This window comes from Nicotiana sylvestris, chromosome 11 (genome assembly GCF_000393655.2).
Source record: "Nicotiana sylvestris chromosome 11, ASM39365v2, whole genome shotgun sequence".
Lineage (NCBI taxonomy): Eukaryota > Viridiplantae > Streptophyta > Magnoliopsida > Solanales > Solanaceae > Nicotiana > Nicotiana sylvestris.
Window position 1 is genome coordinate 153,167,158 of NC_091067.1, and position 72,089 is coordinate 153,239,246.

Sequence of the window (72,089 nt, forward strand, 5' to 3'; positions counted from 1 at the left end):
ATTAGATTTTCTTGTACCTATGGACATAGATTTTGTGTATTATGTAATAGTTTTTATATTTATATGCAGTTGTTGCAACGACCCCGTACAACTATATACCCTATTAATATAACTATATACTATATTGGTATCATATGCTAGTTGAATCATTTTTTGGTTGTATTAGCTGTATTTAATTGGTACACTATTTGATTTTCTTTTAATAATAGTAATATGGTACAATATCTTGAAATACATTATTATATTAATATGTGGTACACTATTTTTTTCTCTTTATGCATGTGTGTTATGTAATAGTAGTATAGTCATATAGCTATCGGAAATTAACCAGTAAAACTGTATACCATGTTGGTATAGTTATATGCCATATTGGTATCATATGATAGTATGAACATTTTTTTGGTTGTTTTAACTGCATTTTTAAGTGAATTCTATTATGAAATTATTTATATGAACATGATTTGCAATGCTAGTATTTTTGTGTGTCGATGGTCATAGATTATGTGTATTATGTAATAGTTTTTATAGTTATAGGCAATTATTGGAACGACTCCATACAACTATATATTCTGTTATCATTTCTATTCTAACTAGTATATATGGAGATTTGGTGGCCGCAGATTATATTTTCTTGCTCCATAACTGATTGTGTTATTGCTAATGGTAGAGTATGTACTGATATTTGTAGGGAAGGAGATCAAGGTTTGCATGGCAATCGCGTGGAATCAGAAAAGGAACAAGAAATAAAGAAAAAAATAAATAAGAAGAAGTCAAATTTAAGTGTGAAATAAGTTATGGCAAAAATAACAATAATACGATTTGGGCAAAAATAAATGAATAAAAGAGAAAAAGAAAAAAAAGAAAAGGAGAAAAGAAAGAAAAAAGGTAAAAAAAAGAAAAGAAACATAGAAATAAAAAAGAATTGAAGAAAAAAGAGAAAATTCCCCAATAAAACTATTATGGGCAAGAAAAGTAATTAGTTTGATGGGTAAAAAAATAAATGGGTAGATAAGGGTAAATAATTTTGTTTTTGTGGGTAACTGTAAAATGGCTAAATAGTGTCATTTCCACCGTAAATTCTGAACATTTTGTTGGCCCAAACAAATAGCGAACTAGCCCAAAACAAGGCCCAACTACACTATTATTCATATTTCATACCATTAAGAAAGAAGATTCGAGTAAGATATGCACCTTTTTCGGGAATAAAAAAAGGGAGAAATTCAAAAATAGCCAGATTTACAAGTGGTCATTTAAAAATAGTCACAGTTTCAAAAGTAATCGAAATTTAGCCATTTTTCATGTAAGATAAATCTGAACGAAAACACTGTTTAAAATTTGGAAAAATACTCCAGTATAATATACTAGAATTCCAACATAAGTATACTGGAACTCTAGTATATTATACTGGAATTCCAGCATATTATACCGGCCCAACATAAAATACTGGAGATTGGAGCACCGGTGCTCCACTCTGGAACTTTCTGCGTGTTGGAGTTCCAGCATAATATGCTGGAAGTTCATATACAGGTGCACCGATCTCCAGTATATTATGTTGGAACTTTCCATGTTGCAGCAAAATAGTGACTATTTTTCAATGACCTTGCAAATGCTGGCTATTTTTGAATGACCAGTCCGAAAACTGGCTAGCCCGTGCTATTTTTACCAAAAAAAAAATCGTCCTACTTTCATTTGGTTTTTGGGCCTAAATTTGTTGAATCCTCGAATCTCAATCAAATTCTTTGTTTCATAGTTGAATATATTTCTATAACTTCATATTTAATAATGCCTAAACTCTTTCTTCTGCATCACAGCATCAACAATTATCGGAATAAGCAAGACTACTATTTTTAACGGAAAATAATTGATACAAACATAATCCAATTACCATTTAGGAACTAGTGCAAGAAAAAATTCTTGAAAATCTAATAAAACACTTAACCTTGAAAAGATTGTGGGATTATGGCTAATGGGAACAGTTCTCATATGAGAATAACTTAGGTTACTTTTGTCATGTCACTCTCTTAGTCACACTAAACACAACATAAAAAGATGAATATTAGATGACCAATATAAAAAAGCAGCACGGTACACTAAGCTCCCGTTATGCGCGGGGTCCGGAGAAGGGCCGGACCGCAAGGATCTCTTATACGCAACCTTGCATTTTTGCCGGAGGCTGTTTCCACGGCTCGAACTTGTGGCCTCTTGATCACATGTTAACAACCTTACCAGTTACGTTAAGACTCCTCTTCAATTAGATGACCAAAATACTGTTTAAAAACCAGATTTTGAATACCATGATCAAACATAGACAGTTCAAAAGAAGGCTCTGCTACCATAAAACACTCTTGAATTCTCTTTCCTCTTATTGTTATTCATATCTGATGAACTTCCATTATTCTGAATCACATGATCTTTCTGATCATCAAGATCAGCTCCTGATTTATCCAAGTCCAAAGGCAGCTTCATTTTTGCTAATGATTCAGTAAACTGCTGCATACTTCTCATGTACATATCCACTATTTGCTGCTGCATAGCTGATTGTTCTGCATCAATCTTGATTATATTCCCTAATGGAGCTGAAAATACCACATGGGGTTCTTTCCTTTCTTCGTTTTCGTTCTTAATTGAGTCCCTTTTATCGATCATGTTATCGATCTTTTTATCTGGTGATGAGCCTGCTGAGTTCCTGTCATCACTTAGTGTACTTGTCAATGAGCTAAGGAACCAAGAATTGTGAATACTTTCTTTTGGAGAAATATTTGAGTCATGATCATCAGCAATTTCATCATCATCTTCTTCTTCTGATGGATTAATTGCAGCCATTTCGTAGTCATGATTCTCGGGCTGCTGCTGTTTTTGACTGTGAAATGATGCAGAAAGTTGGAGAAATGAACCACCTAAGTCAAAATATTGGGACACCATTTCTTGATTCTGTTTAACTAAGTTGATCTCAGGAAACTCAATTCTTGAATACTCGATCGGATCAAGAACAAGTTGAGATGTATTTCTGTCTAGTAATACAACTTCTGAACTTATAGAAGAAGAAGATGATGGTGAACAAGAAGGATTATTTGATACTGAAATGGGGTTGTTGGTATTCAAGAAAAGTGACAATTTAACAGTACCAGCAGGAGAATGAAACAAATCAGTAGAAGAAAGACTAAAATCTTGAGTGATTTTTCCTTTACCAATAACTGAAGAAATAGGTACTAAAGCAAATCCTAAGAGTTGATCTTCCATTAGTGTTTTGGCTCTACTAAGCATCCATATTTCACATTTGAGAATCGAGTCGATTTGGGATACTTTCATAGCTAAATCTTCATTGAAATCTGGATTTTTGCCACCACCATTTATGATCCTTGTTGATATGGCTTCATCAGGATTGTAAGTAAGGGAAAATTTGGCATAAACATCTTGGTTGTCATAGATACAAATGTTGTGAATGTTCCTAGCATGGTGTACATGAATTTCAAGAATTCCAGAGAATTCAGATTCTGAATCTGTACTTATATTTGGATTGTATAAAAAACTTGTTGATGTTTGCTTGAAAGAGTCCATAAAAGGAAAATCAAAAATCTAGTTCTTTCAAATCAAGAAATGGAATAGGGGATAGGCTGATGTCTTGTGTGCTAATTTGTTATAGCTAGAACAACATGAAAGATCAAAAAATACACATTTGATGTTGCTTTATTTGGTTTTTTTTTTTTTTGGGGGGGAGGGTGGGGGGGTGTGGAGGGCTTGGGGTGGCAAAAACAAGCTAAAATATCATGTTTTAGTACATATAACATGTTACTTGAAGTGCAAACATGGCATTGGAGGTTTGGAACATTTCTTTCTTTCTTTAAGGGGTGAGAGGACAAGGATAAGAGTGACTTACAATTGAACTAGAGAAGTTTCTAGTGGAATTGTGTAGGTGGAAAGAAGCGAGAAGTAGGTACTAATATAGTATGGAAAGGGTAGAAAAAGAAAGTGCTTAACTTCTATGCGCTTATCGCGTAAATGTCTGTATACTATTAGATCACTAAAAGATAACTGCGAGTAATAATTCAAAAAACATAAAATTAGTAGTAACAAGGAAAATAAGGTAGGTTAATTATTTCAACAGATAAAATTACACTCTTTATATTGTCAATGTACATAAATTAAATTAAAAAAGAATTACTAGGAGGGAAGAGTGAGCAAGATGAGAGGAAGGGTTAGTTTTTAAGTATAATAACTAACCATGAACCAACAAGGGTGGTGGTGGAATGGTAAGTACTCCTTCATCCTTAACTAGAGGTCTCGGGTTTGAATCCCTAGGTGTAGAATCGCCTTTGTTAAGGAGAACTTTACCCCCAATGTGGGACTTTCCGGCACGAATCTGGATTTAGTGGCGACACAAATATGAGTATCGGACACCGGATGGGAAACCCCAAAAAAATAACCATGAGATTTTCATGTTTTTATTTATTTTGACTTAACTTCTTGTTGGTTTGATTGTCTAACATCATTTTAGAGTGAAGATCTTTCTCAAAAATATTTTTATCAATTTTGCACTTTGAAAAAGGGGAAGAATTTTCTAAAAGGAGAATGATGATAATGATGATGAAATGAGAATGAGGACTAATTTTTCTTCCTCCACTTTTAAATGTTTTCTCTAGCTTTTGTGGAGTGGGTGAAAGATAGAGAGATATTTGGTTAAGTGTGGGGTTTTGCTTTGCTTGGCATTGCAGTTTTCTTCATTTGCTATCACTACCTATTGAAAATGGAGGTCCTACCATCTCCATTTCATCATTCTTGACTCTTATTCAAAGATTCTCTTCAACGTCTCAATAGATTTTGTCATGTGTTATAATAACTTTACCTACTCCTATTTTAAGGAGTCTTGAAATAGTTTACTAAGATTTGTTGGTTTAGTTAAGAAAATGTGTGATTAAGACATTAAGGGCCGTTTGGTTGGAAAACAAGTTATTCCGGAATTAATTATCCCAGGATTAGTTATTCCGGAATTGTTATCTTATCCTCCTATAGTGATAAAAATAACACTACAATTCCGAAATAACTAATCCCGATATTAGTTATACCATGATTTTATTAATTAAACGTGAGATAAACTCATCTCAAATTTAATCTCGGAATTAATTATCTCTTATCTTTCGTACCAAGCAAGCCCTAAGTGTATGCAATCTAATTGTCAATAAAGTGAATGAATCATGGGAAACTAGGATTCACATCTTAACAGAGCCAAAAATTGCTGAATGATTACTTTTCATCTGCCTAAAGCGTGAAGAGGAGAGTTGCCCAGTGCTTGTGTTGATCTAAAGTAAAAAGTATCCGGTGAAATAGTCGATATGCGCATGTGCAAACTGGTTCGAACACTATCATAATACCAGATATCAGTTGATACATGTGGAGGGTTTAGATTTGTTTACACATAGATTTCAGGGTTGATAAGTGGCTAGGAGTTGTCAGTCTCATCCATTTCACTTTATATATCCATCAACTAACTACTAGCAATCATCATAGTGAGTAAATCATGGACATGCAAGATTTACTCCATGAAAATCAGTGAGAGGAAGGTTGAATTCTTAGTGCTGAATCTTGTTAGATCTAATGTGATGAGTAAAGATGTTGGAACAAAAAGAAAAGGTTAAAGATGCTGAACTAAACTAAAGTGGCAGCCATGTACAAGATATCCCGCGTTCACCCAAATTCGGAAAAAAACCGCACCCCAATGGGTGTTATATAGACAACCTACCCTAATGCAAGCACTAGTGATTGCTTCCCTGGCTCGAACCCTTATCTATAGGTCACACGAAAACGACGAAGACGACTTTACTGTTGCTCCAAGCCTCTTGTTCTAGTTGAACTAAACTAAAATCCATAAATAATTTGAATGATCCATCATGGAAAAAGGCACTATGAGAATATGCCCAAAACTGGTAAATATGTGGAATAAAAAGGTTACTCCACATAAATTAGTACTACCTTAAAAATTAAACAAATGGAACATATTTACAGGTCTTTTGAATCCTCCATCCAATGCTATCTGAAGCAGATAAGAGAATTGAAAAAGATTACTAAATGTCAAGAATCTAAGACAACTATGAAACTCACCTAACAATGTACATTTATTGGGGAAAACAAGGAGTTTTCTTTCCCCTTTGTCAAGGATTATAAATATGTGGAAATAACAACAGGGACATGAACATAGTCCATCCCATTATACCAGTAAATCCAGCATATTGACCATGTCAATTATTTTACAAACAAGAGAAATAAAATACTGTACAGGGGTGCGCAATTCATGAAGTGATGATCTTTAGGGTTGTCTAGGAGCACAACTCACTTCCGACCCATCCTAACCAAACGCTGCTGGTGCTTCTCAGCGGCCGCCTTATCAGCAGCTTCACGCTTCAGTGCCCTCTTTGCACGCCGGCCAACAAGTTCTTTAGGAACAGCATCCTCCTTCTTCGGCTCACGAGAGGGGCCAGCACCAGATTCCTGAGAGTTAGGTCGATAAACAGGCCTTGCTTCTTGCCTTCCTGCACTAACATATCCGTTATCACCCCATCGTCTGTTGCCGATACGGAGTCTCGATGAACTACTAACGAAATAATCTTCTGCTAAATCTTCTTCTTCTTCGTAATCATACATGTATAAGTCATCCATATCATCATCAACCTCCGCCCTTTCCTCCACAATCAAAGGTTTAAACCATGATGCCCTAAGGAGAAGGCAAACGCTCTCCTCAAACATGTAGTCCTGAAGGCTGTTAAAATGGGCGAATAAATTATTACTCAATGATGATAGAAGTCACCAGCTGCAACTAAGGAATTAAAAATCCACAATAGTATAGATGGCAAACACAGAAACAACAATGCGCTAAGTCAATATGTCAAAGCAAAAAATAGAACTGGAAAAGTTTTTGGTCTCAGAATAATTATAACTCATAAAGAGAAAAGTCGCCACCTGCAACGAAGGATATTTTTCTTTAACTAAGGAATTCCAAATCCAAATAAAGTACAGGTGGCAGAAACAGAAACAACAATGCATTATCATGCGAAGAAAAAAAAACTAGACAAGTTTTGGGTCTCCGATACAACCTAGAAAGCTTTTTTTTTTTATTTGATCAATACAACCTACAAAGAATTAATATTTTGAAAATCAAACCGTGAAGAATAGTTAATATCATGAAAATACAGCCTTCTTATAAATTAGGGAATGTTAACATTAGTTATCATCTAATGTTTTTTCGGTGTATTTGCAAGGTAAAGGGACAAGATTATTTTGAACACCATTTTTTGATAAAGTTATATGGAACACCATTCTGAAACACTAAGAGATTCTTGAGACACTATAAGTTATGTTGCGCGAACTCTCCAAAATGTTGCCGCACCCATGTCGGATACTTCTAAAATACATTAATTTTGGAGTATCCGACACGCATCCGGGTATATTTTTGGAGAGTCCGAGCAACATTGACTATAAGAGGGTAGACATCTGATAGTCACTGGATGCACAACCTGAGCTTGGTAAACAAAGTACATGAAGATACTCTAGAGATCAACTTGTTCTGGCATATTTAAAATTAAAGGGAACTTGCTAAGAAATCGAGCAGTTATCTGAACCTCTCTAGATTAAACTCTTGATAATATGCTTCATAAAACATCACCTCCCTCCCTCCGTCCCTCTAGAGATAGCACCACGACCCCAACCAAAGAAAAGAAATGGCAACTCATGTCCCACAACTTTAAAGGTCCAGTTGCCCCCACGGAACTTGCCTTCTAGCAATTGAAGGGTTGGAGGACAATGTTGCGAACCAAGGTTTTCGACACCATTTATTTCTTCCCATCGGCCTAAATCTTGGTGGGCATAGTATCCGGTGTCTGCTAATTGGGAGAAAGCAAGAAGGGACAACACCAGAAGAAAATTCAAATTTAAAGGTGAAGTTACCAACGCAATTGCTTTGTAAATTAAATCGATATGTTACTCCAGCAAATAAGACAATGCCATGTCAGAGCAGATAAAAGTGTTAATGAGATACCAAACGGACCAAGTTAGTAGCATCATGATGAATCACAATATTTAAAGGAAAGAAGATGTACTCAAAACTGATTAGTTACCTTCCATCAAGTGTGCGATGGATGTAGACAAACTCAAATGGATGCTTACACTGAGGGCATGTTGGTTCCTTTTTATAGGTTGCCCATCGAAGGATACAAGTCACACTGAACATCAAAAGGAAAAACATATTATCATCATAAGATTTTCTGAAATTACAAAGAATAGACATGTAAAGCACACAAAAATACAAATTAATGCAAACCATCGAACTTAGAAAATTACTATACGCCTTTAAAAAGATGGGTTTCATAGTAATAAAGTCCGATCAGAAATAAACACATATGAAGCAGCAGCACGACAGTCACAAAACCACAATATAACCTAGCACACACTGATTAGTGAACCATGCAATCACAAGAACCTCTCATAAACAGAAGTCGAAGCACATATCAAGACCACATTTGACAATATCCAAAGAGAAGTATCTATATAACCACTGGACTTGGGCAGCAGATAGGGTAGGATGCTGTTTAAGAAACCAATGACAGAGACCACCATAAGACATGACTTGTATTTATGGCCAAGGACTAAGGAAAAACTACACGCAAAACATTACTTCTGCCCCCACCCAATATATACAGTAGCCGCCGATGCAGAAGTAAATCTTTTTCATATTTTCCTTACCTCACCACTGCAAATCTGTCTCCAGGAAAAATTGGGCTCAAAAAATTTAAGAATGTCACTGCAGTAACCAGACCAAGAATATGCAAGAAAAGTCTCTTTTCCTTCTCTTTTCCAGTCTCGCAATTAAAAGAGTGGCTAAGCAGAATCAGTACCCCTGACATATATGATTGTCTCCGTGAAAGTTTGGATTCAAAAAATATAAGAATGTCATTGCACCAGACCAAAAATTGCAAGAAAAGTCTCTTTTCCTTCTATTTCCCCATCTCGCAATTAAAAGGAGCTACTAAACAGAATCAGTACCCCTGACATATTGATTCTCCCCTTCGCTATTAACCTCCATTTACCGCCATTTTGATCTTCATTACAACAAAATAATTGTAACATCATCTTAGTGGATAATTAGGTGCAAGACCAAAAAAAAAAAAAAAAAGGTGCAAGACCAAATTGATGTGATATGTTTATCTAAAACAGGAATGAACAGAATGGAATCAAGTGTCTACTGATCAAATGGAAGTAATGACAAAAAAGAATAGTCGGTTAGACAAACCAGTACGCATGCTCGCAACCTTTTACCAGGGCAGTTTCTTCAAGCACTATCTTATTCAAGCAAATAGCACAAATCCCATGATGGTTATTCTCGCACCCAACTCGGTGTGTTTCCTCAGCTGTGCTCTTCATTTTGTTCTGAAAGGAAATCCCATATCAATCAATGGAACCCATATAGTGAACCCCAATATGGCATCTAAACTCAATCCACACAAGAATAAGATAGAACTAGAAAATTCCGAGCTATTGTAAAGTCACAACGTAAAAGATATAGTTAGTTTAGTACGCCCAAATAGAAAGGTTATATAGTCTATTAGACAAGTTACTAAATATGCATTGCCATTCAAATTAACCAATTTTCAGCAGTTCTTTGCACACAATTACTATTCCCTTCCATTATAAGCTGTCCAGAAAAAAGGCCTACTTTATGATAACAAACAAGTAGCACATACAAGAAACTCCGGGAACCACAACAAGCAGAAGCTCCCAAATCGACTAGAAGATAAAAGTTCCAACTTTTATCAAATTTCATAATCACCTTGCCATAACTAAAGCTCTTCATCAAATAAAATCAGATGAATAGAGTCAACTCAAGATATTCTAACAATCCCGGCTTCTCTCAAAAACTCGTGAAAATTTACAATAAGCATCAATTATCATCACAAAACTACCCCATCACACAAATCTTCACTCAACTACGTCGTCGATCCTCCCCCTAGGATTTGGACTAGTCATAAGAGCACAATTTGTTATGCGTGGGTTAGGCGCACGCCAATGGTTCAAACCCTGTTGTAGACAAAAGCCTAGTATCTAAGTGGAAAGTGGTAGACGGGTTGGCCCAGGGTTGTAAAAAGCGGCGGCTACCTCGCTTAAAGCGAGAAGCGAAGCGAGGCATCGCGCTTCTCTTAACTGAAGCACAGCAGATTTACAAAAGCGTTCGCTTTCCCTGAAAAAAGCAAGAAGCGATGAAGCGATGTGAAGTGTAAGAAGCGAGCGCTTCTCTTTATAACAGGGCTGCAACGTATTTAATTAAAAAAGCTGTCTTTTTTTAAAAGATCATCGAGCAGCAACAACAGAGAACAACAGAAGCAACCTAGGATTCAAGTTTTCTACACTTTACAACTTCAAGATCATCAAGTTTGGTCCCAGGTATGTGATTTATTCTTCCTCCTCCTCCTCCTTTTCTTTCACCGTTTCAATGTCCAAGTAGGCGAAAAAAATTTTCCCCTTCAATTCTTCTTTCTCATTCTTCTCCTCTTTTTCTTCTTCATTTTCTTGCATTGTTTCAGTGATAAAAAGATTGAAATGCTGGCCATTTTTTCGTTTCAGTTATACTGCCCTTCTTCATATACTTACTGCATTTTTTTCATATCATTTATTCTTAGTTCCTAATGTCTTTCTTATATGTTATGTAGTTGTTCTTTTAATGGAACCAAAAGAAGATAGGAAAAACCCGGCTTGAGCTTGTTCTGCAAGAGTTAGCGAGACCAACAAGATGGCAATTAGATGTCCTTTTTTGTGGCAAGATTTCAAATGGGGGAATCTATCGTCAAAAAGAGCATCTAATCGGTGGTAATCCAAACGTCGCATCTTGTCCTAAAGTTCTGCCGCCTGTGAAGGAAGAATTGAAAGCATACCTTCAAAAATGAGTTAAGGACTCAAATGCATCATAAACAAGAACTGCATAATCTTGATGATGACGATGATGAAATAGAAGAAGGTGGTGATGGTTCGCCGCATCCATTAAAATCACAAAAGCGGGGAAGGATACAAACAATGCCTTCAAGTTGTGGATCTACTGGTAAGAGTAAAGGTCCTATGGATTGTTATTTCTCGCAAAAACCAAAAGATATGGGAGGAAAAAGTGGTAATCCTCAAATTGATGCCAAAGCGATTTTGAGGGATCGTGTAGTTGCAATGTTTGCGTGGTGGATGTATGATGCAGGTCTTCCTTTTAATTATGTTAATATACTGACACTTTTTCTGCTTCTATTGCGGTTGTATGCCAATATGGTCTAAGAATGAAGCCTCCAACTTATCATGAAGTTAGAAGTCAATATCTAAAAAAAGAGGTGGAAGAGGCTAACAAAATCGTGAAGGAGCACAAAGTAGAATGGAACAAGTATGGTTGTTCCATTCAGTGTTGTCAAAGGTGAAAAGCGCAAAAAAAACTCAAAGGTTTGTTGAGGTTTTAAGCGCAAAGCGTAAATAAAGTGTGAGTTTTAATGAAGAAAGGCGCAAATGGATACAAACTACAAATATGTACGTGTAGTCCAAGACTAATATCTATCAACATGAATACCAAATATATGGACAAAGAAATTGAAGAAAATTTACGATAAAGTGAAATATCAATTGTTTAGTGTCGCGTTTTCTGGATTACGCTCATTAGCAAGGAAAAGTATGCCTTAGAGCCTTGATGACAACACTAAAGCGCCCGTTAAGCGAGGCGAAGCGCTCAACATGTTTTGAGCCTCGCTTCAGGGCTTAAGCGTGCTTAAAGCGCGCCTTTGATAACACTGCTTCCATTATGATGGATAAGTGGACGGCAAGAAATGAAAAAATGATCATCAATATCCTGGTGAATTCTCCTAAGGGAAGCTTGCTTCTTGAGTTCGTTGATGCAAGCAACTATTCTACTGATTCAACCAAAATGTACTCCTTGTTCAAGAGTACAATAGGCTCTATTGGAGAAGAAAATGTTGTTCAAGTTGTCACGGACAACGCCAGTGAAAATGTTAAAGCTGGTGATTTGATGTTTGCAGAGTACCAGCATATTTATTGGACTCTGTATGCAGTACATTGCATTAATTTGATCTTCGGTGATATTTTCAAGGAAAGACCCTTCAGTTCAGTCATTAATCGGGCAATTAGAGAGCATTCCTATATTGTTCAAAGGCATTTGTTATTGAATATGATGAAGAGATTCACTGAACAAAGAAGCATGGTGAAACTTGCAAAGGCAAGATTTGCTACTGTTTTCTTGACTTTGCATAGGATGTATGAGCAAAAAAGCAATTTGAAGTTGTTTGTTTCAGATGAGTATACTAACAATGCCTATGAAAGGGAAGCTCGAGGGAGAGAATCTGCAGATATTATGCTTTCTACTTCATTCTGAAATAATGTGGTTCATGCATTGAAATTTGGTGGTCCTTTAGTTAAAATGCTTCGTTTGGTGGATGGGGAGCAAAGGTCACCAATGGGCTACCTTTACGAAGCAATGGATAGGGCAAAGGACACTATTTGAGACTCTTTTACAGATCAAAGAAAATATAAAAGAGCCTTTGAGATCATAGATGAAAGGTTAAGCGATCAGATTCATCGCCCTCTGCATGCAGCTGGACTTGTTTTGAACCCGGAACTGTTTTATGACAATGAAGAGAGGATTATAGGAGATGAAGAATTGTGGAATGGAAACATTGAATGTACTGAGAAGTTGATACCTAAAGAATTCGTGCAAGATAGAATAACAGAGCAATTTAGTACTTATACAGTTGCTTATTGTTAATAAGTTAATTCTTTATAAATATTATGTTTTGAATATTTGCTCTACTTCTACAGTTGAATAGTGGAAGCAATATGGCCATTCCACTCCAGAATTACAAAAGTTTGCCATCAAGGTTCTAAGTCTAACGTGTAGCTCATCCGGGTGTGAAAGGAATTGGAGCATGTTTGAACATGTAAGAACTAGGAAGAAAGATTTAGTATATTGAGATAATTAAATTATATCTCAATTGTCCTAATCTTACTAATTACATATTATTTGCAAATTCATACCAAAAAGAGGAACAAACTAACCTTGAAGCATCTCAATGATCTAGTCTTCATTAAGTACAATATAACATTGAGGCGTCGTTACAACGCTCGCAATGTAATTGATCCAATTAGTTTGGACACCATCGATGATGCTAATGAATGGCTAATTAGAGTCCCGGAAGATCATGCTGATGAAGAAGTATTTGAGGAAACTTTTGATTTCACTTGGGGTGATATTGTGGAGGCACGTGGAATTGGGGAGAGGAATTATGGTTTGAGGGGGAGTACCTCAACTTCAAGCTCACAGAGGAAGGGAAAAGAAGCATCTACTTTGTCCCTAGTTGATGAAGAAGAAGAAGATGAAGAAGATGAAGAAGATGACGAGTAATATAATAATGATAGTGAAATACAAGAATTTGACAATCTTGTAAAAGAATAAGATGCTCATTTTGTACTTTAATTGATGCTACTCTTTAGTTTTTACATTGAAGTATTGAACATTTGCTTACAGTTATATGTGTTGTATATGCAATATTTATTTTAATATTTTTTTTTAAAATTTCGCTTCACTTCAAAAAAGCGAGCACTTCACTTCTCGCTTCTCGCTTTAAGCGAAAAGGGGCTTGCCGCTTTTCCTTGCTTCACGCTCTTCACAGCACTGGGTTGGCCTGAGTTTCTAACAGTGCGCCACTGGTCATGAGGGATTTCTCAGTAATAAAAAAAACTATGCATTGATCCCAATCTAGTCTAGCATATATTTCCTTTTCACATTTCAATCCTCTATATCCTTTATTCCGATACCCATAACACATCTTAATTTAGATTAACAACTAAACTTCCAATAATCTAACACTCCAATCTACCAAATCGAAAATCCAACCTTGTTGGAGAAAAAAAATACAGAATAGAAACAGGAAAATTAACAGACCCTAATCAAAGGAAACGTGATATTCAATTACTTAAAAATAACTAAAATCATCTCAAGGAAAAACTGAATATTGGATCAGCCAAAATATTCAAACAGACCCAGCTAATAATAAAGTAAAAACAGCCCAAAAAACACAATGGGCCAGCTATTACTTCAAAATAATCAACACCCACATAATTATTTCAAATAAAAATTGGATCTTGCAACATAATTAACACTAAAACAAACCAACAAAATCAAAAACTAGAAATACCCCAAAAGGTAATAAATTAAATGAAGACCCAAATTTACCTGAGGTTCAACGGTTAGATCTTGAAGGTCGTTGACGAGTTGGGGAAATTCAAACTCGACAACTGTGGCCATAAGGTAAAGTTAGGGTAAGGTTAAAATAGAGAAACGGAGAGATAATTATATACTCTACCGACTAGTTTCAGTATATATAAAAATGGAGAAAATTACAGGAAAAGGAGGGGGGGGGGGGAGGAGATTGATTCTGAAGGATAATTCTTTGATTCCAGAGGAAAGGGAGCTTCGAACAAGGGGACGAAGCCAACGCGGATCACATACAAAGACCAATTTATACAATGTCCCACGTAACCCACGCCACTCCCCCCCCCCAACAACAACCCTACCCCACCTAACAAGAAAATTTGGGGATCGCAATTTTTTTGCTGATTTTATAAGGGGGAAAAGGTGAAATTTATTGTTGTATTATTTGAAATTGGACAATTTTATAATTTTTTAAACTTTTGGTTATATTTATTTTTCTCAAAAAAGTTACACATGTGAAATCTATTAATTTTATGCTAAATTCTTAATGTCCAAGCGAATATGAATGACTTGCCAAATTTGAAAAAAAAAATCATTTTATAAATGATAAAGTTATCGGGTTAATACTGAACTACTGTTGGATTAATGATATACTTCTGCTGTTATTTTTAAAATTATTTATTATTTTTGACAAATATAAAATAATGGATATGTATTAAAAGTGAAATGATAACAAATATTAGAATACATGCATCATATAAATAATCTCAAAACAAATAAAAAATAACATGAAATGATTTATAAACAAGTGGTAGTAAATAAAAATGCTCAATATCTTGATGGATTATAATTTTTGGGATTTTCTTTTTAAATAATTATATTCATTTTCTTGTCCATTATTTTTTAAAATCATTTGATATCCAATAATTAGTGATTTGCTAATTCAGATTTACGTTGAATTGGCCTATTAAAGAGGATAAAATACTTTCTCATAAAAGTTCTCCAATCCAACGACTCAAAAAAGACCTCTAATTAAGGATGAACATATCCTATTATTTATATGTTAGAGAGTTATCATTTGCTGACTTCTAGGAACCGTCAACCCATGTTTGAGCCTTAGAAAATTGAGAAAATTCTGTAAATTTTATTGTCCACATTTTTGTTTAGTAAAAATGGCGTGTAGTAGCCACTAATTAAGAGTGTCTTTAATTTTTATCCACTAATTATAATGCTTAGCAAAAATAGCCACTACTAATAGGAAAAAGACAGTTTTACCCTTTCTTCAATGCATATTTTCCGAAACCCTTGTTTTTTTCATTCAGAAGAGGGAAAATTTGAGAGCGAATCTTTCAGGGCAAGCTTCGTGTGTTCTCAGCATCTGTATCATCCTCGCATGCAAACGAGGTACAGTTAATTTTTCTCCTTCTTCATCTTCTCTGTCATCTTCTCTGAATCGAATGATCGAACTGGTAATTTTTTTTTGTTTTATGCATTTTTGTTTTTCTATATGTCTAATCGCGATCAATGTCGTGTCAAGTATATGTGAAATTTCAAAAATGATCATTACAAGTTGATTCAGTATCGGAAAAGTAGCATATTTTTGTGATGCTGTTATTCAGAAATTTTTGGTGTTGAAATGTGAAATGTGTTTGTGGTTGATTCAATATATTTGATTATGTAAGGACATTTCATAAAAATAGTCGTATAAATTCATAAGCTTACTGTGTTTATGAATTTTTAGTTAATTGTGTTCATAAAAGATAAGGACCAAACGACATTAACTTTTGAAGTTGGAACTCAAAGTTAAGGACTGAGTGCCTTTAACTTTTGAACTTGAAACTTGAAGTTAAGGACCAAGCGTCCTTAACTTTGGAACTTGAAAGTTGAAGTTCAGGACCAAGTGTCCTTAACTTTTCAACTTGAAACTATAAGTTAAGGACTGCCCGTCCTTAACTTTTTAACTTGAAACTTGAAGTTAAGGACCAAGTGTCCTTAACTTTTGAACTTGAAACTATAAGTTAAGGGCTGTCTATTCTTACCTCTTTAACTTGTATATCTAAGTTAAGGACTAAGTGTCTTTTACTTTTGAACTTGAAATTTAAAGTTAAGGACCGCTTGTTCTTAACTTTTAAACTTGAAACTTGAAGTTAAGGACCAAGTGTCCTTAACTTTTGAACTTGAAACTATAAGTTAAGGACTGCCTATTCACCTCTTTAACTTGTAACTCTAAGTTAAGGACTAAGTGTCCTTAACTTTTGAACTTGGAATTCAAAGTTAAGGACTGTCTGTCCTTAACTTTTGAACTACAAATTTGAAGTTCAGGACCTATTGTCCCTAACTTTTCAACTTTAAACTTTAAGTTAAGGACTGTTTGTCCTTAACTTTTTTACTTGAAACTTGAAGTTAAGGACCAAGTCCCTCCAACTAACTGTAAGTCCTAATCTTTATTTTCTTTTTCCTTCTTTGTAGTGTGATAATGGAAGGAGATCGTGTGTTCAAGTTTGATGTTTGGCGTAATTTTATGGTGTATTGGAAAGGAGATTTACAGTATAAGAAAACAATCAAAAGTTTTTTGTCAAACAGGCAGTGGAAGAAGTTGAGGGATAGTATTTTTGGCAACTTCTTCCGATTACAAAGTGTGAAGTTCTGTGGTAAACTTATTCACTGTATATTGCTTTTAGAAATTATAAATAATGACCCTGATTCGATGACATTCAAGGTTTTTGACCGTGAAATTAAGTTTACACGTGACGCCTTCCATATAATTACTGGTTTGAAGTGTTATTCTTCATCGGACATCAAAGGTTTATATGAAAAAGAGAATAGACTTTTGAAAGTCTATTTCCCCGGAAAGGATAGAGTTGAGTTGGGTGATTTGTTTAATTTTATTACTAGTCACCCACATGGTACAGCTGCAACATTTGTAGGTAGCGATGATGATGCTGTGAAGTTGGAAACAATTTATTTTGTTGAATCTGTTTTGATGGGCAAGCGGAAGAATAGGAATGTGTCCGAGCAGATAATGAAAATTGTAGACGATGATGAACTCTGCTCTTCTTTCAACTGGGGCTCTCTTTCTTATGAAACATTATTAAAATCATTGAAGAGTTGTTTGAAGCCGAATGAGAATGAGACTGAGAAATAGAAAGACAAAGATAAAGACAAGGATAGCTACACTATACTTGGCTTTCCTTTTGCCTTTTGTGTTTGGATTATGGAAGTAATTCCTATTTTCCAAGAAAAATAATTTGTGAACTTCCAAGAATTTGGTTATACTCAGATGTTATGTTATTCGGAAATGAAATCTCCACAGTTTGATTCTCTGGGTAAAAAATACTTCCATAATGAAAATGGAAGTCAATCTAATTACTAGCTATTTTTTTGTTTATTTGTTTTAGTTCTGAAAACTTATGTTTATTTTTTGTTATATAATAGTTGTATAAGTTGATCGAGGTGTCACCATTTATTCCTGTTGAAGAAGATACAGAGCCTCTTAGTGTGGACGAGCCAATTTCTCAAGATCAAAGCTCAATGCCTTCTTCCACACAATTTGATGAAGCCATGCTTAAGGAAATTGTTAAAGTAGGTTTTCTGCCTTTGAATAGCATTAGTTTTTTATTTGATTATTTTTTGCTTACGAGACTTTTTTGTTTTTATGTTTTTTGATTCAGAGATTATCAGAGAGTTTTAAGAAGGATCTGCAAGCTGAAGTTACTAGACTAAATCAGAAAATAGCTGTAGCAGGAAAAAAAATTGAGAATGAAATCATGGTAATATCATTAATTTCAGTTAGTCCAAGTTCAGGACTTTGTGTCCTTAACTTTTGAACTTAAAACTATAAGTTAAGGACTGCATGTCCTTAACTTTTTAACTTAAAACTATAAGTTAAGGATTGCTTGTCCTTAACTTTTGAACTTAATACTTGAAGTTTAGGATCAAGTGTCCTTAACTTTTGAACTTAAAACTATAAGTTAAGGACTGTCTGTCCTTAACTTTTGAACTTGGAATTTAAAGTTAAGGATTGCTTGTCCTTAATTTTTGAACCTGTAATTGAAACTTAAGGACTGCATGTCCTTAACTTTTGAACTTGGAATTCAAACTTAAGGACTTCCTGTCCTTAACTTTTGAACCTGCAAGTCAAACTTAAGGACTCATGTCCTTAACTTTTCAAACTGTAATTCAAACTCAAGGACTGTCTGTCCTTAGCTTTTGAACCTGTCCTTAACTTTCTAACTTAGTTTCTTTCTCAGTATTTAAAGAAAACTCTAGGATCAAAGCTTGATACTTTGTTGAAGATTTATGGGAAACCCGATGAAAGGAACATAGAGAGAGAATCTAGTGTTCCAATTACTAAAGATGGAGTTGATGATCATTGTCGTGGTACAGAGCCTACTGTTGCAATTAACAAAGATGCAGGTGGTGATGAACGTGACGATATGGATGTGCATGCAGAAGTTCTGTATGAACGCGATTTCAGAGATGCACATCTAGATGATGAAACTGAGAACGTCACTGATATTGGGTAAAGTTAGATATAGATTTTGAATTTTTTTCATTGAAATTTATATTCAATAGCGTAATACATATAAACTTTTTCTTGATTACAAATTTTGTAGAATCTATTAATTGAGTGGAAGTTCAAGATATAGGAGAATGTCAAGACCAGGAAAATCCAAAAGAGACAGGAGTAATAGAAAAAATTTGTAAATGTGGATTGCCTTCTTAGGAGGATTTAGAAAGTCCATTGGGAACAAGTGTCAGTGAGATTGTATGCAAATGCTTAGAAGGAACATATGATTTGTCTACACCTCTGTCATATAAAGAAAAATTTGGAGTTCAAACTTGTGCCAATCAAGGTTAGATAAAATTTTCATGATATATTGAATGTTAGTTTTAGTGAATTATTAGAATGGGTATTAATTGTGTCGCGTTACAAAATCTTTTGAAGCTGCAAGCGAAGAAGCTGGAGTGGAGTATCAAGAGAAAAGTGGAGTACAATCTCAAGACCTAGAAAATACCGAAGGAACAAGCAGAAGTGAGATCGTTTCCAAATTCATAGATGGAACATGTGATCTCCTTATACATCCCTCTCTTACCGACAATATTGGAACCCAAGAAAATGCTAGTGAAGATATGATGTAATTGGGATGATCTTGACTATTGCAAATGGTTAGACAATGTTTATTTTTAATTTTATAAATTGTTTGTTTTAATCAAAGATTAGTGACAAGTACTAATTGTGTTAGCTGTTGTAATTATTTTGCAGAATCTTGTGAACGTGCAACTGAAGAACATGGAGAACAATTACAAGATAAAGAAAATGTGTAGCTGGAGGATAATGAAAATGATGCAAGCAATATTTTAGCTGAATTGTCTCTTGAAAAAACACAAGAAGGCAGTGTGAACATGACAGGTAATGATTGTATCCTAAATATTATATTCATAATTGAAATTTTGTCTCTTCATTTGACGATTTGCAGCAAACTAATATATTTATATAGTGTTGCCTGCAAAGGAAAACAATGATGAAGATCCTAACCAATATACGAGAAAAAGAAAGAGAGATAGTATTGGTTATGATGGTCCGTCATTTTCTATTCTTACTCCTACTCCTCCAAGTACACAAATAAGCATTGATGGGGGTTTGCCTATGGAGGTTGAAGGAAATGTTGAAGAAGATCTTGGTCGAGGTAAAAGGAACAAGAAGCTTAGTTGGCAGTTGAAATTTTCTTTTGATCAGGAAAGAAAAAAAGGAACATCGATGGCAGACAATCAAAATACTCCCAAGATTTCAGGCTGGATAAAATCAACATATACTCGTAGGTGTATTTTTCATTATGCCACAGATGATGCAAAATTATTGAAGAAATTCGTTGTGTGGTTGGGCAAGGAGAAAATGAGAGGTCGCAAAAAAGAGTAAGTCCCTTAATATATTTCAGTATTGATATTGAAATTGCTAAAGTTAAGTGTCCTTAACTTCTGTGATTGTAAGTCTAAGTTTAGGACCAAGTGTACTTAACTTTTGAATTTGAAAATTAAAGTTAATGAGCTATTGTCCTTAACTTTTCAACTTGGAAATCAAAGTTCAGGACTAAGTGTCCTGAACTTTTGAACTTGTAAGTCAAAGTTTAGGAGCATGTGTCCTTAACTTTCAAACATGTAATTCAAAGTTAAGGACTGTTGTCCTTAACTTTGAACTTGATACTCAAAGTTAAGGACAGACAGTCCTTAAGTTTTGAACTTTGAACTCAAAGTTAAGGACAAAGTGTCCTGAACATTTAAACTTGTAAGTTTAAGTTAAGGACCATGTGTCCTTAACTTTTGAACTTGAAACTCAAACTTCAGGACCAAGTGTCCTTAGCTTTTGAATATATAATTCAAATTTAAGGACTGCCTGTCCTTAATTTTTCAACTTGAAAGGCTAAGTTCAGGACTAACTTCTAACTTTGATATTTTCAAAATTTTCAGGGGACAAACTGATATATATGCTGATGATAATGGTGTGAGAAAGAATCCATACAAATTGTATCATCAAAAAATCAGTAGCAAAATGTTCTTCCTTGAGCTTTCAGATAGTAGCTTTGTACTTGATGATAAGGTTAGATAATTTGCAAGGCATTTATTTTCTTTATTCTTAATTTATCATTTTTAATTATTTTATGACTGATGGATTTGTTTTATTTTTTGCCTTTTTATGAAGCATATTGACATTGCCCTATGTTATCTGAGAAAGAAGGAATGCTACCACCCTCGCGACCATCCTTTTCGTTGCACAACTACTGATATTCTTTTTGATAACTATATGGTGCTTGTGTATAATGATTTCAGTGAAGATGCTACTGATGACTTTTGGTGTACTGGTGATAATTAGTTGTTTCTGACACCATATGTGTGTGTGTAGGGGGGACAGTCGTAGATGTGGAATTGCTTGGACAGAGGTTGACAAAATCTTTTTTCCGTGTCGGCTTCCTTCAGAAGATGATAATGTTGTGACACACTTTCTTTTGAGGGTATTGGACTTGAATCAGAAAAAGATTGATATATACGATTCCTTATATAGTGAGCCATATGAGGCAGGAATGAATCACATGGAAATGTATGCACGTATGATCCCCCACTTTCTAAAGTTCTCACAGTTTGACAAACATCACAAGTCTTTTGGAAATGCCTTCAACAAATTTGGTATTCAGTGGCAAAGATCACCACACCAAACTGGATCGTACGTGTTGTTATTTGTTATATTATTTATATGTACTTTATATTTATTGTTTAATTCACTGCATATCTTACATTTTTCTTAGGACTGATTGTGGTGCATTCCTGATCAAGTATGTGGAGTTGTTGATGATTGGAAGGGATGTGGAGAAATTCCAACCTGAAGATATAAAAGACTTTAGAAAAGAACTTGTCGCAAATCTTTGGCCTCATGGTGAGTGAAAAAGAAATTCTGATTATGATACACCACCAGAAAATGTTGGCGATGACTATGAGAGTAAAATGAAACTTGTTGTCCAAAGGAGTTGTAGTTTAGTTGTAAAAAAACTTAGTTGTGGTTGATCTTTTGTATAAAATTGCTGTAAAGAATCCATATGAATTCTGCAAGTTTAGAAACTTCTGAAATATTCTGTAAATTCCTCAAAATGCACTTATTCTTTATTTGCGTAGCAAAATTTTTTGTCACAGCTATGCAAAATTACAATTTCAGAAGTAGTATCAAGGCATCATGTTATTAATTTCTTTGTTTCTCTCAAGTGTTGATTTGTCCATGGAGTTTGTTAGTATTAGTTCATGAATAAGTGTAATTGAACTTCAAATTGAAAGTTAACGACCAAGTGTCCTTAACTTTTGAACTTTGAACACAAAGTTAAGGACTGCCTGTCCTGAACTTTTGAATGTGTAATTCAAACTTAAGGACTGTCTGTCCTTAACTTTTGAACCTGCATGTCAAACTTAAGGACTCCCATCCTTAACTTTATACTCAAAGTTAAGGACTGCTTGTCCTTAACTTTTGAGCGTGAAATTCAAACTTAAGGACTGTCTGTCTATAACTTTTTAACCAGCAAGTCAAACTTAAGGACAGACAGTCCTTAACTTTTGAACTTTGAACTATAAGTTAAGGACTGTCTGTCTTTAACTTTTGAACCCGTAACTCAAAGTTAAGGACTGCTTGTCCTAAACTTTTGAACTTGAAACTCAAAGTTAAGGACAACAGTCCTTAAGTTTTGAACTTTGAACTATAAGTTAAGGACTGCATGTCCTTAACTTTTGAACCTGTAACTCAAAATTAAGGACTGTCTGTCCTTAACTTTTGAATCTGGGACTGCGTGTCCTTAACTTTTGAATCTGGGACTGCGTGTCCTTAACTTTTGAACTTGTAGCTCAAAGTTAAGGACTGTCTGTCCTTAACGTTTGGACTTGAAAATCAAAGTTAAGGACGGTTTGTCTTAACTTTTAATCTTCGAACTCAAGCGAAACAAAAAGAAGTAAGCAGAAAGAATTTTTGTAAATTCAGGCATCTGCTCAAATAAGAATAATCTAAATGAATCCAATTTATAGCAAAAACTTAAAAGAGTCGATAAACATAAGTGGATATATCTACTATTCTCTATGATTTCTTGAAAATGGATGGACTGCCGGAGAATATATACAGGTTGTTCTATTATGCCCAATTCTTCTGCAACGACCACATTTGAAAGTTATTTTTGATGACTCCGTAGCTGGAATGTGCCTTTTCTTCTGCCTTCTACCTGGTGGCACTTTGAAATCTGGAGTTTTAACAATTTGTGACTTAACACTCTCTGGTACAATCCAAGAATCAGTATGTCATACAGGATGTATTTGTAATTCATATGTTTTCAGCCAAGATTCCTTTAAGTACCAGTGCGAACAAATGTTGGACTTCTTGATGTTTCTCTTCTCGATAGCTGCAATTGCATGTATGCACGGTAATTCATCAAATTGAAACTGAAAACAATCACATGTTCTTTTGTTTAAGTCCACCAAGAAAGTTATTCCTTCTTCTTCAACTCTAGAACGCCATGAATCAACGGGGAAGACCTTCAATATTGAAAAATTATAAGTTAGTGCATTATGTTAAATTATATTAAAATCATAAGCTAAACATAAAACATAATACTTACATTCAAAGTAAATGCTAAATCTATTTTTTTCTTCAATTCATCCTCTACCCAACAAGAAACATCATAAAAAGTTCCTTTTGCTTCGTTTCTTCTTTCATAAAACCAACATTGTAGCTTCACTTGAATGAAATCCATCATTCTTAATATAGGCAGCTCCCTTGCTTCTAATAGGACAGAATTCATTGACTCAACTATGTTTGTTGTTAGCATGTCATATCTTCGTCGTGGACTACAAGAACGTGCCCACCTTTCCGGTGGTTCTTCCATCAAGTAGTCATAAGTCTTCTTATCTACGTTTGCTATATCTGACATGTATAGATCAAATTCTTTGCGCCTGTATACTCTTGCAACACTTTGGAAAAGTTTTATGACCCCACTTTTTACCTTCCTACGCTTTAGGTTCTGCTCCAAATGATAGATGCAAATCCCATGATGGTTTTCAGGATATACCTTTGCTATGCCATATGCAATAGCTTGATGCCTGTCTGATAAAAAAATTAAATTCTCACGGCTCCCAATTGCATTGCGAAGCTGACTAAAGTACCACTCATAGGAATTGTTATTTTCAGATTCTGCTATTCCAAAGGCTAGTGGGAAAATTTGGTTATTTGCATCCTTTGAAACTAAAATCATTAAAACGCCACGAAATTTTGACTTCAAAAAAGTTGCATCAACAGCAATCACTGGTCTACAATGATTCCAACCAGCTATTGATGATCCATATGCATAAAACATAAAAGAAACCTGGAAATACAATATAAAACAAGGTTAACAGAAGTTAAGGACAGGTAGTCCTGAACTTCAGATTATAAGGGTAAAAGTTAAGACAGACAGTCCTTAACTTAGAGTTTCACGTTATAAAGTTAAGGACATGCGGTCCTTATGAGTTCAAAGTTCAAAACTTAAGGACAGACAGTCCTTTACTTTGAATTACAAGTACAAAAGTTAAGGATAGCCAGTCCTGAACTTCTGGTTACAACTCAAAAGTTAACTGGTTAAAGACAGCATGTCCTAAATTTTATAAAACATACTAATAAATTTTTTTTGATTTACCTATTGTTGTCGTCTATCTTTATGTTAGTATAAGTTCCAGGGTTTTTACTTCTCATCATATACAAGTATGAAGACAATAATTCATAATTCTCTTCGGGAGTTCCTCTTATTAAAGCGGAAGCAAGTTGAATAGCACGCCACGCCTTGTGATACCCAATATCTAGTCCATGCAATTTTTGCATCTCTGCCATGACAAAAGCTGGTGTAACTTCAAACCTTGGGTCTTGAAGATTGTCGATAATGTAACCACTAATCAACTTTGAAGTAACATGCCTTTGATCAGCTTTCATAGTATTAACAGAGCAGTCATGCTTTTTCTCAATCTTTACTATCTTGAACAGTGTTGAATCTTTAATTCTGAAAGCACGCACATACCAACAACACCTATCATCATTACATTTCAACGAATATCTTGTTGAGCTTGATCTAACAACCTTGAATTCAAAATGTCCTTTAATTACTATATTCGAAAAACAGTTAATTATACTCTTCTTCTTGTCAAATACTGATCCGACTTTTATTTCATCCAATGAAACATTTTCTCTTAATATCGTAGTTGGGGATTCTTTTTGTTTCAAATTTGATCTTCATCTAGTTAGTTGAGTAGAGGTTTTTTTAGCAACTTCTTCGATTACCGGTGCACTCTCTAAGACTTGAATACCCAAAGCTTGTTTGTTGTCAATCTCTATAATGCTTTGTCCTTCTACTTGAATAGAATCAAATGTTTGAAGCACCTTTTCAGTTATTGGTTGAGCTTCAACCATATCTATTTCCATTATCTGTTGGCATTTGTCTTGATTGTCATGTTGAGTTTCTCTGTTGACATGTGTTTGAAGCACCTCTTCAGTTATTGCTTGAGCTTCAACCATATCTATTTCCATTATCTGTTGGCATTTGTTTTGATTGTCATGTTGAGTTTCTGTGTTGACATGTTCGTTGCTTGTTGATCCAAAAACTCTTTCCGAAATATCAACAATGAAACGACAGCCCTTGAAGAGTGAATGAGTTTTTAGTAACTCTATACATGTGTGAAGATCTAAATCTTTGGATACAAACATTCCCTTGCTTGTTCCAAGGTTGATATCAAACAATATTACTGCTTCAAGCTTGTGTCTATCCAATTCAATAACTTCAAAGATCTGTTTAATGAAATCTTCAAACCGAATTGCCTCAGGTACCAGAACAAGCTTTGTTTGATGATCAAGATATTTATAGTCTTCAGTCCATCTACCATTAAAAGCAACTATAATGCATATTGTTTCCATCCTGCAAGTCAAGAGAATGGGAAACTCAGGACATATTTTATAATACAATCCTTGTATAATTAAGAACAGGTACTGTAAGTTCAAGACCAAGTTAAGGACCAAGTATCCTTAACATTTGAACTTGGAATTCAAAGTTAATGACTGTCTGTCCTTAATTTTTGACCCTGTAATTGAAACTTAAGAACTGCCTGTCCTTAACCTTTGAACTTGGAATTCAAATTTAAGGACTGTCTGTCTTTAACTTTTGAACATGCAAGTCAAACTTAAGGAGTCATGTCCTTAACTTTTCAACTTGTAATCCAAACTTAAGGATTTCATGTCCTTAACTTTTGAACCTGCAAGTCAAACTTAAGGACTCATGTCCTGAACTTTTCAACTTAAAACTCAAACTTCAGGAACTAGTGTCTTTAAAAATCAGGACACTATGTCCTTAATATTATGTGCTCAATTTTTATAGAATTAACCTATAATTCAAACTTAAGGATTTCTTGTCCTTAACTTTCCAACTTGAAACCCAAAGTTAAGGACCAAATGTCCTTAACTTTTTCAATTTGAAACTCAAATTTCAGGACTTAGTGTCATCAACTTTTTCAAAACAATTTGCAAAACTATGACAGTATGTCCTTAATATACAGAAGAACAGCAACAAAGTTAAGGACATTGTATCCTTAACTTTTTCAATTCAATTTGCAAAATGAGGACACTATGTCCTTAATATTATGTGCTCAATTTTTATAGAATTATCACAAGACGCGATGTCCTTAACTTTATCAACCCAGAAATTTTAAAAAAAAATCAAATTTCTAATTACTGTATAAAAATCAATAGAAATCGGAAAGAGTATAACTATGTCGAAATAAAAATCAATAGAAAAACATAAAAGTATAACTTACTGTAAATCTATGTCGATTTTTGGATGAGAATGTTGAATTATTGAAATCGGAAGAGAATCTTCTTCAATTTCGACGATCACAGTGTAGTTTTGCGCTGCTGCTGCTGATCGTTCTTAAAAGCGTAGGTATAAGTTATAGCAGAAGGGTATTTTCGTCTAGTCAAGTATAAGTTTATTAAACCAGTGGCTAAAGACTAAAGACATTTAAAACACTGGCTTTAAAATAAAGACAGGTGATGTTAGTGGCTATTTGTGCACATCTCCCTTTTGTTTACTGAAATTGGGCTTGGATTGACTCTAGTATGGACATACTTTGACTGGACCATTTGTATTAGCCCTAGAGAATTATTTTTGGGCTTCATTGAGCTTTTCTCGTGGGTATTATCATTTTTAGTCCGTATCGAAAATTATTTATATTTGATAGTCAAAAAAATGTATTATATATATATATATATATATATATATATATATATATATATATATATATATATATATTATGTATGTTATATACAAAAATTATATATAACTTTTATACATTTTTCGGCTATTATTTTTACAGCGGCTATACAATGTCTTTTTTCCTTTTCTCTTATACTAGCCCACACTTTAAATTTTCAAAATTAATTGTGAAGAATTAATTCAAATAGCCGCTCATCCAATCGCTTACTAAAAATAGTCGATGCAGGTATAATATATGAGTAATTGATGGGTTATATGTGTATAACTATGTATAATCAATGTATAAATTATATATATAACTAAAAAAATAAATAACGAATATGACCGGCTATTTATGTAAGATTATCTATACAATTAACATGCCATCATTTCTCACACGAGTAAAGGAAAGAAAATGAAGTCCAACCGTAGAAAATGGATACGAAGATACTTTCCAATGATGGTTTTCTAAATTACTAGACTGTTTTGAGTTAAATATATAATACTTTCATTTTTTTTTCCAAGACAAGAAATACTAGTATTATCATTATCATCACCTTTCGTAGGAAACCTTATTCGAGACGTATCTAGTGTAAAGTTGTGAGTTTAATTGAACTCATAATTTTCGTTTATACTTTATATTTTTGCCTAAAAAATCATTATATATATATAAGTTATAACAATAAATTTTAAACTCATTAAATTAGATAAAATATTGTAAAATTGTGAATCTGAATCCATAAAGATTTTGCTCGTTTTTGCAAGTCTTTATGCAAACCTACCTCAGTTAACAAGACCATATTTGGAGAAATGATTAGCCAATGCCATGCACAGTCTGTAGTATCCACGTGAGAGTTAATGTACTCATTAGAGATGACAATTTGAGCTTAAACCTATTTGATCTGTTCAACCCATTCAAGGTTGGGCTGGTCACTAACCTGCCCATTTCTTAAACTCAGTCCATCTTGACTCAATCCATTCAACCTACCTAAAGTTGGGTTGATTTTTAGCCCAAATTATTCCATAAGTAACTTTTCTAAAATAACTTTAAAATTATTTTTTCTTGTCTGATATGTTATATATGACCATAACAAAAAAAAAGTCTTATTTGATAATTAAACAATTCATAAGAAAATAATATACATTAATTAAAACTTAGTAAAAGTTGAGCGGGTCGGGCTATGACCCACATTTTAGCTCAACTTGACATAGTCCATCTCAACGCAAGTTACTTTTGACACTTCTACTACTCATTGATATTTGCTATTGTCACGACCCAAACCGATGGGCTGCGACGGGCACCCTATACCTTACCCAACCGAGTACCAACATAACGTATCTTTTCATTTCATACTATCATCGATAACTGAGCCGGAAGGCTGCCGTGAGTTAAGAATACAATATGTGATACCAATTTATACATAAGACATATGGGCCTATAAGGCCAAAATAACCACCTGTATACTGAACATAGACCGACAAGGCCATACAATCTTTTACGTACATGACATCTGTCTACAAGCCCCTAAGAATACATAATTTTCATACAGGTAGGGATAGAGCCCTGCCATACTAAACAGTACACGTCTAAATCATACTAACCAAACAAACAACCCCGAAACAAATGGAGCGCACCAACATCTTCCGCTGAGATGATAGCTTACTTGGAGGGCTCTCGACCTATCTATCGGGACCTGCCGACATGAAACGCAGCGTCCCCAGGCAAAAGGGATGTCAGTATGAATAATGTACTGAGTGTGTAAGACACATAAATAAGTACATAACAGATATAAAAGAAATATAGAGTAAATAATTCAAGTTGTAAGTCTGAAAAACATTATAAATCATGAAATACTTATAGTGTCATACATATGCGTATGAATGTCATGTCGTGCATAGGTACATGTTTCATAACATCATCAGCCTCTGAGGGCATCCCATCATATCATCTCGGCCAGTGTGGGCAAAATCATCAACGTATACCAGCTGATCAGGTGGTGGTGCGTATATAATGCCGTAACCTTTTCCATATCCTACATACATATAATATACATATATATACGCGTATATAACGCCATTTGGTCATGTGTCAATGTACATGAATGCAATGCATGAGAAGTACGTTAATAAAATCTTTCGGAATGTCATAAGACCATTATGTCTTTTGAGTAATATCATGAAGTAAACTTTTTCAACTTACGTATTTTTATGAGACCCATGAACAGAGGATAAAATAATAGGACACATGAGAATTCAAAAACGTAGGTATTTCTAATAATTCTATGAATAGAGTCATTTGTGGAAGTTGTGTATTTGCTCATTTCGTTTGTATCGTATGGATTATACCAAAAGAAAGAAGGGATAGCCTTAACATACCTGAACCGATTCTCTTTTGCGGAAACACATAACGACAGATTGAAGTAAGGAAAAGTCCGTATAATATTCTTGAGAAATATTGTATCGGACTTTTTTTTTGAATTAGCACAACACGTTGGAACAAATTATAAGCAACAAAGGCGATACAAGAAAGAGATGCGGCAAAAAAATGTTATAATGTAAGGTTCTAGACATTCATAGAACGAAAAGGAAATTCCTCCAAAACTGAGTATTTTAACTTTTGATTTTGACTTTCACTTTTGGAATCCATTTGGTAGAAGGGATCATAAATGGTTGATAGTTAAGTCTTTAAGAATGCTAACATTTCCCTCCACCCCACACTTCTGATGGTAACCTTTAATATGGAAAATGTTTTGAAATGAAATGAATGTGTAAACTTTCTCATTAGTTTACCACTTCATACTCCTCAATGTGACACATATACCAAATGACTAATGAGTCATTGTCCAAGAATTGGCTCACTGCCACGTTGGGTAGATTTAAAGTTATTCAAACTTTATCCACCTATTTCCTTAATTACATGGTTAATCTTCCACCAAAAATCCACAATTAACCAAATATCCACATAATTAAGAATTATATCCACTTACTTAAAATATTACTCACTTTTCACGTACCTTATACACCTTACTATCATGGCCATGTGGTACCTTCTATGGTACTAGTCCATAAATATCGGGTATTTTAGCTCGGGCCGTATTTTATCCCAACATGCCAAACTTGGACAAAAATTTATTTTCTTTGACTTGCTTCTCCTCTCACTTTCACGAATTTATTTATCACTTGTTTGAAATAGCATAATGCTCATAATTTCCAAATAATCTTTTCCTTGGACTGATGTCCATTACCTTACGACAAATTCAACGTACAATACTACAAGGTGCAACATCGTCATAATTTAATACTGCTAAGTATATCATCATCGTAATGTAATACTGCAAGGTATAACATCATCATAATATAATACTGCAGGATGTAACATCATCGTAATATAATACTGCGGGACGTAATATCGACGTAATATTGCAGGGCGTAACATCATTCCCTCCTTTGGAACATTCGTCCTCGAATGTTGATTGATGTTCGTATCATTTCCATAACTTATAGCTCTTGGGAATACCTTAATACTCTTCTTGCCATTTAGGCAGTTGTTATGTGAATAAATCCAAAGGCCGGGGCATTCCCCCCTATAGACCTCTTTCCCACGCCATGACTTGTGATCGAATTCCTTCCAATCTCATAACTGTTGCTACCTCCTACCATGCAACCTCTACGATACTGACCTTGTCAGTGTGCCTATGCAACTCTTCTCTCCTTTTTCTTACGGCTTTTAGCCATCTCTAGGCCTTACTTTGTAAACATATACAAGGCTTAATAGGATGCCATTCGGGGCATCTATAGGTGTACTGAAGTTCTTCGCTCGGTACTTTGTAGAACTTGCGAATATGGCTCTATCTTATTTCATAGACCTGGTCATCCATTCGTATGACTTTACTGTATCTACATAGGTCATACTATACCATAGTTCTTACTTCGATTTATCGTTACTGAGGTCTGCAACCAACTCTAGGTTACTCTTGTTGCTTATCCTTAAGACTGATGGTCTAATCTCATCTCATATTGGTGAACTTTTATCCATTTATTGTTGATTCATCACTTACCACTAATAACTTGATCTCTTATGTAACACCACCGTTAGGGCTCGCATCTCAATCTGACTCACCCTATATGGGTTTTTAGTCCCTTACGATTCATGAAATCCTATTCGAGTCATTACTCAATCGAAAGCCCAAACATCATCCTTTATCTATCACAATCACGCCCTTATTCTACTCAGGGCAACATTCCATCTCTTTTAAATGCTACTAGTCTTAGACTCCTTTGAGTTTATTCTGGCTATACTGAGCTTTCTATAACTTAAGGAGCCATCAGCTCCCTTGTTTTTATGGGATCAACCCCGGTGACTTATCTATTTTTGCCATCTTCTCACTTGCATTTTTCTTATTCTTACTCATTTCTTTCTAAAACCTTGTCGTTCTATCATACTTTAGCTTGCGACTGGTTTCCTTATGCTTTTCTGGAACATTGAGACATCACATCATCTCTAACTTTTCTTTCACTTTCTAATTAGACCTTTCGGTACTTGGAAACCATAGGCTGGAAGGTATGCCACTGACGACGCTACTATCATTTCTGGATACTGAATCCCAACGTTTCTAGTTTTTTACCTGAAGTATGGACCACTCTCATTCTTTTATACTTGAGTATTTCATACGTTGTTTACTTTTACCTTACTTAAAATATCACCTCACATTCTTCTATTTCTTTCATAACCTCCCTCCCACATAGGTATAAATCACATCCACCATTTAAAGCTTTATTATAATACTTGCACCTCTGGTGCCTATTCAATCCAGTGGGAGCTCCATACTGAATTCTTATGAGGCTGGTAGTCTTCAGTGGGCTTCATTGTAGAGCCATTATTAAATATGGCTACTATACTACCTTTCTTATACCTTTGCTATTTAAGAGTGATCCTGAGGTTTATAATTCTCTTGGTCCACTCCTGTTTTACTTAGTCGATGTAACTCTTTAGATTCCCCTACTTTCTGATCAGCCTTTATGTAGGCTTAAGCTATCTTCCGATCTGCGGCTCCTGGCATTAATTATTACTTTAGCCTTTTGTGGGCGCTGAGGGATATCCATGATACAATCCTTTAACAGTTTAATCATTCGTCTATAACCTGGACTCAATTCTTTCTTTTAATATATACCAGAATCTTCTACGGCTGTATATGCTGTATGTATAAAACGCCGACCCCTTAAGTGAGTTCATAACGTAACCAACTCTGGATCATTAATCGAATAATTCCTTTCTTTCAATCTTAGCTTTCTTTAAATGTAAGCTATTACTTTTCTTGGTCCTTTTGCCCCTTGTTGTGTCCATACTTAGCTTGTCTTAGTGCCCACACATATTAAAATTCCATACAACTCATATGATCTTGAATATTACATCTTATTTTTACTCCCTGTTCATTAGCCATGGTAGATGCCACTTTCTTAGGGAGTGCATACAATGTTGTTTGGAGACTGTTGTCGCACGACCATTTCCTCTTTAGGTCGTTGTGCTTAGGTTAAAGCCTTCTTCCTTGTTTCCTCAGCTAGTCTTTCGTCATAGTACTTAGGGAAGACCCTCTGACTCTTGTAAAGCTGTGAGCCTATTACATTGTATACTCGACAGACCTTCTAATGTCCTTCCTTGCCTATACTTATCCGTAGTTACTTACCTCCACGCCCTTGTGCTTGTAGGGTTGCTTCTAAACTGATATTTTGACTGTCTTCCCAGTGGCACTCTCTTTGATTTTCGTAACACTCATGCAGTACCTTTAACTACCCCGACTCTTATTTGAATATATCTCTAGTATTATAATGACATTACTGCGAGGCTGAATTTTCCATGTTGGGGTTTACTATGTTTATTTTATACAATCTGTTGACTCGTCTGTAACCTCTTGTTTAGCCATAACCGGGCTCTTCCTGCTCAATTACTAATTACTCATTGGCCCATTCTTATATCAATATTCCGCGTAATCTTTCTTGGGTTATTTCCTTTGTCTTAACTTACGTCTTAATTACTCATTGGCCCATTCTTATATCAATATTCCGCGTAATATTTCTTGGGTTATTTCCTTTATCTTAACTTACGTCTCGCACTGACTCCTTTTTTTAAAATAACATCTCAGGCATGAACCTTTACTTCCTCTCCTTGATGTTGTTCTTGCACAATATTCCGGAATCGTAGTGTATCTATAGGATTTTTGATAAGTGCCAGCTCATTCCTTTTTCATTTTTTTATCGCATTCTTCCTTTACCATTCCATAGTCACTAGAACCACTTAATTCCGATTTAATGCCACATTACTCCATATTCCCCCCTTAGGGGAATACTAAGAGCTGAGGCCACGAGGATCTACCTATAGATGTTTTACCTCTTCATCTTTGGCGTCGTTTCACAATATTAATGATCCTTACTCGCCTTACGACAATCCTTCTGTACCAAGGATAACAAATTCCCTTACTCGCGATGGTGAAACTTAGCGCAACTGGCATATACAGTACCTTAAGCTTAACTTTGCTCACATCGCTTGCTTTAGGGAAACGTCTTCCTGAATGACCTTTCTCTGAATTTCTTATGAATCTTCTTCTGTTGTCCATTCTATTATGGCTGGAACGCAATATGAAATTCTCATGATGCCAACCATCATCAAATCACTCATTCCTTAATTCATGTTTAGTTTACCTTGTTCACCAGTCCATACTGATTTCTATTACTCTAGGTCTAACTTTTCCTTCTGTTAGTCACATTGGAGTCACGAGCTTATTTCTCGAAATGAGGATATGACCTTATGGCCTATATTCTTTTGATGTCTCAAGGCCTGTCACCTCTCGTCTTTGTTTTTCTTCATTTGACTATAGATTTTGTAACACTCTACTGTTGCCCTTCATGTATCACATCTTACTCATAGTGCTTCATTATCCCTCTTCGTACTTCCCTGCTAATATTTCTATTTATCACTTTATCCTGAAAACTTTAACAAGACATTCTTTCGCGTTTTACCTTCCCTTGCTCCATCTACTGGATCTTCGGGCTGCCTGACATTCTCCCTCTACTAGGGACGGGAGCCATACTAAGGTAATATTTATCCCTTCAAGATTTTCAGTTCCTATCTTTATAGTACTCATATCTAGCTATACTATTTTAGTGTGCACCATCTAGGTGTCTCACAAGGAGATCTATTGGCACATTTGCAATATCCTTTGAAAATGTCAACTAACACAAACAATTCGCTTACCATTTTGGATCACTCTAACCCCAGCCAGATCGTGATATTATGTCCTTCTCTTTAACCATATTTGTTAGCTCCCACATAGCCTAACTTAGATCGGTGTGGCCAATTATACATACCTTTGTTACTATTGAAGGTAACTCAAAATGCTTATATCTCTCTTCCTGTATTATAGGTAATGTTCATCTCTACTAATTAGGTACCTCGTACCCTTCTTCACCTTGCTTCTTCTATTTGTTGAAACTTGTATCTACCTTCCGATTCTCTTATTTCTTACTGTAAGAGTACATAGACATTCTTGCCTTAGAGATCCTTATCAAGAAGCTTGCACGTCTTAGTGTCCTCATGTTCTATTGGAGACCTTACATACATCATAAGCATGATGCAAAATCGAGTTTCTCTGACTCAATTCTCCCACAGCCACATTCAATTCCTTACCAAACATCTTTCTAGATGTAGGCATCGTCGTATTATGAATAAGATATAATTTAGGAAATTGAGTTCTTACAACCGAGCTCTACCACACGATCTAGAGTAAGAAGAAAGAGTGATAGTCCTAAATGCCCTATAGCTTCCTGCTTATAAGTGTGGTGCACGACATACCCATAAACAAGACTCTACTAGACACGGCTTGTAGACTCCCTAGGACAGAACTGCTCTGATACCACTTTTGTCACTACCCAAACCAATGGGCCGCGATGGGAACCTGATACCTTACCCAACCGAATACCAACATAACGTATCTTTTCATTTTATTCTATCATAGATAACTGAGCCGGAAGGCTGCTGCGAGTTAAGAATACAACATGTGATACCAATTTATACATAAGACATACGGGCCTATAAGGCCAAAATAACGACCTGTATACTGAACATAAGCCGACAAGGCCATACAATTTTTTACGTACATAACGTCTGTCTACAAGCCTCTAAAAATACATAATTTTCATAAAGTTCGGGACAGAGCCCTGCCATACCAAACAGTACACGTCTAAATCATACTAACCAAACAAACAACTCCGAAGCAAATTGAGCGCACCAACATCTTCCGCTGAGCTGATAGCCTACTTGGAGGACTCTAGACCTGTCTGTCGGGACCTGCAGGCATGAAACATAACATCTTCAGGTAAAAGGGATGTCAGCACGAATAATGTACCGAGTATGTAAGGCACATAAATAAGTACATAACAGACATGGAAGAAATATAGAGTAAATAACTTAACCTGTAAGTCTGGAAAACTTTGTAAATCATGAAATACTTATAGTGTCATGCATATGCATATGAATATCATGTTGTGCATAGGTACATGTTATATAACATCATCAGCCTCTGAGGGCATTCCATCATATCATCTCGGCCACTGTGGGCAAAATCATCAACATATACAAGCTGATCAGGTGGTGGTGCGTACATAACGCCGTAACTTTTTCCCATATCCCATATATATATACGTGTATATAACATCATCTGATCATGGGTCAATATAATGGATGAGATGAGAAGTACGTTAATAAAATCTTTCGGAATATCATAAGACCATTATGTCTTTGAGTAATATCATGAAGTAAACTTTTTCAACTTACGTATTTTTCGGAGACCTATGAACAGAAGATAAAATAATAGGACACATGGGAATTTAAGAACGTAGGCATTTCTAATACTTCTATGAATAGAGTCATTTGTGGAAGTTGTGCATTTGCTCATTTCGTTTGTATCGTATGGATCATGCCAAGAGAAAGAAGGAATATCCTTAACATACATGAACCAATTCTCTTTTGCAGAAACACATAACAACGGATTGAAGTAAGGAAAAATTCGTATAATATTCTTGAGAAAGATTGTACCGGGCTTTTTTTTGAATTAGCATAACACGTTGGAACAAATTATAAGCAACAAGGCGATACAAGAAAGATATGTGGCAAAAAATTGTTATAATGTAAGGTTTTGGACATTCACAGAACGAAAAGAAAATTCCTCCAAAACTAAGTATTTTAACTCTTGATTTTGACTTTCACTTTTGGAATCCATTTGGTAGAAAGGATCATAAATGGTTGATAGTTAAATCTTTAAGAATGCTAACGTTTCCCTCCACCCACACTTCTGACGGTAACCTTTAATATGGAAAATGTTTTGAAATGAAATGAATGTGTAAACTTTCTCATTAGTTTGTCACTTCATACTCCTTAATGTGACACATATACCAAATGACTAATGAGTCATTGTCCAAGAATTGGCTCACTGCCACGTTGGGTGGATTTAAAGTTATCCAAACTTTATCCACATATTTCCTTAATTACATGGTTAATCTTCTACCAAAAATCCACAATTAACCAAATATCCAAATAATTAAGAATTATCTCCACTTACTTAAAATATTACTTACTTTTCACATACCTTATACACCTTACTATCATGGCCATGTGGTACTTTATATGGTACTAGTCCATAAATATCGGGTATTTTAGCTCGGGCCGTATTTTATCCCAACATGCCAAACTTGGACGAAAATTCATTTTCTTTGACTTGCTTATCCTCTCACCTTCACGAATTTACTTATAACTTATTTGAAATAGCATAATGCTCATAATTTCCAAATAATCTTTTCCTTGGACTGATGTCCATTGCCTTACGATAAATTTAATGTACAATACTACAGGGTGCAACATCGTCATAATTTAATACTGCGAAGCGTAACATCATCGTAATGTAATATTGCAAGGCATAACATCATCGTAATATAATACTGCATGACGTAACATCATTGTACTATAATACTATAGGACGTAATATCGATGTAATATTGCGGGGTGTAACAACTATTTTCCACTAGCACATGTATCGAATAAGCATCAAGATTTCGGTAAATAGAAAGAAATCACATAATGTTTTTTGTCGATGCTGATATTTGAACAAGATATACCTCATATTTTTCTTAGTTTCATTAACACTTAACGACACATTTTGATGCAAGGACTAAATCCTTATTTAGTCATACCATTGATTTTTAGTGGTTGTTTGTGTATATGTCGAAATCTGTTTCAGCATTTAGTGCAAAGTAACCTCACGGAAAGAGTCAGCCGAGGTCGATCAGGAAATAACAAGGCTCTTGGTCGGGATGCATACAATTTTCGAGGTCGAGCATCGCAAAAGAGCTGTAACGGCTAGTTTATTAGAATAGGATATTGAAGAAAATATTTCAGTGAATATTCTCTACATATTTACTATTAGGGTTTATTGGGGTATTCCCATATAAATAGAAACAAAAGGTCAATGAAAATGGCATGTAATATTCAATTGATAAGAACACTTTTTTAGAGGAAGATTCTCTCTCTAGCAAGGATACAAACTTTACCTTTTCACCAACATTCTTGCTTATATTATTCCATACTTTTCCATCAGATTCGAGAATTATCCAAACATTTTAGGATTTATCTGTCACTCATCATTATTAAAGGGAACACTCATCTAGCTTATTCATTATTGGGTGAAACATTTCTCTTATTTAATACTTAATAATCATTTGTTGTTATTTATAGCTAGTTACTCCTTCATTTATTCTCACATCTATTTGGATATTCATTGATTATTATTATTAATTCTCTGCCATATTTGTCTACGCGTTAACCACTTCTTCGGAGTTTGTATCTGTGGAAATTATTGTTAACTAAGTTTAATCCGTCAATAAACAAGTATAATTATTTAATTCGGAAGTTAATACTTTTTGGTCAAACAATTTGGTACCGTCTGTGAGGATTTCTTAGTTAATTTTTTAGTTTTCTCTAGATCTATAGCTAACATGGACTACTAACGTAAAAAAAAAAACAAGATCCCCTTTCCTTGTATACACAGATCTGATATGGTAGGTAACAGAGAAGAAAGAACGAGGATAATGGGCGACCTCAACCTCTTGAACACCATCAATGAGATTTCTAAAGCAGAGGGCAAGGATATAACGCCCAATACACCCCCCAGGCGAGGCGGATCACCTCCTCATTACAGCATCACAATATCTCTTGGTAAATGAGCTTCCACTTCTGTAGTGAAAGAGATGCCACCAACAGTAAAAAAAACTCCCCGAAGCTTGGCTAATTGACACGCTATCCAGCATCCTCCACAAGCCCACACATGATACGATTGCAGAAAACGCAAGGACGTGTGTCATACCACTAGAGAGTGAGCAGTATGACCCATTCCCTCCTCCAATGACAGGTATTGCTCATAAAATCGTTAATATGCAGATGACGACACCCTCACAGCCATTTTGAAAAAGATGGAGGGAATGGAGAACGAGAACAAAACACTTCGGGACCAAATGAGAGAATATCAAGAAAGGGTCGATAAGATGTCAGGTGCCCTAAAGCTCTTGCCAAATAGAGAACAATTCGGAGCTGCCCGCATGCTCCATTGGAACATTCGAAGAAATGGACGACAAGTTCGTAATGGCCCATGCTGGGGCCAAAAAGGCAGAGGCGAGAGTGAATGACATATTCGCTATCAAACAGTTGTCGGGAGAACGATTGAGGGACTTCCTCGCCTGATTCAACCGAGTAAGAATGACCTTACCAAATGTATCGGAAGGAATGGCCATCGCAGCTTTCTAGAATGGGTTGAGCATAAATGGTTCAAGGGCGATAAGAAAGTTATTATGTCGGCTTATGAAGCACCCCTCAACTACTTGGGATGAAATACACAATGCATATTATGCCGAGGTCCACGCAGACGAGGACGACCTCAATGGGCCAACTCATCGACTGACCTCGATACAAGTCGAATCCAGAAAATATCGAAGAAATAATATCAGGAGGGACCTCGTAGCTCCGCGACCCAACAGGGAACGAAATTTATCATATGTCAGAACTGCTATTGCATTCTCAAAACGCCATGAAGAGGTCCTACCTTGACCAAGAGCTGGGACTCACAAGAACGAAAGAGGTATGTCCCCTATTATCCGCTCACAATTTTTGTATGTCACCTACAGAAATAGTCTACGCCTTGGAGAAGCTCGGATCTAAGGTGAAATGGCCACAAAGGATGATGTTAGAACAGAATACCAGAAAATCAGATGCCCTTTGCGAGTTCCATCAAGAGCGAGGACACAAAATCGAGAATTGTATCGCCCTAACATAGGAGGTCATAAACATGCTATGACAGGGACACGTCAAAGAGTTGCTGAGCGATCGAGGAAGGACCAACTTCACTAGAGAACGCGAATAACATCAAGGACCACCAAAACCGCCCTCGCCAACTCGCACTGTCAACATGATCATCGACGGCAACGACGATGCTTCTATCAATAGCATGAAGTTTAACACAACCCACAAGCTCAAACGGTCGATCACCCACAAACGATATGACAAGCTCGAAGAGAGTATCATCTTCGATAAGTCAGATACCGATGATTTGGTTTTCCCTCACTATGATGCCCTTGTTATCACTTTATGAATTCTAGATACCGATGTGAGACGCAATATGGTAGACGATGGGAGCGATGCGTGCATTATCCACCCTCGAGTACTTACACAAATGAAACTCTAGGATAAGATAGTGCCACGTTGCATCACACTAACGGGTTTTAACGATGCAGTTGAGCGAACATTGATCCAGAGAAATCACACTCCTCGTCCTGACTGGTGGCATCACTTTGGAAACCATATTCCATATCATGGACCAGGACACAACATACAATGCCATAATAGGGCGGCTATGGATACACGCCATGAGAGTCACCCTCTTTTGCTTGTACCAAGTCATCAAATTCCCAATTACATGGGGAATATTTATCATATGAGGGGAACAACGTACATCTCGCGAATGTTACCGCATCACCCTAGATTGTACGGTTGCTGAACAAGCAAAGGGCAAAGGAAAAAAGGCATAACAATCAACAGAGTTGAGGTCGATATATAGTGAAAGCGAGGACATCATCAGAGACCCCGATGTGGTAGAAGCAGTAAAATCGACCATTGAGGACCTCGACCCCATTCAATTAGACAGCAACGACCACAGCAAGAAAGCTTACATCAGCTGCAAGCTTCATGAACTAGGTAAATTTCGTCAATTCTTAACTGATAATGCAGACTTGTTTGCTTTTAGCCATGCAAACATACCAGGTATCCCGAAGGAAATCTCCACGCAAAAGTTGAACGTCGACCCATTCCACCCCCAGTGAGGTAGGTTAGGCGTACCCCATAATAAATGATGCAGTACACGAAGAGGTTGAAAAGTTATTGGAAAATGGCTCTGTTAGGGAGTCAAAATATCCCCAATGGGTGGCCAATATGGTCATGGTGAAAAAGAAAAATGGGAAGTGGCTAATGCACGTAGACTTTACAAATTCGAATAAAGCATGCCCCAAGGATTCATTTCCATTACCTCATATCGACCAACTCATCGACGCCATGGCCGGGCACGAACTACTAAGCTTCTTGGACGCTTACTTGGGCTATAATCAGATCCTCATGGAAGAAGAAGATCGGGAGAAAACAACTTTCATTACCCATCAGGGGATGTACTGCTATAGAGTCATTCCCTTCGAACTGAAAAACGTAGGGGCAACATACCAAAGGTTAGTAACAAAGATGTTCAAAGACCAACTCGGTAAAACGATGGAGGTTTACATAGACGACATGCTAGTCAAGTCCAAAAGAAAGGAAGATCACATCGTCCAACTAAGAGAGACCTTCGACATACTCAGACAATACAGAATGAAACTGAACCCGAAAAAATGTGCATTTGGCGTGGCCTCAGGAAAATTCTTAGGTTTCCTAGTATCACAGCGAGGTATCAAGGTCAAACCTGATATTATCAAAGCCATCGAAGGGATACCAGAGCACTTGACCACCAGAAAACATGTTCAGAGATTGACTGGCCGCGTCGCCGCTCTTTCAAGATTCATCTCGCGATCATCGGATAGGTGTCACAAATTCTTCAGCATGCTCAAGAAAGATAACGGCCTCCAATGGACTTCAGAGTGCGTTCAAGCCCTAAAGGACCTAAAATCATACTTGTCATCACCACCACAAAGGCAAAGATCAGGTCACTTAAAGTCGGGGACTACGTGCTCAAAGATAAAACACAAGCAAGCAAAGACCCACGGGAAGGTAAACTGGGAACAAATTGGGATGGCCCATACAAAATCACAGCAACAACAAACAAAGGGTCATTCCAACTAGAAACAATGGAAGGAAAATTAATACCGAACAACTAGAATATCACCCACCTCAAGTACTTCAACTTCTTAAAAAAAGCATCCTCCAAATCATACTTTTTTTTCCTTCGCTTGGGTTTTGTTCCAATTGGGTTTTCTCAAGGAGGTTTTTAACGAGGCGATGAAGAGGACACTTTAGGTTGAAGTGCGGACAGACGGATGCACAGGATGGCTAGTTAATTGCTCGACTTCTCCAGCTCAACTAATGAAGGGACCAAATAGATTGGAACTAGGACTGGAACGCCAGCAAACGCCTGAAAAATATGTAAATTTCTCCTAAATATGTAATTTTCTCCAAGTGTATGAACAAAGAACAAATACACGAAGTTCATTTCTATTGCTCCAAATGTATAACCAAGGCAATGTCGCATAAAAGTTCACAACACCGACAAATGACGCACCAAAAGGCATACCTAATCGGCCCACGGCCATAACTAAATATAGGTTATATTCGACCTCATTTGAATCGATACCTAATTGGCCCACGGCCACAACTAAGTATAGGTTATATTCGACCTAGTTTGAATCAACACCTAATAGGCCTATGGCCACAACTAAGTATAGGTTATATTTGACCTAGTTCGAATTAACACCTAATCGGCCCACAACCACAACTAAGTACAGGTTATATTCGACCTAGTTCAAATCAACAACTAATCGGCCCACGACCCTAATTAAGTGTTGGTTGTACTCGACCTCATTCGAATCAACACCTAGTCGGCCCACGGCCCTAATTAAGCATTGGTTATACTCGATCTTGTTCGAATCAACAAGTAATCGGGCCTCAGCCATAGATAAACATACAATACATTCGACCACATTCAAACTAACATCCACTGACCCTCAGCCATGATCAAACCAAGGTTTTGTTTCAACCTCGTTCAACCCACTTGAGCTAAGTTATTACGACTAAGGCAACCAAGCAACAAAATCAACAAACATACAAGCTTGAATAGAAGAAAAAAGAATCAGGTACGAGTAACACAACTAGTATTTCATACTTAGAATATTTTTTTACAAAGACTCGAAAAGATGCCCACAAAAAAAATGCACAAGTCTGCGGCTAAACAAAAAAAAGAAAGAAAAAACTAATAATCGTTGCCTAGCCTATCAGCATCATCAACTTGATCACCTAAGCCATCTTCATCTGCCCCTTCGCCCTCACTATCACCATCAGGTTACTCATCCTCATACTAGGCATCCTCTTCAATCTGATCCACACTCACATCCTCCTCATCATCACCGGCCTTCGGTATAGCGGGATCGTAGCCACAAGCAACCCGAGCCCTACATGACTTAACACGAGCATCCTCGAAGACGACCTCTGAAATAGTTCCCACACTCATTAGGTCTCTTAATATATCTAGCTGGGCCTCGGCATGAATCCACTCCTCATATATATCTCGGGGAACATTAGGAAAACCAGACCCACGAGAAAACGATGACCGAACTAATAATTGGGCTTTCTCGGCTTCAAGAACGGTGACTCGATCAAAAAATCCAGAAGCCTCTTTTGCCAATTTGCCAATCCTTTCATTAAGCCGCTTCTCCTTGAGCCTCACCATCTCCAAGGCGTTTTCCCTCTCGGAACGCAGAACACGGACCATGATCTCCAAAGCCTTCGCCTTCCTTATAGCCCCCAATCGAGCTAACTCCGCCTTTTCATGATCTTCTGCCTTTTTAGCGACCTTGCTGATTAAAGCATTCAATTTTAATTGACATTCTTCAAGCTCGGCACGCAGTGAGACCACCTGGGGTTGGAGATTGCCGCATTGAGCTTCCAAGACCTTGCTGACCTTGAGCTCTTCTTCTTTGGTTCTCAACGTTCCCTCAAGAATGCTGCATTTTTTGATGACCCTCATCAGCTCGTCATCTTTCTCCTTCAATTCGTTTTGAAGAGCCTAAAATTGTTGTTAACCGCCTACAAATCTCGTGGTGCTTGCCACAGTACTTACGGTATTTTTTCTCCATCTTCAGAAAAGGGCCTTACGCTTCTCCTCTCTCTGGGCACTCTTAATTTCCAAAACCACAGTCTACATAAAAATATAGAAAGAAGAAAACAAAAAGTAAGAACGGAGCACAAAAATGTTGAACTTGAGAAACAAAAGACAAAACGCTTACTCTAAGAGCAAGGACGACTATGCTCCTTGATAGGGTAGAATCATCCAATTTTTCAAGGGTTTTACCCTCCACTTCAGAAGAGGGGACCTAGTGAAGGAACCACGTTCTCCGTATTCACCAACAAATCTCGATCCATGGAGATCGCAATGGTCCGCGTGGCCTTTCTAGTCTCTCTTCAAGCCGGGTAAACCCTTCCCCCATCATCCTCATCTCCTTGGTGTCAAGATCACAACCCGTCTTATGCCCATCCTTAGCAACGCCTTTACCTATCACGTTGACTGGAGAAGAAGGACCATCAGCTGGTCGCGAGGTAGTTGGCTCATCTTGCCGTAAAGTATCAGAAACCCTCGCAGTAGAAACCCTCGCAGACGGTGTCTCGATTTCTGTCGTGGCATCAGGAAAAGGCACACCCTCTACGGCCTCAACCAAGGGCGGAATCTCAAATGACAACTCGACATCATCCTCAAGCACTATGGTCGTTGTCTCACGTATGACGTAATCACCATGGTTAAACCTATAGCTCGGGTAACCCTATCGCTACCTTCCACCGGCCTTCTTTTACGGGGAACCAAATCCTCGCTGCCCAGCGATGACTCCCCTTATTTGTCTACAAGACGATAAGTACCCGCAGGTGGAGAAGAAACCGATGCAGAGGCAGCATCAGATGGGGTCGACAACCGAGTGGACCTGGCCGCAGTTGACGTAGGAACACAAGGAGATTCTCGAGCTGACTTAGCTGCAACCACAATAGGAACAGATTCCAAAGGAGAAGCAGCCTTCCTCTTAGGAAAATTTACCTTTTCATCAACATTCTTGCTTACATTATTCCATACTTTTTCATCAGATTTGAGAATAGTCTGAATATTCTATGATTTATCTGTCACTCATCATTGTTAGGGGGAACACTCATCTAGCTCATGCATTGTTGGGTGAAAAATTAATCTTATTTACTTAAATGTTATTTGTTGTTATTTATTGCTAGTCACTCCTTTATTATTTCTCACTTTCTTTGGATATTCATTGATTGTTATTATTAATTCTTTTCCATATCTGTCTACACGTTAATCACTTCTTCGGAGTTTGCATCTGGGAAAATTATTGTTAACTAAGTTTAATCCTTCAATAAACAAGTATAATTATTTTAATCGGAAGGTAACACTTTTTTGGTCAAACAGTTTGGTTATTAGTTATCCCATATAGTTGTCCCACTTTTTATATGGGATAGTTACATTATTTTAGTATAAAATAATTCATGGGACTAATTAATGCCAATAAGCAAATTCGAGATAAAATAATATTGCATTTTATCCCAAAATTGTTATCTCTTATCCTACCTGCCAAGCGTCTCCTTAAAGTGTAATGAAAATCCCCTTCACCATATTTCACTTGAGGGACTACTTGCAAAAGTTTGTTTCCGCAAAAATAGAAGTGCATAAATTTGTTCTCATTTGGCGACAATCTTATGATTTCTATAAAACTATCTATTTTAATGAGGTGATTATGCAATGATTAAACTTGTATATGTATAGGCCAAAATCTGCCTTAAGGGAATTTAGTGTAAAGCGACATTAAGAAAAAGATGCAGTCGAGGTCGACCAGGAAGCAGTGGGATTCGTGGCCGGGCTGTCAACAACGATCGAGGTCGAGCACCAAGGACAGAACAATAACGACTAGTTTTTGTAATCAGATATTAAAGAGAATATTCTATTGAATATTCTCTGCACTTGTACTATTAGGGTTTTTTAGGGACATGTCTCATAGAAAAAGAGATAATTGGGGAAGGCATGTAACATTGACTTGATAAGAACACTTTTCAGAAGAAGATTCTCTCTCTCTAGCAAAGATACAAGCTTTACCTTTTACAATATTCTTACACACATTATCCCATACCTTTCCATCAGATCCGAGAATAGTTTGAATATTTGAAAATTTGTTTGTCATTCATCATTGTCAGAAGGAACAATCATCCATTTCATTCATTATTGGGTGAATCGTTCCCCCTATTTACGTAAATGCCATTTATTATTAATTATTCCCCCATTGTTATCCATATCTTTTGGAGTATTAAATGTGTTTGATTTTCAATCTCTCACCGATTTTATCCAATATCATCTAAACTGTCATGTTCTATATCTAGAGATATTATTATTAACTAAGTTTAACCCTTCATTACATAAAATTTAATAGTTTAACTGAAAGTTTATATTTTTTGGTCAAAAAATTTGGTGCCGTCTGTGAGGATTTTCTAGTTAAATATTTAGTTTCCTCTAGATCTACAACTAGCATGGATTGCTAACAAAAAAAAAGAACAAAATTCCTTTTCCTTATACGCACAGATCCGATATGGCAGGTAATGGAGAAGAAAGAAAGAGGGTAATAGGGACCTCACAACCAACCTCTTGAACACAATCAATGAGGTTTCTGAAATAGAAGGTGAGGATATAACGCCTAATGCCTCTCCCAGGCGAGGCACGCCACCTCATTCTCAAGGTAGTATCGCAACGTCTCGCGGTAAATGAGCTTCCATGTCCGGATGGAAGAGGCGCCACCAACAGTAAAAAACCTCCTCGAGTCTTGGCTAACTGACATGCTAACCAGCATCCTCCACAAGCCCGCTCAAGATACAGTTATAGAAAATGCAAGGACTTGCACTTCATGAATAACGGTCGAGCAACGTGGCCCGTTCCCTCCTCCAATGATAGGTATTACTCATAACACTATTAATAGTGTTGGTGACGACACCCTCACATCCATTTTGAAAAAGATGGCGGAAATGGAGAACGAGAACAAAGTGCTTCGGGACCAAATGAGAGAACACCAAGAAGGGTTGATAAAATATCGAGTTCCCCAAAGCTCTTGCCAAAGAGAGATGTTGGTCGGTTTGTCGATCAACCATACAGTGATGAAGCCGCCCCGCATGCCATACCGAAGACCTTCAAAATGCCGACCTACCTAAAAATATATGATGGTACGACCAATCCCGAAGATCATGTAACTCACTATGTCACCGCCGTGAAAGGCAACGACCCCGCCAAGGAACAAGTAACCTCCATTTTGATGAAAAAATTCGACGAGACCCTCACTGGAGGAGCATTAACATGGTATTCTCAGCTGCCCATGCGTTCCATTGAAACATTCGAAGCGATGGCTGATAAGTTCGTAATGGCCCACGTCGGGGCCAAAAAGACAGAGGCAAGAGTGAACGATATATTTGCTATCAAATAATCACTGAGAGAAGGATTGAGGGACTTCCTTGCCCGATTCAACCGAGTAAGAATGAACTTACCAAATGTATCGAAAGGAATGGCCATCGCAGCTTTCCAGAACGGGCTAAGCAGAAATGGTTCAAGGGCGACAGGAAAGTTGTTAAGTCGGCTTATTAAGTATCTCCCAACTACTTGGGATAAAATACACAATGCCTATTGTGCCGAGGTTAGAGTAGATGAGGACGACCTCAATAGGCCGACTTACCGATTGACCTCGATACAAGCAGAGTCCATAAAAGATTAAAGAAACGATGCCAGAAGGGACCTCGTAGCTCCACAACCCAATCGGAAATGAAATATACCATATGTCAGAAGCGCCATTGTACCCCCTTCCCACTGCGAAGAGCGCCCACCTAGACCAAGGACAGGGACTTACCAGAATGAGGGAGGTATGCCCCCTTTGTTATCCGCTCACAATTTATGTGTGTCACCTTCAGAAATGGTCTACGCATTGGAGAAACTCGGATCAAAGGTAATGGCCACAAAAAATGAGGTCAGATCCACGCACCAGAAAGTCAGACACCCTTTGCAAGTTCCACCAAGAACGAGGGCACAAAACTGAGGACTGCATCGCCCTAAAATAGGAGGTCATAAACATGCTTCGACAAGGACACCTTAAGGAATTGCTGAGCAACCGGGGAAGTGCCAAATTTTCCATAGGATGCGAACAACATCAAGGACCACCGAAACCGCCCTCACGAACCCGCACCATCCAAATGAACATCGGTGGCGGCGACAATGCTACTATCAAACGTGTAAAGTTCACCACAACCCATAAGCTCAAACTGTCGATCACTCACGAACGGTATGACGAACTCGAAGAAAGTACCATCTTTGATAAGTCAGATAGATACCTACTGTTTGGTTTTCCTTTACTATGATGCCCTTGTTCTCACTTTACGAATTTTAGATACAGATGTGAGATGCATTATGGTAGACGATGGGAGCGGCGCGTGCATTATCCACCCTCGGGTACTTGCACAAATGAAAGTCGAGGATAAGATAGTGTCGTGTTGTATCATACTAATGTCACACCTCCTTTTTACCACCCCGAGGAAGGGGCATCTTGGAGTTTTTTCCAATTTAAGTAACAATCGAAACGGAATTATTTTTATATAAAATCAGAGTCGCCACTTGGGATAATTTATGGTGTCCCAAGTCACCGGTTCAAATCCCGAATCTAGGAAAGATTGACTCTATTTTATAGTCCGCGAAACACAGAAATTCAGGTAAGGAATTCTGTTAATCCGGGAGAAGGTGTTAGGCATTCCCGAGTTCTGTGGTTCTAGCACGGTCGCTCAACTGTTATTATTGGCCTATTTATTTGATTTTAAAACACCTTTGAAACCTATGTGCATTTTTATTCCTTCTAAACCGCTTTTAATAATCCAATTGTCATACAGCTAATTATTTAATTACTCGTTGCAAATCATGTCACGAGAGTCGTACCCACGATCGACAATATGTTCATTTTATTAACAAGATTAAATTATAACCGGGTAACATAAATGTACCCCCGGATTTAGAAATTAGGCAATCACAACTACGTCACGGGAACCGTACCCGTAGCTATGACAATTTATTTACATAAACGTGCCTAAAGCAAACTACGAACGTTCAAGGCATTTTATACACGAGTTAAGATAATTAATATGAGGGCCATAGATTATGTGATTCAATTGTATGAATGGCACGCCTCAGTTTTATTAAAAGGAAAGCTATTCCTAACAATCTAAGCACGTCGTAGGCATGAATCAATAACTCAAAGAATTATATTCCAAATTGAAGTATGATTGAAATTATCCTCCCGCTGACATGAAAACTTATTTATTTTATACCTTTTTTTATTCCCAATCCCACCCAAAATTCCAAGTACTCAAACTTATATTTTTTTTCAAAAACTCACGCCACTACTAAATAACTCATTCATATATTTATGTATCTAGTTAAAATAAACGAAAATCCTATTGTATTAACTTAAACCATTTACCATACTCAAAAATATTAAATTAACGAGTACAATAAGATAAGATAGCCCTTCAGGCGTGAAAAACATGTTCAAGCATTAAAAGCAAACTTAAATCTAACATGGAATCATCGTTCACAAAAGCATAGAAGAAACAAAGATGAAGGGTAGACCTCAAATGAAGGATCTGACTTTTATTATTGTGAAACTCAACAACGAGCCGAACCGCGACAGAATTCAACAACGGACCTCGAATCAGCACCTCGGATCTACTAACGGAAAGCTCGTCGGCAAGACTCGAATACGTGGTGGAGTTATGGGGCTGGATTTTGGTGGAGGTTTGTGTTGATTATATGTGGCTGACAGTGATGCTTTTCTTACGATGGGTTTGTGATTGTTTGGCCAGAGATTTGCAGCTGCATTTCATTGAGCTTTTCTTACGATGGGTTTGTGATGCTTTTAAATGCTTTTCACTGAGCTTTTTATTGAGCTTTTAAGAGCTTCGTACATGGAGTCTCTATTTGTGCTTTAGCGCCGAAGAAGATGAAGGGCAGGGTCATTATTGTTCTGTTTTGCGGCTAATGTCTTTAGGCGCTGAGAAGACGAAGAATGGGGATGGTCTTTGGGTGGAAAACGAAAGTTGAGGGTGGTTGTTTGTGAGATGGCCGCTTTGTTTTTGCTCAGCCAAAATCCATGAAAATGGCTGCTTTGTTTTCAGAAGGATACAGATCAGTGGGGGGAGGGTCCTCTGTTGAAAACGGTGCCCATGGTTATTTGTATATAGGTCTAGGTTTTCTAAGGAAATTGTATGATATATATATATCTATGTGTCTATCGGGTCAGATCCCTGCCCCATTTTCTTTTGGTACCCATTAAATATAATATGTATGAAAAATATATGTGAGTAATTAATGAATGCAATGTGATAAAATATGATTGGAGAGATATTCAAGTAAGGTTAGTCACGTGAATTTGCTAGAGAGGATAAGGAGAAATTGGCTATGCGGACCTTTCGATTGGCCCTTTTTTTTAGTTTTCTTTTGAAAAAAGTAAATAAATAAAGGGTACCTAGATTAAAACTAGTAACTAAAGATATTCATTAATCTTTGGCAAGGAAATTTTTTTAAAAAAAATCTTATAATCAACATAAGAAATAAATAAATGTCATTGACCTGTTTGTTAAAAGGTAAAAGAAACAAAAACTATTTTTGCATTTTTCAATTTTGTGATAAAATGATGTAAAAGGTTCAAAATTAGTTGAAATAACTATATTAAGCTTAAACTAAATATTTACATGCTAAAATATGAAAATTTTTGGGGAGGGTCAAAAATCACATGTCTACAACTAACAGGTTTTAACAATGTAGTTGAACGAACATCTGGAGAAATTACACTCCTTGTCCTGGCCAGCGGCGTCACTCTGGAAACCACATTCCATATCATGGACCCTCAGGATACGGCATACAATGCCATAATTGGGCGACTATGGATAAACGCCATGAGAGCTATCCCCTCCATCTTGTAACAAGTCATCAAATTTCTAAGTCCCTGGGGAATATTCAGCATACGAGGAGAACAACGCACATCTCGGGAATGCTACAGCATCGCCCTGGATTGTACGGTCACTCAACAAATGAAGGGTAAAGCAAAATAAGCATAGAAATTAACAGGTCCAAGGTTGAGCTATGATGAAAGGGAGGACGTCATCAGACTCCCTGATATGGTATAAGCCGCAGAATCGACCATAGAAGACCTCGACCCCCTTCAACTAGATGGAAATAACCACAGCAAGAAAGCTTACTTCAGCTGCAAGCTTCAAGAACTAGGTAAATTTTGTCAATTCTTTACTAACACGTACTTATTTGCTTTTAGCCATGCAGATATGCCATGCATCCCGAAGGAAATCGCTACACACAAGTTGAACGTCGACCCATTCCACCCCCGATGAGGCATGTTAGGCTAAGTTTAATTCCACGATAAATGATGCAGTACGCGAGGAGGTCAAAAATTTATCAAAAAATGGCTCTGCCAGGGAGTCAAAATACCCCCAATGGGTCGCCAATATGGTCATGGTGAAAAAGAAAAATAGAAAATGGCGAATGTGTATAGACTTTACAGATTTAAATAAAGCATGTCCCAAAGATTCATTCTCATTACCTCATATCGACCAACTCATCAATGCAACAGTCGGGCACAAATTGCTGAGTTTTCTGGATGCCTACTCAGACTACAATCAGATCCTCGTGGAAGAGGAGGACAAGGAAAAACCACTTTCATCACCCATCAAGAAAACTACAGCCACAGAGTCATGCCTTTCGGACTGAAAAATGCAGGGGCAACGTACCAAAGGTTGGTAACAAAAAATTTCAAGGACAAACTCGGAAAGATGATGAAAGTCTACATAGACGACATGCGGTCAAGTCCAAAAGGAAAGAAGATCACATCGACCACTTGAGAGAAACCTTCGACATACTCAGGCAATAGGGATTAAAACAAAACCCCAAAAAATGTGCATTCGGTGTGGCTTCAGGAAAATTCTTGGGCTTCCTCGTGTCATAGCGAGACATCGAGGTCAACCCCGACCAAATCAAAGTCATCTAAGGGATATCAAAGCACTTAACCACCAAAAAACAGGTTCAGAGTTTGACTGGACGTATCGATGCCATTTCAAGGTACATCTCGCGATCATCTGACAGGTGCCACAAATTACTCGGCGTACTCAAAAAGGATAATGACCTCCAATGGACCTCCGAGTTTGCCCAAGCCCTGATGGAATTAAAGGTTTACTTGTCGTCGCCACTATTGCTTTCAAAACCAGAACCTAGGGAGCACCTCCTCATCTACCTTGTTGTATCCGAAGTAGCTGCGAGCACAGTTCTGGTCCAAGAAAATAAAGTTACGCAATCTCCCATCTATTACATTAGAAAAACACTAGTCGACGCCGAGACAAGGTACCCCCACCTCGAAAAATTGGCCCTGGCCTTGGTCGTAGCTTCACGAAATCTTAGACCCTACTTCCAGTTCCACCCCATCTTGGTAGTCACAACTTTTCCCTTAAGAAGTATTTTGCATAAACCCGAGCTATCGAGGAGGTTAGCCAAATGGGCCTAGAATTAAGCAATCGTGATATCACTTATCAACTGCGAACAACGATAAAGTCACAAGTCCTTGCCGACTTCAGCGTAAAAACAATGTTTAAAGTCGAAAAAGAAGCCGCCCATGCTTCTACCCAAACACAGGACCTCTGGATTTCATACACTAACGGTGCTTCTAAAGCGTCAGGGTCCGGACTAGGACTCGTACTCGAAGTCTCGATAGGCGAAGTGATTCGCTATTCCATAAGGTGCCCGGGCATGACTAACAATGAGGCCGAGTATGAGGCCGTAATTACAGGGTTAAGGCTAGCACTCAAGTACGGGGCGAGACGGGTAAGACTACACTGCGATTCTCAACTTGTCGTTAACCAAGTCACATGGACTTTCCATATCAAAGAGCAAAGGTTACAAAAATACTAGGCTGGGATATGTAAGCTGCTGCCCGAGTTTGACGAATGTCAGCTCGACCAGATCCCCTGAGCACAGAATACCAAGGCGGATGACCTCACCAAATTAGCAGCAGCCACCAAAAACATTACAACCGGAGAAAGAAACGTGGTCACCCTCCTCCACTAGGTGATAGATCAAATCGAGGTAAGAACCATAAACCTAACTTGGGACTGGTGCAACCTTATTGTTACATATCTGCAGGATGGCGTACTCTCAGATGATTAAAAAAGAAGCCAAGAAACTTTGAATACAAGCAGCCAGGTACAATATCATTCATAAAAACCTATACAAGAGGATGTATGGCAGTCCCTGGGGAAATGTTTAGGCCCAAATCAGATGCGGCGCGTTCTTGAAGAAGTCCATGAAGGCCATTGCAGAGCTCATTTCGGCAATCGAGCTTTGGTTAGATGCCTCATACGGGCAGGTTACCCCACCATGAAAAAAGAATCCGCAGACTTTGTGAAAAAAATTCGAGCAGTGCCAAAAGTATGGCCTAATGATCCACCAAGCCGGCGAGCACCTCCACTCAATCACTTCTCCTTAGCCATTCATCAAATGGGGAATGGACATCGTGGGTCCCCTCCCTGCGGGGCGAGGTAACATATGATTTTTTTATTTTAACTTACTATTTTTCTAAATGGGTAGAATTAGGAGCATTCGCCCAAATACGCGAACAGGAAGTGAACCCCTTTATATGGAAAAACATCGTATGCCGTTTCAGCCTCCCCAAAGAAATCAATTGCGACAATGGACCACAACTTACAGGAAAAAATGTTGCAGAATTTTTTGAAAAGTGGCATATCAAAATAATACTCTCAACACTGTATCACCTCGCGGGTAACGGACAAGTAGAATCCTCCAACAAATCGATACTGAATATTATTAAGAAAAAACTCGAAGACACTAAGGAGTTATGGCCAAAATTACTACAAGAGGTACTTTAGGCCTACCAAACAATGCCGAAGACGAGCACATGAGAGAAGCCTTACTCATTAGTCTATGGGACTGATGTTATAATACCGGTCGAGGTCGGGGAGTCTAGTTTGAGATACTCCCGCAAGAGCGGGTCGGGGAATAGCGAAAGTAGAAGGCAGGAGCTTGATGAAGCTGAAGAATGAAGGGATATGGCCTACATAAGAATGATCGCCCAAAAACAACAGGCAGAACGTTATTACAAAAAAAAGGCAAAGGTCAGACCACTCAAAGTCGGGGACTACATGCTCAAATCTAAAACACAAGCGAGAAAAAACCCACAGGAAGGTAAACTGGGAACAAATTGGGACGGCCCACACAAAATCATAGCAATAGCAAACAAAGGGTTATTCCAACTAGAAACAATGAAAGGAAAACTACTATCAAAAAACTGGAATGTCGCCCACCTCAAGTACTTCAACATTTACGAAAAAACGTTCTCTAAGTCGTACTCTTTTTTCCATTACTTGAGTTTTGTCCCAATGCGTTTTCTCAAGGAGGTTTTTAATGAGGCGATGAGGGGGACACTTCAAGTTGAAGTGCGAATGGACGGAGGCACAGGACGGCTAGTTCATTGCTCAACCTCTCGATATACTTCTCCAGGTCGACCAATGAAAGGACTAGATAGACTGGGACTGGAATGGCAGCCAACACTAGATAGACGGATTGGAATGCTAGCTTGGAAAATATGTAAATTTCTCCAAGTGTATGAACAAAACACAAATGCATGAAGTTCGCCCATATTTTTGCCAAACGCACAACCAAAGCAAAATTTCCTCAACACCTATTCGACCCTCAGCCATAATTAAATAAAGATTACAGTTGATATTTTAAATGATATTTTGGTATGAGCATCATGTTTTACTGTTATTCGAGTGGCTTGAGAGAGATTTTTGACTGAGTGAGGCCGAGGGCCTGTGTTATAAGGATATTATGGGATCGGGCTGTGCGCTGCAACAGTGTTGTACTGATTCATGATTATGAGGCCGAGGGCCTGATTTGTTATGCCACGAGGTGGCTTTTCATGAGGTCGAGTAATAGTTTGATTATTCCATGAGATGGCTTGTTATAGCGCTTGGACTGTAGGAGCCCCTCCGGAGTATGCACACCCCTAGTGAGCACGGGTAGCTAGTATGAGTGATGTGATGTTGCCCGAGGGGCTGTTGTTGTTTCATATTGTTGCCCGATAGGCTATTCTTGATCCATATGTTACCCGAGGGGCAATTCTTGATTCATGTTATGCCCGAGGGGCTGATTACGAGTGATTGTGAGGTAGCCCGAGGGGCTAGTTCTGTTGGTATTACGCCCGAGGGGAGATTTATGGTACATGTTTTGCCCGTGGGGCTGTTTACATTTCTATCATTTTTACTCACTGTTTTATCACTCGTTTGAAACTATTGAAAGTTGTTTTAAAAGGTTTTACTGAAACTGAGCTTGATTTACGAAGTAAATGATTTCTGTATTATTTTGGAAATGTACTGCATTTGCTATAGCGTTATGACATGGTTTACATATCTTATTACTGCTCAGTTTTCATTTACTTACTGAGTTGGCATACTCACATTACTCCATGCACCTTGTGTGCAGATTCAGGTATTTCTGAACCTCGTAGCGGGTGTTGATTGCTCAGTGGTAGAGTCATTGGAGTTAGCAAGGTAGTTGTCCGACGTTCGCAGCCCTGCTCTTCTCCCTCTTGTCTTCCTTAGATTGTTTTCAGAATATTTTCAGACTCTTCGTTGTATTCAGACCTTAGTAGATGCTCATGATTTGTGACACCCCGATGTCAGTCTTGTGTATTTATTCTGCACTGTTCATTTAGACTTACATTATGAGATATTTGATTAATTAAAGACTTAAAAATGACTTTTATTGAATAATGGTTAGATTCGAAAATTGTGTCAACTGGCCTAGTTTCATGATAGGAGCCATCACGACTGGATCGATTTTAGGGTCGTGACAGGAAAATTATTATGTGTGAAATATTCATGGAGAGAATGATGATTTTCATAATTCTTTTGGTGGTGAGGGTAGTCCAAGAATAGAGAATAATTTTGAAAATTCTTGATTCATTGAAATGATAATATGCTTTTGAGATGTTTCGAGGGGATCAATTCGAACCAAATGATGAGGCTAAGCGCTTTTATGAACAACTAAAGGAAGCTAGTCGTTCATTGTATGAAGTCTCAATACATTCCAAGTTGTCTGTTGTAGTTAGACTACTAACTATCAAATCTGGTAGTTCTATTTCTCAAGCGGGCATGGATTCTATCATTGGGCTTATGAATGAACTAAATCCAAATAAGGGGACTCAATTAAAATCTCCAACTGCATGTCACTCTCCTCCTCCACATATGGGACTTCCTCCTACTTTTCCTCCTCAGTCGACTTCGTTGCCACCTATATTTTCTATTCCCCCACCTGGTCTTCCACATTTCTGTGTCTTCAGTTGGCACAAACTCTTGCTCTAACCTTAATTTTATTCCCATACCAAATGTAAATTCTTCTCCCAGTTTTCATATTAGTGTGATGACCCAAAAGGTCATCACTTGCTTTTAATTGAATTCTGTGTCGTCGAGGCCTTGAAAACCTCATTTAAAATTGCCTCGATTTGCATGCGCAGTCTAGGCAAGTAGCCGGAAAGTTTAAATATGAAAATCTATGAAACAAATGATAAAAATTTTGTTATAAAATGAGTAAATTTGACTTCGATCAATGTTTTGGGTAAACTGACCCGGACCCGTGATTTGACGGTCCCGGAGGGTCCGTAAAGAAATATGGGACTTGGGCGTATTCCCGGAATCGAATTCCGAGGTCCCGAGCCCGAGAAATAAATTTTCAAAGAAAAGTGTTTTCTGAAATTATTTAAGGAAATTTGGAATGAAATTTGATTAGAACATGCCAGTATCGGGCCCGTATTTTGGTTTCGGTGCCCGGTACAGGTCTTATATATGATTTAAGATGTTTATTTGAAATTTTATGAAAAACGAATCTCATATGACGTGATTCGGACTTAAATTGCAAAGTTGATGTTTAAAGAAGTTTTGAGAAAATTTAATTGATCTCGAGATTTAATTTGATGTTCATGATGTTATCTTGATGATTTGATTACACGAATAAGTCCGTAGGATGTTTCTGAGGTTTTGTGAGCACTTGGTTTGGAGTTCCGAGGGCTCGGATGAGTTTCGGGTAGGTTCCGGGATGTTTTAGGCTTAAAACCATAAGTTGCAGGCCTCTGAACCTGCTAGTGCGGTCCGCGGTCGGCCTTGTGTGGTGCGCGGTGTAGGGCTGTGCGGTCGCAGCCGACTTTGTGCGGTCCGCACAGGGGCGCTGCTGTGCGGCCGCAGTCGACTTTGTACGGTCCGCACAGGGGCGCTGCTGCGTGGCCGCAGTCCATTTTGTGCGGTCCACGCAGGGGGTCTGAGAGGGGTATAAATAGACGGGATTTCCAGTTATTTTCATTTTTCAAAACCCCATAAACATAAGAGGTGATTTTTTTCAAACAACCTTTCTTCTCCAAATAGTTTGTAAGTCATTTTTAACTAGTTTTCTTCAATCATTAACATCTTTTAACATGATTTCAACTTTATCAATGATTTTCATGGGAAAATTGGGTGTTTTGGGTAGAACTTAGGTTTTTAAAAAATTGGGGATTTGGACCTCGATTTGAGGTCCGATTTCAAAACAAATTACATATTTGAGTCGTGGGGGAATGGGTAATCAGGTTTTGGTTCGAACCTTGGTTTTTGACCACGTGGGCCCGTGGGCGATTTTGACTTTTTGGGTAAAACTTTGGAAAACTCATTTTCATGCATTCAAATTGATTCATTTAGCGTTTATTGATGTAATTAAGTAACTTGTGGCTAGATACGAGCGAATTGGCGGAGGAATCAAGGGGTAAAGCTATAATTGAAACTTGAGTTGTGTTCGAGGCATCGAGGTAAGTGTTTGGTCTAACCTTAGCTTGATGGATTAAGAGTTTTGTTCTATTTGCTATTTGTTTCTTGTTGAGTACGACGTATAGGCATGGTGACGAGTATCTATACGTCGGTGTCAAGCATGACCGTGAGTCTTATATTGTGATTTTCATGATTTCGTTGTATTATTCATGCCTTGGTGAAGATTTCTATTTGTTGTGTAAAGTTGTGAGAAAAATTGTGACCTATGAACATTGAGGAGCGTTAGCTCCAGTTGTATAACGAATTGTGAAAGTATAAGTGTTATTCGAAACTCTAGAGCATTGGCTCGAGTTGTGAAGTGAATTGTGAAGTAAAAGTGAGAAAGAGAAGAGATCATTATGTTGCCCCCTTGCCGGGCTATTGTTGAGTTGAGGTTCCCTTGCATTGTGTTCTTAATTGATATTACGGACGCTTAGGTTGATGATTATTCGTGTTAGATGTTGAAACTAGTTGAGTTATAGATGAGATAGTTAGGTGTTGTAACAAGTTCGGTTATAGCTGTGGTAGTTAGCTGTTGTAACAAGTTTGGTTATAGCTGTGGTAGTTAGCTGTTGTAACAAGTTTGGTTATAACTGTGGTAGTTAGATGTTGGAACAAGTTTGGTTATAGATGAGGAAGTTAGGTGTTGTAACAAGTTTGGTTATAGCTTTGGTAGTTAGATGTTGGAACTAGTTTGGTTATAGATGAGGTAGTTAGGTGTTGTAACAAGTTTGTTTATAGTTGTGGTAGTTAGGTGTTGTAACTAGTTTCGTATGGTTAGACTCGTGAGAGTATAATTTTCTCCCTTGTCGGGACGTATTTACTTATGCTGTCGAATCCCTTGTCGGGATAGTGTAGATCTTATTGATCCCTTGTTGGGACTCTCGTTATAATTGTAAATATTATATATGGAATGGGTTGTACGCCGCAACAATATTATATATGGAACGGGTTGCACGCCGCAATAATATTATATATGGATCAGGTTGCACGACGCAACAATATTATATGTGGATCGGGTTGCACGCCGCAACAATATTATATGTGGATCGGGTTGCACGTCGTAACAATATTATAAATGGGAGCGGGTGGTACGCCTACCACAAGATATAATGAAATGGGAGCGGGTGGTACGCCTACCACAAGATGTAACGAAATGGGAGCGGGTGGTACGCCTACCACAAGATGTGAAAAGAAAGTGAAATTTGCCTTTGTTTTCCTTAATCTTGTTAATGGTTTGATTTTGATTCCTTTATAGTTCTTTTGATAATCTGTTCTTACCTGTTATTCCCCGAAGTATGTTTTTCCCTCCCATCTTTACTTGTTTATTTCTGCTTTTCTTTCCGTTGTATATCATATAACTGCACAGGTTTATTTGGTAGTCTGGTCCTAGCCTCGTCACTACTTTGCCGATATTAGGCTAGGCACTTATCGACACATGGGGTCGGTTGTGCTGACACTACACTCTGCACTCTTTTGTGAAGACCCCAATGTTGTGGACTTTGGACCGCAGTGAGATTGCTGATTCTTGATCATCAGGCGACCCGAGATAGTCCTGCAGGCATCCGCAGGCCTTGGTGTCTCCTTCTATCTACTATTCCTATTTCTTTCTTGCATTTCTAGAGACAATGTTGTATTTATTCCTTTTAGACTCTTTATTTGTAGTATTCTTAGACCGTCTATGAAATTGTGACACCAGTTCTGGGTAGTCGTGACTCAAACAGTTATATTAGATATTCATGTTCAGATAGCTTATTGTTTCTTTCTTCCGCTTGTGTTAAATTCCGTTGTTTAAATGTTATTATTTCGAAATTGTTAATGAATATAAAATGGGTAAAAAGGTAAATTGTGCAATTAATTGGCTTGCCTAGCTCATACTAGTAGTCGCCATCATGACTCCCGAGGGTGGCAATCCGGGTCGTGATAAGTTGGTATCAGAGCTCTAGGTTACATGGGTCTCACAATTCACAGACAAGCTTAGTAGAGTCTGAGGGATCGGTATGGAGACGTCCGTATTTATCCCCCAGAGGCTACAGAGTTAGGAAAATTTTCACTTCTATTCTTTCCTGTCGTGCGATTTTGTTCTCTCAGTGCTAAATTGAAACCTTTACTCTTGTCTTTTCACGAATGGCGAGGTCATGTACCACCTCTTCAGTCGAGCAGTAGCACATGCCGATGATAGATCAGTTATGTCTTTGGAGGCTTTATGGAAGTCGGATAAGTGTCACCAAGCTCTTCACTACTACTTTCAGCGGTGCATCTTCTGAGGATCCCCAAGACTATCTAGACAGCTGTCATGAGGTTCTCAGGAACATGGGGATCATGGAGACCAATGGGGTCGATTTTGCTACTTTTTGCTTGTCTGGATCCGCCAAGACCTGTTAGAGGGATTATTAATTGGCTATACTAGTTAGGTCATCAGCTTCGACTTGAGAACAGTTCACGTAGTTATTTCTGTAGAAGTTTCTTCCCATCACTCAGAGAAAGGTCTATCGGAGGCAGTTTGAGCATCCCTAGTAGGGTTCTATGATCGTTACTCAGTACGAGATCAGATTCATTGACTTAGATAGCCATGCTGTTGTCATACTTCCCACTATGAGAGAGAGTGAGGAGGTTCATTGAGGGACTCGTCCAGCCTGCTCAGTTAACTGGAGGTAAGTTAGAGGTATTAGAGGTGGAGGTAAGGGTATTAGAGGTGGAGGTGCAAGTACTGTTCTGGTTTGTGGTAGAGAATTTGGTTTTATTTTGCACCATATCTGGTTATGCCTAGTGATTCTTTGAGTGATCCTGTTTATGTGTCTACGCCGGTGGGTGATTCTATTGTGGTAGATCGAGTCCATCGTTCATGTATAGTTGTGATTGGGGTCTTGAGACTCGTGTAGATTTGTTGCTTCTAGACATGGTAGATTTCGATGTTATATTGGGAATGGATTGACTATCACCTTACCACACTATCTTGGACTGTCATGCCAAGACTGTGACCTTAGCTTTACCGGGTTTGCCTCATTTAGAGTGAAGAGGGACTCCTAGTCACTCTACCCGCAGTGTTGTCTCGTATGTGAAGGCTCGACGTATGGTCGAGAAGGGGTGTTTGGCTTATTTGACATATGTTCGTGATTCTAGTGCAGAGGTCCCTTCCATTGATTCTGTACCCGTTGTTTGAGGTTTCCTGATGTTTTTCCTTCAGACCTGTCGGGTATGCTACCCAACAGGGATATTGACTTTTGCATTGATTTGGCTCCGGGCACTCAGCCCATTTCTATTCCGTTGTATCGTATGGCCCAGAGTTGAAGGAGTTGAAGGAGAAATTGCAAGACTTGCTTAAGAAGGGTTTCATTAGACCTAGTGTTTTGCCTTGGGGTGCACCGGTGTTGTTTGTTAAGAAGAAGGATGGGTCGATGAGAATATATATTGATTACCGGCAGTTGAACAAGGTTACAATCAAGAATAAGTATCCATTGTCGAGGATTGATGATTTGTTTGATCACCTTCAAGGTGCCAAGGTATTTTCAAAGATTGACTTGAGATCTAGCTACCATCAGTTGAGGATTAGGGCATCCAATGTTCCTAAGATAGCTTTCGGCACTCGGTACGGGCATTATGAGTTCTTGGTTATGTCATTCGGGTTGACAAATGCCCCAGCAACTTTTATGGATTTGATGAACCGAGTGTTCAGGCCTTATTTGGATTTGTTCGTGATAGTCTTTATTGATGATATTTTGATATATTCCCGCAGCCGGGAGGAGCACAAGCAGCATCTTAGAGTGGTTCATCGGACCTTGAGGGATAGTCAGTTATATGCTAAGTTCTCGAAGTGTGAGTTCTGGTTGAGTTCAGTTGCATTCATGGGTCATGTTGTATCAACAGCAAGTATTCAGGTGGATCCGAAGAAGATTGAGGCAGTTAAGAACTGGCCTAGACCAGTATCAACTACAAAGATTCGGAGTTTCTTGGGATTGGCAAGCTACTATCGTCGGTTCGTGGAGGGGTTTTCATCTATCGCAGCCCCGATGACCAGGTTGACCCAGAAGGGTGCCTAGTTCAGATGGTCGGACGAGTGTGAGGCGAGCTTTCAGAAGCTCAAGACAGCTCTGACTACGGCACCGATGTTGGTATCTCCCACAGGATCAGGGCCTTATACAGTTTATTGTGATGCTTCTCGTATTGGGCTTGGTTCAATGTTGATGCAGGATGGCAAGGTCATTGCCTATGCTTTGCGACAGTTGAAGATTCATGAGAAGAACTATCCGATTCATGATTTGGAGTTGGCAGCCATTGTTCACACATTGAAGATTTGGAGGCATTATCTGTATGGCGTGGCATGTGAAGTCTTCACGGATCACAAGAGTCTTCAATATTTGTTCAAACAAAAGGAGTTGAATTTGACATAGAGGAGGTGGTTGGAGTTGTTAAAGGATTATGATATCATTATCTTATATCATCCGGGGAAGTTCAATGTGGCGGCTGATGCTTTGAGTAGGAAGTCAGCCAGTATTGGCAGTCTTGCTTAAATTTCGTTCGGTAAGAGGCCGCTTGCTTTGGATGTTCAGGCTTTGGTCAATCGGTTTATGAGGTTGGATATCTCTGAGACTAGTCGTGTATTATCTTGTACGGTCGCTTGTTCTTCTTTATTGGAGCGTATCCATGAACAGCAGTATGATGATCCCCATTTGTGTGTCCTTAGAGACACGGTGCAGCGTGGAGGTGCCAAGCAGGTTACCTTAGATGATGATGGAGTTTTGAGATTGCAGGGTGGGGTATGTGTGCCTAATGTGGATGGTCTTCGAGAGTTGATCTTAGAGGAGGCCCATACCTCCTGGTACTCTATTCATCTGGGCGCCGCAAGGATGTATCAGGATTTGCGGCAGCATTATTAGTGGCGTAGAATGACGAAGGATATTGTGCATATGTGGCTTGGTGTTTGACTTGTCAGCAGGTTAAGTATGAGCATCAGAGGCTTGGTGGTTTGTTTCAGAGGATTGAGCTTCCCAAGTGGAAGTGGAAGCGGATCACTATGGATTTCGTTGTTGAACTCCCGCAGACTCGGAGGAAATTCGATGCAGTATGGGTCATTGTTGATAGGCTGACCAAGTCAGCGCATTGCATTCTTGTGGAAGTCTCCTATTCATTCGAGAGGTTAGCTGAGATCTATATTCCGGAGATTGTTCGTCTTTATGGTGTACCTGTGTCTATCATTTTGGACCGAGGTACGCAGTTTACCTCGCATTTCTGGAGAGCATTTCAGCGAGAGTTGGGTACACAGGTTGAGTTGCGCACGGCATTTCATCCTCAGACGGACGGGCAGTCCGAGTGGACTATTCAGATTTTGGAGGATATGCTTTAAGCTTGTGTCATTTACTTTGGAGGTTCATGGGATTAGTTTTTGCCTTTAGCAGAGTTTGCCTACAACAACAGCTGCCAGTCGAGTATCCAGATGGCTCCTCATGAGGCTTTATATGGTAGGCAGTATCGATCTCCGGTTGGATGGTTTGAGTCGGGAGAGGCTTAGTTGTTGGGTACGGATCTAGTTTAGGAGGCCTTGGATAAGTTCAGGATTATTCAGGATAGGCTTCGTACAGCTCAGTCCAGGCAAAAGAGTTATGCAGACCGCAAGGTACGATATGTGGCTTTTATGGTCGATGAGCGGGTATTGCTCCGAGTGTCACCTATGAAGGGCGTGATGAGATTTGGGAAGAAGGGCACGCTTAGCCCTAAGTTTATTGGCCCGTTTGAGATTCTTGATCGAGTGGGAGAGATGGCTTATAGACTTGCTTTGCTGCCGAGCTTATCAGACGTGCATCCAGTGTTTCATGTGTCCATGCTTCGGAAGTATTATGGCGATCCATGCCACGTGTTAGATTTCAGCACTGTCCAGTTGGACAAGGACTTGTCTTATGAGGAGGAGCCGGTAGCTATTCTAGACTGGCAGGTTCGTCAATTGAGATCGAAGAGTTTTCCTTCTATTCATGTTCAGTGGAGAGGTCAGCCACCTGAGGCATCGACCTGGGAGTCCGAGGCTAATATGCGGGGCCGTTATCCCCATCTTTTCCCTAACTCAGGTACTCCCTTCTTCTGTCCGTTCGAGGACGAACGGTTGTTTTAGAGGTGGAAAAATGTGATGACCTTTTGAATTCTGTGTCGCCGAGGCCTTGAAAACCTCATTTAGAATCACCTCGATTTGCGTGCACAGTCCGGGCGCGTAGCCGGAAAGCTTAAATATGAAAATCTGTGAAAAAAATGATAAAAATTTGGTTATAAAATGAGTAAATTTGACTTCGATCAATGTATTGAGTAAAGAGACCCGGACCCGTGATTTGACGGTCCCGGAGGTTCCGTATGAAAATATGCGACTTGCGCGTATGCCCGGAATCGAATTCCAAGGTCCCGAGCCCGAGAAATAAATTTTCAAAGAAAATTGTTTTCTAAAATTGTTTAAGGAAATTTGGAATGAAATTTGATTAGAACATGTTAGTATCGGGCTCGTATTTTGGTTCTGTCACCCGGTACAGGTCTTATATATGATTTAAGATGTTTCTGTGAAATTTTATGAAAAAACGAATGTCATATGACGTGATTCGGACTTAAATCGCAAAGTTGATGTTTAAAGAAGTTTTGAGAAAATTTCATTGATCTCGAGATTTAATTTGATGTTCATGATGTTATCTTGATGACTTAATTACATGAATAAGTCCGTAGGATATTTTTGAGGTTTTGTGTGCACTTGGTTTGGAGTTCCGAGGACTCGAGTGAGTTTTGGGTAGGTTCCGGGATGTTTTAAGCTTAAAACCATAAGTTGCAGGCCTCTGAACACGCCAGTGTGGTCCGCGGTCGGCCTTGTGTGGTGTGCGGTGTAGGGCTATGCGGACGCAATCGACTTTGTGCGGTCCGCACAGGGGCACTGCTATGCGGCCGCAGTCGACTTTGTGCGGTTCGCACAGGGGCGCTGCTACGTAGTCACAGTCCATTTTGTGCGGTTCGCACAAGGGGTCTGAGAGGGGTATAAATAGACGGGATTTCCAGTTATTTTCATTTTTCAAAACCCCTTAAACATAAGAGGCGATTTTTTTTCAAACAACCTTTCTTATTCAAATCAATTGTAAGTCGTTTTTAACTAGTTTTCTTCGATCATTAGCATCTTTTAACATGATTTCAACTTCAAATCAATGATTTTCATGAGGGAAATTGGGTGTTTTGGGTAGAACCTAGGTTTTTTAAAAATTGGGGATTTGGACCTCGATTTGAGGTCCGATTTCAAAACAAATTACATATTTGAGCTCGTGGGGGAATGGGTAATCGGGTTTTGGTTTGAAATTCAGGTTTTGACTATATGGGCCCGTGGGCGATTTTGACTTTTTGGGTAAAACTTTGGAGAACTCATTTTCATGCATTCAAATTGATTCATTTAGCGTTTATTGATGTAATTAAGCAACTTGTGGCTAGATACGAGCGAATTGGTGGAGGAATCAAGAGGTAAAGCTATAATTGAAACTTGAGTTGTGTTCGAGGCATCGAGGTAAGTGTTTGGTCTAACCTTAGCTTGAGGTATTAGGAGTTTTGTTCTATTTGCTATATGTTTCTTGTTGAGTACGACGTATAGGCATGGTGACAAGTATCTATACGTTGGTGCCAAGCATGTCTGTGAGATTGTGATTTTCATGATTTCGTTGTATTATTCATGCCTTGGTGAAGATTTCTATTTGTTTTGTAAAGTTGTGGGAAGAATTGTGACCTATGAACATTGAGGAGCATTGGCTCCAGTTGTATAACGAATTGTGAAAGTATAAGTGATATTCGAAACTCTAGAGCATTGGCTCGAGTTGTGAAGTGAATTGTGAAGTAAAAGTGAGAAAGAGAAGAGATCATTATGTTGCCCCCTTGCCGGGCTATTGTTGAGTTGAGGTTCCCTTGCATTGTGTTCTTAATTGATATTACGGATGCTTAGGTTGATGATTCTTCGTATTAGATGTCGAAACTAGTTGAGTTATAGTTGAGATAGTTAGGTGCTGTAACAAGTTCGGTTGCACGCCACAACAATATTATATATGGATTGGGTTGCACGCCGCAACAATATTATATATGGATCGGGTTGCACGCTGCAACAATATTATATGTGGATCGGGTTGCACGCCGCAACAATATTATATGTGGATCGCGTTGCACGCCGCAACAATATTATAAATGGGAACGGGTGGTACGCCTACCACAAGATATGATGAAATGGGAGCGGGTGGTACGCCTACCACAAGATATAATGAAATGGGAGCAGGTGATACGCCTACCACAAGATATAACAAAATGGGAGCGGGTGGTATGCCTAGCACAAGATGTGAAAAGAAAGTGAAATCTGCCTTTGTTTTCCTTACTCTTGTTAGTAATTGGATTTTGATTGCTTTATAGTTCTTTTGATAATTTGTTCTTACCTGTTATTCCCCGAAGCATGTTTTCCCCTCCCATCTTTACTTGTTTATTTCTGCTTTACTTTCCGATGTATATCATATAACTGCACAAGTTTATTTGGTAGTCTGGTCCTAGCCTCGTCACTACTTCGCCGAGGTTAGGCTAGGCACTTACCAGCACATGGGGTCGGTTGTGCTGATACTATACTTTGCACTCTTTTGTGCAAACCCCAGTGTTGTGGACTTCGGACCACAGTGAGATTGCTGATTCTTGATCATCAGGCGACCCGAGATAGTCCTGCAGGCGTCCGCAGGCCTTGGCGTCTCCTTCTATCTACTATTCTCGTTTCTTTCTTGTATTTCTAGAGACAATGTTGTATTTATTCCTTTCAGACCCTTTATTTGTAGTATTCTTAGACTGTCTGTGAAACTGTGACACCAGTTCTGGGTAGTCGTGACTCAAACAGTTGTATTGGATATTCATGTTCAGATAGCTTATTGTTTCTTTCTTCCACTTGTGTTAAATTCCGCTGTTTAAATGTTATTATTTCGAAATTGTTAATGAATATAAAATGGATAAAAAGGTAAATTGTGCAATTAATTGGCTTGCCTAGCTCGTACTAGTAGGCGCCATCATGACTCCCGAGGGTGGGAATCCGGGTCGTGACAATTAGTCAACAAGGTAGCTCCTCAGCACTGCCTACTTCATCGACTCTAACTGCATCTCCACCATCAAGCACACTTAGCGTATCTAGGTTAAATATTGGAGTCTCTGGCACACCAACATCACCATCCATTGGTAGTGCTACACCAGCAACTTCTCAGGGTCGAAGTGATAGAGAGACTCCACAATATGATGCATATTTAGGTTGATTATCTTTCCGGATGAGCATGATGAGTAAGTAATCCTTATGTTTATTTTTATTCTGTTGAATATACATTTTACATATGCTAATTTTAATGCAGGTTTTTCCCTCCATTTACTGCCACGCATATGGTTACAGAATCTATTAACCCACTTTACGATGATGCTTGGAGTATATGGAAAGAAATTCCATATCATATCAGAGATGCAATGTGGAATCAGTTTAGGGTACACATAAACTTTATTTTTAAATTATATATAAAATACCCAATTTTACTCTACTTTATTTAATTATTTTCAGACTAAGTGTGTGTGGGAGCAACGATATGACAATGAAATAAAAGATGTCTTTGTGAAGAAAGCAAAAAGAGAAAGCGATTTCAAGTTCATTGTATGAAGCTCGAGAAAAGAGGGAGAAACCTAGTTGGATAAGAGAAGATGTGTGGATAAATTTTTTAGCAATATGGGATAGTATTGAATTTAAGAAGAGTGAACGAGTAAAGGCAGCCCGAGCCTCTTAAAAGGGTGGCTCGTTGCACACCGGGGGATCTATGAGTTTTGCTGCACATCGACGGAGATTGGTAATTTTTACATTTATTTTCTTTGGTTTTGTTTAAACACAATTGAATTTTTTTCTAAATTATATATCCTATTAGTTTTGCAGAAAAAGTTAAAAGGGGGACTGGTGTCTCATGCTAAGGTCATTGCGGAGACACATAAGAAAAAGAAGAAAGACGGTTCAAGAGAAGGATGGATTGAGACACATGCATCGGAACAATATGTAAGATCATAACTTTAAGACTATTCACTTTGATATTAATTTATATATATAATCCTTATTACTTTTATTTCAGGATGGATATCATAGAAGCTTGGATGAATGGTGTCAGAAGCAACCTACTTCTGATGATGGTACCTCAATCCAACCATCACCTGATGATATTGTCACGACCCAAATCAGAGGGCCACGACGGGCACCCGGTGCCTACTCAATCGAGCACCAATTATCTTTTTTTTCTATAAGACTCGTCACGACCATGATAGGCCACAGTTATATATATAATTAATAATATTAGAACTTAACTCATATATCTAATTCAAAAAGATTTATATATAGATACATAGGAGTCGACAAGGCCGTTGACATGTCATACTTAAAGCTATACACATGACACTTTCTGCATAACCTCTAAGAAAATATGATCATAATATATAAGTCGGGATAGGGTCCCCAATATCTTTATAAAACAAAGTAACATATATAGAACGTGACTAGGCAATACTCCAGAAAGATGTAAAGCTCACCAAACAAAAGCTGATATCTGGAGGCAGCCTACAGTGGATGGTCCTTGCCTCGCCTATCTACACCTACGTGGCATAAAACACAGCGCCCCAAGAAAAGGGACGCCAGTACGAAGAATATACTGAGTATGTAAGGTACTCACAAGCAATTACGTACTCAATTAGCCGAGAACTATCTATTTGATCCCATCTAGAAGAAAATCATTATTCATCATATGCTCCTCATGCCAGTAGAAAATATACATCTCTGACCGTGGTAGAAACCATCATGAACTCTCCGAATTCCATTTGCACAACACCAAACCATCAGGACTGAATCCTTCTAACTCAACCAAGCTACACGAGTCACCAAATGCCCAAGAGCATTGCCACGAAACACCTGTAGAAACTCATTACCTCATAAGCACCCAAAGAACTAATCGTATCCCTTACCATGCTGATCCGGCCTACTACTAAGCTATCCTATCTATCCAAGTTACTTCTAAATTTCCTTCAAATTGATATTTCCCCTTTCCATAATACCGCAATCCTCAATCTAGACTCACCACACGAGACTCAAGCATGAGACCATACCATCTAAGGCTCATAAGTCGCCGAATACTCTCTTAAATATTCCTAAAAGTGCCACATTCAAAATATTTATCCTAAAGAGACTTCCTGCGAATCTAAAGCCATTACCTTCACCTCCCTGATACTAATGTGTAGAATCCCATAGTTGATATAGAAATGCCACAAGTCTCGACACCCTCCAGTGTAAACCCCCATTCTTAGCCAAATATACATCCTGAAGATCTCCAATTACTACATGTAAACCTTAAATCCTTCAAAACCATTCTTGGGAGTCATCCACTCTACTCAGGTTTCAATTAGACTGATCAAATGAACCGAATCACCTGCCCCATTAGAACAACAACACCTATGGAAGTAACCCCACCTTAATACAACTAAATAAATTCATGTTCTACACATTGTACATCCTTCACCATCAACAACTCAAGACATTCCGTGATTCTCATTCGCCCGTAAATGATGATATAACATTTATTAAAATTTTCCTTTACTCGAGCCACCTTCGCTCTCGACCCGCCACAATTGATTCACTAATATACCTCAAACTGAAACAAATAAAACACATAACCGTGCAATCAACTAATCAATAGCGGCTCCCCTACTTGGCTCAAAATCATGGGTTAAAACACACAGAACTCACAATGCCCATAATCTACTGCTGCCATAATACCATGGTGAGGTTAAACTAAATCCTTCATATGCTTGTGCATCACAACCCATCTAGTACTTCAAATCATGTGCAAATCTCACATTCATCCTTGTGACAGTCAAGACAACTCTCATACGCGATCCAACTTAAACTGCAGCAAATATAATTCACTAGTAAAAGAGGACTTTCAACAAACAACATAGGGATCAGACAAAATTCAGACACTTTGCAAAAGATAACTCACCTGCTCCGCCTCAAACTAACTTCTCTTTATACCCTTCCACCGCCATAAATATCATGCAATCACCAAATCTTCCTGAGTCTGAACTCAAATCGCAACATAAAATCCACCTCACACCCTAACTAACAACATGAAAGGATCCTTCAATACACCCTAACTCGGGCTATACATCAACTCACGACGGAAATCAAGCACCAAATAGTTCTTTCTATTCTCAAGCAGACCCTTCTCGTCACATTCAAATCATATGAACACATCTCGCAGTCACATCATACTCATCACTTAGCCATCCGGTCATTACTTCCACTAATATGGACACTACCGAACATATAAATCCAGAAGCATGTGCCCACACAATCAACGCCTCAGCGCTCAAGCTATAGGCAAAACCCGGCCTCAAGTCCTCCAGACTGGCCCAACATCAACAAATAGAAATCACATCTCACCCTTCGATCAGGGAATCATAAGCCATCAATGCACAACTGATGTCGAGCGCTCATGCGCGTATACAAACGCGTGGAAGGAATTCAAAAAGTTACATTTCAAGCTGAATCAATGTCGCACGATAAGAATTCAAGAATATGGGATTTCCTAAAGGTTTACAGCCTCTCGAGGATAAGTACAGACGTCTCTATATCGATCTGCGAGACTCTACTAAACCCGCTTATGACTCGTGAGACCTATGCAACCTAGGCTCTGATACCAATATGTCACAACCCAAAAACTGACCCGGTCATGATGGCACCTATCATGAAACTAGGCCAGCCAACTTATATCTAAATACTCCATTTTTCAGTTAAAGACTTAAGAAAAATCATATTTTTAATAGAAATCCAATAAGATAAAAGTGTAAATCAAATCCAGCGGAAAGAAATACAAGCCCGATCTCGGGTGTCACTAAGTCATGAGCCAAATACTAAAATTGTTTGAAATAACCAAGACTACATAGACTGAGAAAGAAAGTCCAACAAAAGTACTACAAGGAAGATAAGGAAAGAGAAGGCAGAACAGCAGTCGCCAGACAGCTACCTCGCAATCTCCATAGAAAATCTCTAACTGGTATGATCAGCAACCGCTACAGTGCCCCGAGATACTTGGATCTGCACATGGGTGCATGGGGTAACATGAGTACACCAACTCAGTAAGTAACAAATCCAACCTTTGGACCGATAGGTAGTGACGAACTCAACCTACTCAAGGATAACAGAAATAACGTACAGAAACATAAGCATGCTTTCAGTTAAATAAACAGCTCGAACAATAAAATAGAGCAAGTATGAACAAGGTAAAGAAGTGTAACTCTGATACATCTATATGTCAATGCACATGCTGTATGAAATGCACCATACTGAGTGCCTCATGTGCCCACAATCTCAAATGCTCATCCACTCAATACTATATATGGCTCGTACAGCCCAGGGAAGATCCATCCCGAAATATATGCATCTCTAACAACAGTCACTCAATACTGAGGTAGGCCATTCCATCCTATGGAAAAGATCCATCTCCAAATAATAATAATAATAACCTCACAACCACTCGGTACTGTATATGGCTCACAAGGGCTAGGGAAGATACATCCCGGAATATATGCACATCGCTGACCATAGTCATCCAGTACCGAGGAAGGCCATTCCAGCCCTATGGAGAAGATCCATCTCCAGGTATCAATACTTCGGACAAGATCCATGTCCAGGAAAGATCCATCCCTCAAAATTATCAACTGCACTCATTGGGGGTGTAAAGACTCCGGAGGGGCTTCTCTTAGCCCAAGCGCTATAACAAGCCAACAAAGGCATGTCCAATATCTCACTGCGGCATGCATCCCGATCCTATATTGTCGCTCAATATCAGGCTCTCGGCCTCACTCAATCATTACTCTCCAGTCTCATACACACGAGCTCAAAATGTCATGAAACTAGCCCAAACAATGATATGATGTGTCAAATAACAATAATCGAGACTGAGGCATGATATAATATGCATGATATCAATGAAGCTAATGATATGACAGCAAGAAACAACCTCTTGGGTCTCAACAGTATTGGCGTGAAGCCTTAACAAGATTATTAGCATGATTTAAAGCTCATTAACTTAATCACATAGTTATAACACAGATATCAGTAAGAAAGAGTCACTAAGGGTGCCATGGAATGATCCAGGCCGTGATTCTCACGGTGCACGCCTATACGCCCGTCACTTGGCATTTGCGTCACCTCAATAGTAATCATAGAACACATAGTTTGGGGTTTCGAACCCTCATAACCAAGTTTGTAAGCGTTACTTACCTCAACTCAAGCCAAACTCTAGCCCGCGATGCCCTTGCCTCTCGATTCAGCCTCCAAATGCTCTGTCTCTAACTAAAATCAGAACTATAACACCAATATATACTAAGGGAACAAATCCCACGCAAAAATATTCAAATTACATCAAGAATCCCAAAATTGGTCAAACCTGACCCCGGGGCCCACGACTAGGAATTCGATAAAAATCACATCAATATAATCTTTATCCTCCTACAAGTCTACACATACCAAGAACATCAAAATAGGACCTCAAATTCCCAATCAAAGCTCTCCAAAACTCAAATCCTAATCCTTTAGCTTCACCCCCAAACTCCCCACTAATTTCATGATTAGGTAGTGGAAAAATCATCACAAACACAATAAATAAAACCCAAGTAGCTTACCTCACTGAAACCTCTTGATTCCCTCTTGAAATCACTGCTTGGAGCTCCAAAATTGCACAAAATGATGAAGAAATGACTGAAAATTGCGAAGGCAAGAATTTAT

General features: G+C 38.0%; 5 protein-coding genes across 5 annotated transcripts; 1 reads left to right on the forward strand and 4 right to left on the reverse strand.

Annotated features, from left to right (window-relative positions):
* Nucleotides 1-1,735: 1,735 nt before the first annotated feature.
* On the reverse strand, nucleotides 1,736-3,966 carry LOC104243008 (uncharacterized). The gene has a single exon (XM_009798121.2). The coding sequence runs from the start codon at nucleotides 3,556-3,558 to the stop codon at nucleotides 2,314-2,316; it is 1,245 nt and encodes a 414-aa protein (XP_009796423.1). The 5' UTR covers nucleotides 3,559-3,966; the 3' UTR covers nucleotides 1,736-2,313.
* Nucleotides 3,967-6,060: 2,094 nt separating this feature from the next.
* Nucleotides 6,061-14,589, reverse strand: LOC104243006 (uncharacterized). Its single transcript, XM_009798120.2, has 4 exons — nucleotides 14,252-14,589; nucleotides 9,278-9,414; nucleotides 8,106-8,210; nucleotides 6,061-6,751 (listed from the first exon to the last, which is right to left on the reverse strand). The coding sequence occupies exons 1-4, from the start codon at nucleotides 14,321-14,323 to the stop codon at nucleotides 6,325-6,327; spliced, it is 741 nt and encodes a 246-aa protein (XP_009796422.1). The 5' UTR covers nucleotides 14,324-14,589; the 3' UTR covers nucleotides 6,061-6,324.
* Nucleotides 14,590-16,706: 2,117 nt separating this feature from the next.
* LOC104243010 (uncharacterized) lies at nucleotides 16,707-17,375 on the forward strand. The gene has a single exon (XM_009798124.1). The coding sequence runs from the start codon at nucleotides 16,707-16,709 to the stop codon at nucleotides 17,373-17,375; it is 669 nt and encodes a 222-aa protein (XP_009796426.1).
* Nucleotides 17,376-23,053: 5,678 nt separating this feature from the next.
* LOC138881869 (uncharacterized) lies at nucleotides 23,054-25,688 on the reverse strand. Its single transcript, XM_070162156.1, has 5 exons — nucleotides 25,059-25,688; nucleotides 24,424-24,857; nucleotides 24,285-24,288; nucleotides 23,371-24,114; nucleotides 23,054-23,287 (listed from the first exon to the last, which is right to left on the reverse strand). The coding sequence occupies exons 1-5, from the start codon at nucleotides 25,686-25,688 to the stop codon at nucleotides 23,054-23,056; spliced, it is 2,046 nt and encodes a 681-aa protein (XP_070018257.1).
* Nucleotides 25,689-42,662: 16,974 nt separating this feature from the next.
* Nucleotides 42,663-46,179, reverse strand: LOC138881870 (uncharacterized). Its single transcript, XM_070162157.1, has 5 exons — nucleotides 46,069-46,179; nucleotides 44,216-44,456; nucleotides 43,781-44,060; nucleotides 43,425-43,502; nucleotides 42,663-43,308 (listed from the first exon to the last, which is right to left on the reverse strand). The coding sequence occupies exons 1-5, from the start codon at nucleotides 46,177-46,179 to the stop codon at nucleotides 42,663-42,665; spliced, it is 1,356 nt and encodes a 451-aa protein (XP_070018258.1).
* Nucleotides 46,180-72,089: the final 25,910 nt, after the last annotated feature.

What these genes read in the sequence shown, in the direction of transcription:
- LOC104243008 (XM_009798121.2), bottom strand. Translation starts at nt 3,558, where the DNA reads ATGGACTCTTTCAAGCAAACATCAACAAGTTTTTTATACAATCCAAAT.
- LOC104243006 (XM_009798120.2), bottom strand. Translation starts at nt 14,323, where the DNA reads ATGGCCACAGTTGTCGAGTTTGAATTTCCCCAACTCGTCAACGACCTT. An exon ending in ATCTAACCGTTGAACCTCAG is followed by an intron (nt 9,415 to 14,251) that starts GTAAATTTGGGT and finishes ATTTCCTTTCAG; the next exon opens with AACAAAATGAAGAGCACAGC. An exon ending in CATCGCACACTTGATGGAAG is followed by an intron (nt 6,752 to 8,105) that starts GTAACTAATCAG and finishes CCATTTTAACAG; the next exon opens with CCTTCAGGACTACATGTTTG.
- LOC104243010 (XM_009798124.1), top strand. Translation starts at nt 16,707, where the DNA reads ATGGAAGGAGATCGTGTGTTCAAGTTTGATGTTTGGCGTAATTTTATG.
- LOC138881869 (XM_070162156.1), bottom strand. Translation starts at nt 25,688, where the DNA reads ATGGAAACAATATGCATTATAGTTGCTTTTAATGGTAGATGGACTGAA. An exon ending in AAGTCTTAGAGAGTGCACCG is followed by an intron (nt 24,858 to 25,058) that starts GTAATCGAAGAA and finishes TTTGAATTCAAG; the next exon opens with GTTGTTAGATCAAGCTCAAC. An exon ending in ATTTAGCATTTACTTTGAAT is followed by an intron (nt 23,288 to 23,370) that starts GTAAGTATTATG and finishes TCAATATTGAAG; the next exon opens with GTCTTCCCCGTTGATTCATG.
- LOC138881870 (XM_070162157.1), bottom strand. Translation starts at nt 46,179, where the DNA reads ATGTCAGTTAGCCAAGACTCGAGGAGGTTTTTTACTGTTGGTGGCGCC. An exon ending in GATACTACCTTGAGAATGAG is followed by an intron (nt 44,457 to 46,068) that starts GTGGCGTGCCTC and finishes GATAAATCATAG; the next exon opens with AATATTCAGACTATTCTCAA. An exon ending in GGTTTCTTCTCCACCTGCGG is followed by an intron (nt 44,061 to 44,215) that starts GTACTTATCGTC and finishes CAACGACCATAG; the next exon opens with TGCTTGAGGATGATGTCGAG.